Source organism: Magnolia sinica, chromosome 13 (genome assembly GCF_029962835.1).
Source record: "Magnolia sinica isolate HGM2019 chromosome 13, MsV1, whole genome shotgun sequence".
NCBI lineage: Eukaryota > Viridiplantae > Streptophyta > Magnoliopsida > Magnoliales > Magnoliaceae > Magnolia > Magnolia sinica.
In genome coordinates this window covers 13,767,049-13,839,137 of record NC_080585.1, presented here as the reverse complement: position 1 = coordinate 13,839,137, position 72,089 = coordinate 13,767,049, and the positions used below count along the sequence as shown (strand labels likewise).

At 39.2% G+C, this 72,089-nt stretch overlaps 2 protein-coding genes across 5 annotated transcripts; both read right to left on the bottom strand.

The window, feature by feature from the left end:
- Positions 1-23,943: 23,943 nt before the first annotated feature.
- LOC131222899 (acid phosphatase 1-like) lies at positions 23,944-40,062 on the bottom strand. 3 transcript variants are annotated; one of them, XM_058218140.1, is made up of 4 exons: positions 39,519-40,057; positions 32,661-32,870; positions 27,103-27,298; positions 23,944-24,395 (listed from the first exon to the last, which is right to left on the bottom strand). In XM_058218140.1, the coding sequence occupies exons 1-3, from the start codon at positions 39,923-39,925 to the stop codon at positions 27,121-27,123; spliced, it is 795 nt and encodes a 264-aa protein (XP_058074123.1). In that variant the 5' UTR covers positions 39,926-40,057; the 3' UTR covers positions 23,944-24,395; positions 27,103-27,120. The 3 variants fall into 3 exon arrangements, with proteins under 3 accessions (XP_058074123.1, XP_058074125.1, XP_058074124.1); XM_058218141.1 differs by lacking the exon at positions 23,944-24,395 and adding an exon at positions 25,258-25,875 and having other exon boundaries at positions 39,519-40,059; XM_058218142.1 differs by lacking the exon at positions 27,103-27,298 and having other exon boundaries at positions 39,519-40,062.
- A 3,480-nt stretch (positions 40,063-43,542) lies between these two features.
- On the bottom strand, positions 43,543-71,480 carry LOC131222898 (bifunctional protein FolD 4, chloroplastic-like). 2 transcript variants are annotated; one of them, XM_058218139.1, is made up of 6 exons: positions 71,123-71,480; positions 52,105-52,430; positions 51,125-51,361; positions 50,815-50,982; positions 47,336-47,562; positions 43,543-43,987 (listed from the first exon to the last, which is right to left on the bottom strand). In XM_058218139.1, exons 1-5 carry the CDS (start codon positions 71,283-71,285, stop codon positions 47,392-47,394), a joined length of 1,065 nt encoding a protein of 354 aa, XP_058074122.1. In that variant the 5' UTR covers positions 71,286-71,480; the 3' UTR covers positions 43,543-43,987; positions 47,336-47,391. The 2 variants fall into 2 exon arrangements, with proteins under 2 accessions (XP_058074122.1, XP_058074121.1); XM_058218138.1 differs by lacking the exon at positions 43,543-43,987 and adding an exon at positions 44,019-44,173.
- Positions 71,481-72,089: the final 609 nt, after the last annotated feature.

Sequence of the window (72,089 nt, the reverse complement as noted above, 5' to 3'; positions counted from 1 at the left end):
GATGTTACGTAACCACGTTCTTTGGGCCCCATCATGATGCATGTGTTATATCCACACCATCCATCCATTCGGAGGGATCATTTTAGGGAGTGACAAAAATAATTAGGGAGATCCAAAGTTCAAGTGGACCCCACCACCGAAAACAGTGGGAGGTGACGGCCACCGTTGCAACCTTCATGGGGCCGACCATGATATTTATTTGAGATCCAACCTTTTTATAAGTTAAAAAAGACATGAAATAAGGTAAAGTATAAATATTAGCTTGATTGAAAGCTTATGTGGCCCAAAGAGGTTTAATGGTAAGTGCTCAATCCCTGTTGTTTTCTGCGGTGGGGTGCACTTGAAATTTAGATCTTTCTCACTCTTTGGATTAGGGCCTAAGATGATATCATGGAATGAATGGACGGTGTGGATACAATACATACATAACGGTGTGGATACAATACAATACATACGGAAAGTAGTGAGTCACTTTGGTAGGGCGAGTAAAGGAAAGAAATGATTTTAAAATGACGTGAGCTCGAGTGCTGCACGGTCAAACGGAGAGAGACGTCTAAGGAGCTTAACGGAAAGAACATTAACGTCAAGAGAGCAGACTGTTGGAATTCAACTAATTATATTTCACCACGTCACTTCAGTAGCCAAGAACACAAATAATACAAAAGTATGTTACTGGATGATGTTTAACATCCTCTAAGGGCCCGTTTGGCCGGTCGGATTGGAAGGGACTGGATGGCATTGGAAGGGATTGGAAGTTAAATCCCAGGATTGGCCGGGCGTGCCAAACAGGGCCGGTGATCTGAGCCCAATCCCATGGATCTCAAGACAATTCACTGACAACACCATCATTACCTTTAAATCCCATCCAATCCACCCTAATCCGTTCAAATGTGCCTGGGACGTGTTTGGTTTGAGGGATTGGAAGGGATGAGAAGGTTTAATCCCGGGATTGGCCGGGCGTGCCAAACAGACTGGATATAGAAATCCAGGGATATAGCAATCCCATGGATCTCAAGACAATCCACCGACAACACCATTATTACCTAGAAATCCATGCCATCCACCCTAACACCATTCAATCCCTTCCAATCCATCCGGCCAAACGGGCCCTAAGGGATGAGTGCCGAAGAAGAGAAATCGGATTGCGTACTGAGTTACTCAGTACGCTTTTATTGTACTGAGAAAACTTAGTTGGGCCCACTGTGAATGTATGTAGTTTATCCACACCGTCCATCTATTTTTGCTGCTAATTTTAAGGGTTGATCCCAAAATTTAAGTAAATCCAAAGCTCAAGTGGACCATGCCACAGGAAACAGTGTGGAATAATGATTTCGACTGTTGAAACCTTCTTAAGGTCCACAGTAATGTTTATTTGTCATCCAACCTGTTCATAAGATCACAAAGACATGGATGAAGAGAAACCACAAACATCAACTTGATCCAAAACTTCTGTGGCCTCCAAGAATTTTTCAATGGTAGAGGTTCAATCACACTGTTTCCTATGGTGTGATCCACTTGCGATTTTTACATAATTGAGTTTTGGTTTCAAAGCCTAAAATTATCTGTTAATATGGATGAATGGAGTGGATAAAATAAATAAATAACGGTGGATTCCACAGAATTTACTTGGTACAGTAAGGGTACTGACTTACTCGGTACGCAGTCCGCTTCCTAAAAAATGGGTAGATCCAACGCTAAAATGGACGATTCTTGCATTTGAAATCGGATTGCGTACTGAGCTACTCAGTAGGCTTTTATTGTACTGAGTAAACTGAGTTGGGTCCAGTGTGAATGTTTATGGCTTATCCACACCGTCTATCCATTTTTTCTGCTCATTTTAGAGGCTGATACCAAAATTGAAATAAATACAAACCTCAAGTGGACCATGCCACGGGAAACAATATGAAATAATGATTTCTACCGTTGAAACCTTTCTATGGCCCACAGAAATGTTTATTTGTCATCCAACCTGTTCATAAGATAAAAAAGACATGGATGAATAGAAAACACAAACATCAGCTTGATCTAAAACTTCCGTAGCCTCCAAGAATTTTCAATGGTATAGGTTCAATCACACTGTTTCCTGTCGTGTGGTCCACTTAACCTTTGTATATGCTTCTATTTTGGAATCAACCACTAAAATTATCTGTTAACATGGATGAACGGAGTTGATAAAATAAATAAATAACAGTGGACCCCACAAAGTTTACTCGGTACGCTAAGGTTACTGACTTACTCAGTAAGCAATCCGGTTCCCTTCCATTTAATGCAGCTGGCGCATTTAATACAACCGAGCTTATTATCTGGTGCGGTCCACTTCAGCGTTCCATTTGCTTCTTTTTTTTATTTTTAGTTTTTTCGGGCGTTAAAATGGCACGAGAAAAGGGATGGACGTCATGATAAACAGATATACTAAGTGGGCCCACCCCACCCCACCCCACCCCACAGAACTGCTTGTTCAGAGCCAGAGACTAAGGTGGTGGTAGGATGCAATCCGCCTCCATTTTAGCGTTGAATCTACCTTCGTTTTTATGTTCACGCTTTAAAGGAGGTGTTAGGCGCATGGTATTGGGAAGGATTAGGTGGGATGGTATAGACAACATGAATACACAGATACATCAAGGTGGGCCCACTCACAAAAACTGCCCCTTCGGAGCTAGAAGGGGGGGTTAGGACGCAATCCGCGTCCTTAATTATCTCAGCCACAAACCCGTCGGTGGTGAGCCAAGCGGCTTGGCTGGTGTACCGACCTCACTGGTTTATTGACGTCACCGAGTTATGTGGGTCCCATCATAAGGTATGAGTTATATCCAAACCGTCCTTCCACTTGGTGAGCTTGTCGTAAGGCTTGAGATGAAAAATAAGACAGATTCAAATATGAAGTAGACCACACTGTAAAAAGCAGTAGGGTATTGAACGTCTAGCATCGAAACCATTTTGGGGTCACAGAAATTTTGGATCAACATGATATTTGTTTTTCCTCTTCATCCATGTTTTTGTGACCTTATGAACAGATTGGATGAAAACCAAATGTTATGGTAGGCCCTGAGAATGTTTTAATGGTGAGAATCATTGTCCCGTTGCTATTTGTGGTGTGGTCCACGTGAATTTTGGATATGACTCATTTTTTAGATCAAGATCTAAAATGATCTTTACAAATGGATTAACAGCGTGGATATAATAATTCATTATTGCGGGTCATGTAACTTTGATTTCCTAATCCGCTTCGGGTGGTGAGGGCCTGATCGTGGGGCTCACCTTGATGTATGTGTTATATATCAACGCCATAGCCTACCTTGATGTATGTGTTTCATGTCATGCCATGAATCTGTTTTGCCAGCTCATTTTGGATTATGGTTCAAAAATGAGGTAGACCCAAATCTTAGGTGGACCGCACTGTGGTATTCAACGTCCGCCATTAAGAGCTTATCTGTTATTTCTGTCAACAGGCCGAGCCTGGGGTAGCTATTGACCCGGATTTTGAACTGTTTCGGGCCGGGAGGGCCCTATTCAAAAGTCTTATTTTTAGGCCCGAGCCCGGCCGTTTTACACCCCGTTTTGCCAGCCAACTTGTTGATAATGTCTCTGAGACCTGCATGACGGAAAAACACATGTCGCGCCGAAAGAAGATTTTAATAGTGGGAACTCAATCCTTACTATGTGGTCCACCTGAGTCTTCAAACTGCCTCATTTTTGAAACCATGTGCTTAAATGATATGGAAAAACGGATGGACAGCATGGATATAAATACATCGGGATGGACCCCACGGTCAGCGCCTCACCCACTTAGCCGTTACCCCTGGAAGCGGATTGGCTGGTGTACCACACATCAGCTATATAGCTGCTGTAGGTACGTGTCGTGCGAAGACGAGCACTGACGCTCCTCCAGATCCGAGTTGTACGAACGGTTCAAAGGAGATCAAAGTTTATATGGGCCCAACAGTGATGTATTTATTATACCTACACCGTTCACCTATTATTATAGATCATTTCATCTGGACAACACTACGGACAACACTACAAATAGCAGGGGAGATAATGATTTTCACCATTAAATAATTCGTAGGGCCCACCATAATGTTTATTTTCCATCCAATCTGTTCATAAGGCTAAAAAGACATAAATGAAGAGGAATAACAAATTTCATATTGACCTAAAACTTCTGATACCCCAAAAAGGTTTCAATGGTAGACGTTCAATCCCCCACTGCTTTTTTCAGTGTTGTCCATTGATGGTTAGATATGTCTTATTTTCCGTCTCAAGCCTTAAGACTAGCTCGCAAAATGTATGGTCGGTTTGGATATAACACGTAGCTCATGGTTAGACCCACATAAATTGCTGACGTCATCAGCCAATCTGCTTCCGTCACCCCTGCCTCACCCAATCCGCGCCCCGAAAGGGTTCGGTTGCTGGAATACATTCTGACCTGTCGTAATAGTATATCTTGGGGACCATTGTTGTGTGATCCAAACCGTTTAAAAGATGTGCGGTATTGTTGATGGGGAATACATAATAATGAAAATTTCATAATGAAATACTTTAGCCCTTAAATTATTTAACTTTCCTCAGTTGAACATGGATTGTCTCCTTAACCACTGGATTGTGGGCCATTGATTCTAAATTTTAGGATTTTTCAGTCATGAAGATATTTTAAGAATCCACCTTCATCGTTGTGTTTGATTAGATCAACGGTTCGGATCACTGACTCTGACCCCAGATCCGATGGCTATAATCACAACTTATTATAGAACAATACATGTGGCTGTATTCTGACAGCTCTCCTTCTGTAAACAACCCACCAAAGCGTGTTAAATGCTGCCATGTATATCTTGCATTCTTTCCATGTAATCTCTACTTGATGTGGACGTATCTTCTCTCTCTTATTAATAGCTTTTACAGATTACAGGTCTGCTAGATGAACACGTGTGGAGCCCTCCCATGCAACCACATGTGCCAACACGGCACACATCCATGATCCAAGCTTCGGGCGCGGATTAGATACTGACACGGTCAGTAGACATATTGCTACTGAAGTGACGTCACCAAGCTCTGTAGACCCACCGTGATGCATGTGTTGTATCCATACCGTCCAACTATTTGTAGAGATCGTTTTACGGCATGAGAAAAAAAAATGAGATAGATCTAAAATTCAAGTGGACCCACTACAGAAAACCGTGGGATCAGTCACACCCGCCGTTGAAACATTTATAGGGCCTATCATGATGTATTTTTTAGATCCAACCTATTCATAAGTTAACATAGAGATGGATGAAGTGAAAACAAAAATATAAGCTTTATCGGAAACTTCCATGGCCCCCTAAGAAGTTTTGAACGGTGGATGTCACTGTCCCCACTGTTTTTTATGATGGGGTCCACCTGAACCTTAGATCTATCTTATTATTTTTCTCATGCCATAAAACGATCTCTCCAAATGGATGGACGGTATGGATACAACACATGCATCATGGTAGGGTCCACAGAGCTTGGTGACGTCACTTCAGTAGCTATTTGGCTACTGACCTTGTCAGTATCTAATCCACGCCCCCAAGCTTCCATCTAGTGGGCCACACTCATGATTAGATCTTCTGTCATGAAAGGTCAGGCCATTTCACTCCTCAAGTGGGCCATTGTGTAAAAGGCACCCATCATCATCACCGTCTTCATCCTCTCAACCATTTCCCAATTAATTGGGTCAGTTACATAGATATTATTCCGCCGTTACACTACGGATAAGTTGCATTATTTTCCTTCAAGCTCAATTCAATGCAGAGATAAAAGCATCTTTTATCTCTTATTAATTGCTTTTACAGATTACAGGTTTACTAAATCAACACGTCTGAAGCTCTCCCCATGCAACTGCATGTGCCAACACGGCACACGTGCATGATCCAAGCTGCCGTCTAGTGGGCCACAATGATTAGATCTTCTGTCTTGAAAGGTCAGGACATTTCACTTCTCAAGTGGGACACAATGTAAGATGGACCCATCATCATCGTCATCGTCCTCTAAGCTTTGTCCTAATTAATTGGAGTATGATATATAGATCTTGTCCGGCCATCACAATATGGAGGGCTAGATCTTCAAAGCCTTAGCATGAGTCTAAAGTTTCACATTATTCGGATTTATGATGGAAGTAATAGCGTAGGTTTGATGTCCACTGCTAATTCATTGCAACCTCGCTCCATAAAACCAACAATAAGAGCACAAAACTCTCATAAGCATAATGTATAATAGACTACAATATGAGATGATTATAATCAAGTGATATCTCTGATAGCTCAGTACATATGTCAACCACAATAAGAAGCAATCAATTATTTATTATTTATTATTATTATTATTTTTGTTTTCATCACATCCACCTTAGAGATGTAACTGTGGATGCAGGATATTCGAGGAGGAATATTTGCACTGATGCAAATGCTATCTGGTAGTTGTGAGAAAAGAGGAGTACATGTGATTGTTATATTAGACTGGAGTTGCCACTAGCTACTTATTTCAATTCTAGAGTCTACTAGATATTATAGAAATATTTAGGAGGGAGATCCAAAGGCTCTCAATCTTAAAATGATTCTTTGAACTACGATTAAAAATTTCAGATAAAGGACCATGGTTACAAAGGAGGGTGTTAGGCATCCACTCATCTCGTACAAAAGTGCAGTCTCTTATTCATAGGATCAATCAAATTGTTGAAGATTAGTCCATGTGCACTATGTATGCAGCGTGTGTAGAATGTCATGTTTAATACACCATCGCTTCCAAGCAGTATCTCGGGGTAAATAAATATGTATTGACTCACTTGTCAAGTGAGACAATTAGTCAACTCAATTTTTTCATGGGCGGAATTCAAGGAACTCGGCTAGTCCCAGAGCATACACTCAAGTTATCCAGGTGGAAAATGTAATGTGTGAGATGTTATGCTAATAGATATGCCAAGTAAGGGGGTTGGGAGGAGGATGGATCGATGTTGCATGATGTCTTACGAATGATTAGATGAAGTTGATCTTGAATCGTATGGTAGGGTGGATGGTTTTGTTGCAAGGGTTGGATTGAGTGGCTTTGATTGAAGTTTTAATTACTCAGGTGGCTAAGATTTTGGTTTGGATTGGGTTGACATAGTCTGAACGCTCTCCAGCTACTTTTTCCTCTCTTTGGTGGAGGGATGGAATGGCTTGGAATTTCCTTTGATGGATGAGCTTCTTGGGTAGTGAGGGATGATTCAAATGAGAAGAGGAAGGGGGCTATTTATAGCCCCCAAGCCTAGCTTTCTAGTAATTCCTAATAAGTCTAAGGTTAGAAAAGGTTTGAATATTCTAGATTTGAGATTGCCACGTTGCTAGATTTCAATGGTTGATTTGGTTGTCATAAATTGTAGTTTTTCTTAAGGGGGAGGGGCACTGAATTTGTTTCATATTGACACAAGGTCGAAGGTTACATAGGAAGACAAAGCACATGTATCACACCCTGTCGTGCCACCCAAGCCACAGAAGCTCTCCTGTTTTGGCAGGGGAGTCTCCCCAAGTGTGTGGAGCTTCCACCTTTGTTGGTGCCTATTTTCTTGTGCTCTAGATTTTGAATGGGATTTGGTTGTATGGGCTTGGTTTTCGAGTAGTTTTGGCCTTGATTTTGACTGGATGAATTGATTGACAGGAAATGCTAGCTAGGTGGGTTGACTTGGTGAGTCACTTTTGCCAGTTGACCAAGTTTTAAGGTTCTAAGGTTAGGTTTAGGATTTCAAACTACGCTTAGTGTTTAGGTTTAAGGTTAGGTTTAAAGTTAGGGTTTAGATCGGGTGATTTGACTAGGTTGAGCTGATGGGATTGACTTAATGGGTTTGATTCTATCCGATCAACTTGTTGGCCTAAGTTGAGGTCTCCACAGAAACTCTCTAATCTTACTACTGGAAGAGCAAAATAATGTGAACCACCGTAATGAAATGCTTGGATCTTGCATGCTTGTGCAATGATTCAAGCAGACAACACATGTCAAAGATCCAAGCCATTCATCAAGTAGGGTACACTTTGAACATGAAGATAATGATGGTCCAATGATTAGGTAAGTTAAATTTGTATTAGAAAATTGAGTTGATAGAAATGACTAGAGACGGAAATTGAGTTGAACCGAGTCGAGCTTGGCATAACTCATCTCGGTTCAGCCAACAGCTTACCCTAGCTCAAGTTCAGCTCAACTCAAATTCTCAAGCCTAATTGGCCAGCTCGGCTTGGTTCGATCAACAACTCAGGCTAGCTTGATCAGCTGAGTGCAAGTCAGGTTTGAGTTAGTGCTTTCCAGCTGAGTTCAAGTTTGAACTTTCAAATCAAGCTTCTTTTTTTTTTTTAGTTGTTATACAAGTTAGTGTGTGTGTGTGTATAAAAAACTTGAGATGAGACAAGCCAAGCCAAGCCTAAGTGAGTTGAGTTCAGGCTGAGCTTTGAGCGGAGTCATGTCAAGCTTAGGCCAACTCGAGCCGGGCAACATTCTTCTGGGCTAAAAAATCGACTCGGCTTGGCCTGAGCCCAACTTCCAAGTCAAGCCAAAACGAGCTTATCCGAGACGAGTAACTTATCTGTGCTAGCTCAGTTCGTGTCTAGCTCTTAGAAAAGACCTACAATAGTCTAATATTAATGCGCACGTATCATGAACTTGCTCACTTTTCTGCCCTGATTATTTACAAATGTTCACAGCCACCCTGCCTGATGAGTGGCCCGCGTCTATGACGTGTGCCATCCTCCCCCATCTCTAACATGTGTTCTGCTCCACGGACAAGGGCAAGGCTGCAACTTGAGTTCCGTTAAACCCGAACCCGATTGATCCAGCTCGGGTTTGGGTTGGAAAATGTCAACCTGATTTTGAGTTTATGTTAGGTTTGGATTAAACAAATTCAGGTCAAGTTAAATCAGGTTTGAAATAATCAAAATGCATTTGAGTTGGGTCGAGTCCGGCCAGGTCAGGTATAGAAAGACTTTGGGTTCGGTTGGAATTTGGACCGGGTTTGGCCGGGTTGGGTCCTCTTGAGGTTGGATTGGACTAGGTTTGACTTAGCCCAACCAAACCAGCCCGAATTGCAACCGTGCATGAGCTGTCTCCCATTGAATAACGGCCCTTAATTTTTAAGCAATCTTTGAAGATGTAATGAGCTTTGCTAAACTCACACGCGTGTACATGGCAACTTATGTACACGCAGAACATATGCTCCCATGGCACAGAGGTGTGAGATCCAGTCCATCCATCAGAAGGGAACCAGTAGGTAGATACATATATAGTTCAAGAATCAAGTCAGTCCACCTGCCCCGTGGGCAAAATTTTAAGAAATAAATGTACAGCCACAAAAACTCAGCCAAAGTTTTCTAACGTGTCCACCTTTTTTTAATATTGTGGCCCACGTAATGAGTGGACCATCTTTATTTGACATGGTGAGACCCACCTGAGAAATGGATTCACATTGCACTGCTTTGCAACCCAGGCATGTGTGATGGTGTGGACATTTAGCTACAATGTACATGACACGTGGCCTTCACAAAGCTCTGATTTAGTTTCCTTTAAATGTGGGCGTGTGAACAAATTAGCACTTGAAAGTTCCAAACATGAAAAACGGCTACAAGTACTGGGAAGTGATGGAAGGGAGACGGAGAATACAACTGTCCAGCATCCATGAAAAAGCATACTTATGTTGACGTGAAATCACAGTCAGGAAAAAGCACACACCATAGAAACACACAGGCATGAGACTCACAAAAATGTGTAAAATCATCATTTCTTGCACGGAATTAGTCATGGCCACCTTTATGCACGTGTCTTATATCCATACAGTCCATCTGTTTTGAAAACTTATTTTATATCATCATTCCAAAAATGAAGCATAGATCTAAATCCAAAGTGGACCATAAACTATTAGAAACTTATAATGAACCACAAAAATTTTGGATCAATATGATGTTTATGTAGTCTCTTCATTCATATCTTTGTGACCTTATTAATAGGTTGAATGGCAAATTAGCATCCCAGATGCCCCTATGAAGTTTTTAACAGTGGGGATTCAATCACAACTGTTTCTTGTGGTACGGTCCACCTAAGATTTAGATCAACATCATTTTTAAGATAATGCCCTGAAATTAGTTTTCAAATATATGGACAGGGTCAATGTAAGGCACACATACATGCATTATAGTAGGCCCCATAGTTAGGGATCCACTCAAACCGTGCCCTACAGCTTTTTAATTTTTTTTCCTGTGGGTCCCACTCCTGTACGTGCGCACTCTACCTGATCCAGCGCACCGTAGAGGTAATCTGCGTTCAGGTAGAGAAGCTTAAAGAAGAGCGTTATACCTACTGTGACTGTTACTGTTAAAGCCGTAGCCGAACCACATGGCATTAGTCCTTAGCCAAGGAGCAGCTATGCCAGGATCTCAAGGATATTGTATACTCCAGTTTTCAGTTCTTAGTCTGTACAGGGGTGGGCCATGGTTCAGTGGTCCATACTACTAGCTTGTTAGGCTCATAGTGGATGGGTCTTGTCTCCAAAAAGTTTATGGTGGGACAATCCTAGCCATCCCATTCACATCAATTGATTGTCAGTAAAAAAAAATTATAGTGATGGTCCATGTTTGACTAGACAGGGCCTAGATATAGCGAGTGGGATCACTCAGTCCGGGAGCCTTTTTGAATATGGTCAATTCTATTGAAGTGGTGCTTACATGTGGGGGCACTTTCCTAACTAAAAGGCGCGCATGATCTAATTGAAACTCTACTCTCTCTTTCAAGAGAAGCCTAGTTTTAGTTGGTTAGGAACAAGTTGTCTCTTTGGAGGGACCCCCATTTTTCGCGCTGAATGTGGCACCGAAAGGTATTTTGACTATATGCGCTTTCGTGTATTAGTAACTGTTTTAAGAATGTAAGAATGTCTATAAATACAAGCTCTTCTTAAGTAATGATGTTACTTAGTAAATTAGAGATTCTGAGTTTGATCCCAGTAGAGTTTTCTTTTTGTCACCAAATGTGACACTAAAAGGTCTTTCAACTATGTGGCTTTGGTATATTGACAATTATTTGAGAATGTGAGAAAGTGAGAATGTTTGTGAAAGCAGGCTCTTCCAAAGTTAGTGTTTCTTAGAGTAAGCTAAAAAAATTTGAGTTGGATCCAAAGTATATAGGTGTGATCTAAGATCATAACAACTAATGCTTACAAGTTGCTGCAGGAATTAGAAGCCATTTAGAGTTCACTGTGATGGTCGTGAGAAGTCTACCTCGTCTATCCATTATGCCAACTCATTTTATGATATGAGACAAAAAATGAGAGGATCCAAAGCTCGAGTGGGCAACATAAGATGAAACAGTGAGGATTGAATGACCACTGTTAAAACATTCACAGGGCTATAGGAGTTTTGTATCAGGCTAAGTGTTTTGCCTTTTCAGTTCATCTTAGTGGGAATGACACCATGAATGATTTGGATGGTATATAAACATCAAGGTAGACCCTAGAAAGATTCCAATGGTAGACATTTCTTTTGTCACTTTTTCCTCGTGTGGTCTTGTAACGCCCTGGAAATTGGGGGTCGTACATACGCTCGACTCCCGAGTTTCCGAGGTCACTTATAATCGGTTTTCATTAATATGCATTTAATTGGGTTTAAATGCGCAGCCTGGAGTTCCTGGAACATGAAGCACAAATGCACCTGCCGATTGAAATGAAAGAGAACTAGCATACATATATATATACACACATATATACATGACCAAGAAAAATATAAAGGGTCACACATGGTGTCACCCAACAAAATCACAAAAGAATAATATGTTAAAAAGGAATAAAGCTGAGCCCTTTACGCAGCGATCCAACGACCCATCTACTAATCCAATGGGGGTCCGTTCATCCGCTGGAACTAAGAGAACTTGTCCTCCTCCTCGAGGCTCGCATCGCCAGGCTCCACGAAGTCTGTATCACCTGCATCTATGAACGGGTCTGGTTGGTGTTTTAAAATACCGTCCCATAGTGGGAGTGAGTGATCAACTCAGTGGGTGCTATTAGCCTTAAGTCGCAACAGACATCAATTATAATAAGAATTTAATGAAAAGCAATCAATCATAAACATCTATCTAGTCTTGTTAATGTGCATGCATGCAGGATGATATGATGTATGCCCTCACCACAACGCTCCCTCGTGCGACAACATCTAACGATCGCCAATGTGAACACTCCCTCAGTGCGACCTCGACTGCCGAGTCGCCAACCTAACTAATGCCATACAATGATGATGTTAACCGGGTTCTTAGTTAAGTCCATTCATCCAGCACATTTGAGAATCTGATACACCCCACGTATCAAATGTCCTGAACTAGTTGCGAGGCCAAGACCCCCCAATGTGTGAGGCCGAGACCCCGCGATCCTTGACCCCGTCGGGTTTTTTTCATTCCCGACTTCAAGCACGTGGGGGGTGTTGAATGTGGGGTCGCTCGCGGTCACTACGGGGAGGCGCGTCACCCCAGCGTAGGCCGACAGCTCGGACATAATGTCCCATTCTACCATGCCCGGCTCACGAGACTGTGGATCAATATTTCATCTGGTATCGATGGGCTACAACGGTGGTGGGCTGTTCCAGTTTCCATACATATGTGAGCAAACAAGGTTAACAAACTAGGTGGGTCATCCAGTGGACTAAACCGCACGAGCCCAGGCAAGTATGTGGGGGAACGACATCGGGTACAAGCGACCCATGTAGCCTGACTACTGCCACCCACACATACTCGTCTAAACCCATGGGTTTAGCCTTCAAGGTGATCCTACCAATGGAACCACCTTCGCTCTCCTCATGTTCCTGACTAACCCAAGGGTAGGAATAGTGACTCATAGCATGCCAACTATCAATGTAACATCAAACATATTCAACACCATGCTCTCATGTTGTTCAACATACAACTCAAATTTCTCTAGCAAGCAAACTATTAATATCATGAATAAGGTGTATGTGTGTGGTGTGGGTTGGTGAGGAAGTTAAGTACTTCTAACACCTCAAGGAATCAAATACATAAGAGCAAATGATTCATACACAATATCAAGCAACACATATGAGAAAAGAAATCAACCAAATATGAGCATGTAATCATTCATACACTAGATCATGAGAGAGGCAAGATTAACATCAAAGAGAAATAAACATGCAAATCATACAATTTCAACAACATGTCATTCCTAGATTCCTCTAGATTCTTCCATACAACATATCAAGCAAACAAAATCATTAAACTTCAACTATAATTGGTGCTAGGCCACCTAAGGATAATAGTCCGCACCTATGGATCGTTGAGATCTTGGAAAACGACCTAGAAGCGCCAAACTCGATGTTGATCGGCCGGAATCCTAAGACAATACACTTGCATGTTAGGATTTCATACAAATCCTAGCTCAACACAAAGGATTACAAAAAGGATGGGTGCTTACCTCCCTAATCGGATGGAAATTGCTTGCATTTGTGGATGTGGGGTTTCTTGAGGAAAGGGAAGAGGGGTTTCTATATCTCACCTCCCTTTGGCCCCACCTTTCTCTCCCTTCTTCCTTCTCTCCTTCTCTCTTTCTCCTCTTTTCTCTTCTTCCTCTCTTCCTTCTCCTTTTTCTCTCCTCTCTCCCTTTGTTCCCTAGGGCAAATTCGTATGAGAGAGGGGTGCCCAAAATGAGGCCCTTTTATAATGCCAGATTTGGTGACAATGGCCCCAAGTGTTGGGTTTTTACTATACTAGACCTATGAGAGGGTCTTTCTAAGCTCTAGGGCCCACTATGGGGTGTACAAGTCAATATACACCGTATGATAGTTAGCCCTAATGATGATCTACGTATGGATATGATCGGCCCGCTATTTGGATGCGCCGATCGACAGATATGATGAGAAGTCTGTTCAACGGTCGCCAATGGTCGATCGGGGCCACGACTATATGGATATGAGCAGGAAAATATCCTCACTCTATGTGTAAAGTTTGGTCGCAAACCGACGGTCCGAAATCCTCAAGTTTGCATAAGAGTGGACGACTCAATTCACTTAAGTTCCAACTCCTTCCTTTAGGGTATTTGCACTTCTCATGCACTCGTCCTTCGGCTCAAGTTAACCGGTTTTGGGCAGTACCCAGGTCTGACTCTCACGATGGACGTCAAGCCCAGTGAGACGGACATTATTCTATAGTTTTGGAACTAGTGACCCACCAACGAGCGGTGTAGAGCTTGTTTAGAGAATTAGGAAAATTCTGGTTGCCCTCTGGCCATGAAACTAATAGGATAGGTGCTCCATGGCCCGATGAAGGGCCATGCAAAATTTGGGGGCAAACGGATGCGGGGTTTTACCGCAACGGTTTGATTTGCGATCAATGGTCACCGTTTCACGATCAGGTCCCAGATTTTGTGGGCGGGTGTGGAAAAATACATTAGACCCTCATTGTAAATTATGAAGAAATCTGACGGTTGAAATGTCTCACATTTCAGTTTTATTTACACGTGCCAGATTCTAAATTTGGCATCGGTGAGGCGCATCTGGCAAGTGTTAGATTCCACTTCTGGGTGTCCACTGGGTCCGTGGTCCGCGATGGTCCCCAAGCCCAGTGAGATCTATGCTCTCTTAAATTTTTATAATTTTCTGACCTTCCCGTGTCACGGTATAGCCCGCACGGGCTGTCGCTAGGTGTTAACGGCCATATGGCTTGGAGGCCCGCATCAGGATCTATCAGGACCCGTCTGAGCTATTCAATTGGGCTAATCTTGGTATAATTTATTTGTGATACCTTACTACGAGTGGCTTAAACGAACGGTCCTATGACAAATCCTACGTGGATGTCCCAGGACACTGTTATGGTTGGGTGGGACGTTACACTACACCTGATGTTCAAGTGATCGGGCGGATTCTTTGGCTTCCTACAGCTGATTAATTGGACTGGTGCGACTCTTTACTGGTACCACCCCTGTATACACTGACATTGAGTGTTAATAGTTATTAAGTAATATTTAGGTTAATTAAATAAAATTAAAAAATAAAAATTGATGGATTTTTGGAAATCCAAAACAGTGAAAATTCAGGATGTTACAGGTCTACCTGAGTTTAGATCCGCCTCACATATTTCTTGTCTTAAAATGAGTTTGGCCAAATGGATAGATAAGGTGGATTTCTTACAAACATCATGGTGGGCCCCACTTAGCTTCTAAGCATAGGAACCTCCTAACACGACAGCCTATAGTAGGCAATCTATGTCCTGTTCTATGAAAGGAGATGGTATACATTGAGAGAGTAATTCCAATATGAGATACTTTGTATGTGGGTAGAGTGGGAGAGAGTCAAGACTTAGTCTTTGATTTCTTGTTTTAACAAATAGAGAGCCTTTACATTGCTGCCTTGTAGAAGTAGACAAATTATCAAATCATATAAATTTCTAGACCTATTATCTATTATTATTTTTTCTCTTTTATTTGTTTTGTCATTTCAAATTTCTTGCATTGATTGTATGTGAGTATTATCTACAATAAATTCAATGTGATGACCAACATATTTAAGGTCTAAATCATGCTTCCCACCCACTTCTATCAAAATTGAAAGTATCAACTGAAAGTAGCACCCAACACACCATAATAACTTAATGTAATATGAATAGTTTTATATTGCAGAATTTATGGATAGTACATGCAGCAATAATGAAGATTCAATGCTTTAATCTTAAAAGCGTACCTAATTGGAAAGATATTTCTAATGCCACGTTATCGTTTTAATAACCATTTATAATGACTACAGTTCAAGTATCCAGCCCCAAACCTATTTGCAATAATTGCAATTATAATAGGGCTCACTAAATCACCCGACTTAAATAATCAAACAGTCAAATCTAAACAGATGATCATGTGTGGCCCACCTATTAAAAGTCTTATATCTAATACACCTTACTCATACACACTTTCGGAGATGGAGACTCGTCTACATCACCTGTCTCTCATCAATAATCAATGGATGAGGAAAAGGTGCGGTTGACACTCACGGAAGCCATTGAATGATAATTCATGTCACTTGTTTGAAGCCCACCTCTACTTATATCTGAAATCGGCATCACCCACAATGTGGGCCTCCAAATATTGAAGCCGAGCACAAAAATCAGGACAACCTAGAACTCATGTGAGTAAAATTGAAGGCGGCCAACGGAGAGGACCCCACCATAGAAAAAATAAACATATTCTATGTGGACCCCACTGCATTGTGCATGTGCCATCTAACCCGTTCATAATGTGTGCCCAACCTGGATGAAGGAATATCCCAAACATCAAGCCGACCAAAGGAAGATGGGCTGTGTCAGCTTCTATATATCGGTTTCTGTTAGCCAACAAGATACACTGAAACCTATTCTTTTAAACCTTTGATATCTATAAAAACTAAAACCCAAGTAAACCATGTATTATCCTCAGGTGGAGAATTGTACGGTCCTAATTGACTAACATCAGCATTTTGGTTGCTCGTGGGTGGGTCCCAGATGTGGGCCGATCCAAACAGCGCGTGCAACAGTCCCTTTTAATTGGCCAGCTTGTTGAATCTGCTTTGTTTCTCTTAGAGCTAGACAGCTGGGAATTTCCAACCACCGTTGCTCGCGAACAGCTGTACAAAGTGCGATTTATGATGCATTTGGATTGCATGAAGAATGGATATTTTCATACAACTTATGACTTGTGTTTCAGACTCAAGCAGTTAAGAGTCTCTTTCTTCTTCCTTTTCTTTTCTTTTTTCTACTTTTACTGCTCCGAATGAATTTCTGAAACATTCGGTAGGGTAGTTAGCTATTACTCCGGTGGGGCAGCTTATGGCGCGAATCTCAAGGAAGCGATTTTTATGAAAGGACACCCTGTTTTGGTGTAGAAGGATAGAACCACCGAAAATAATTATTTAGATGTTGAATTTAGAGGTGTACACGAGTCGAGCCGAGCTGAGCTTTGTCCAGCTCGTGCTCGGCTCGGCCTTCGCGCTCGGAACAACAGCCCATGCTCGGCTCGGTCGAGTTCGAGCCCAGATCTGGGGCTTATCTTTCTGGAGGAAATCAAACAGATCCAGGCCATGCTCGGAGCTGGAATTCACATTGGATCCGTAGAGATAATGGAGGGCGTCAAGGCCAGCATAGTAAGGGAGGTAGATGGCGTTGGCCTTTATAGGGTCCGGTGTTAGGCAGCGATATTCGAGGATCCGATGGTGGAAAATGAGCTCGAGCATGTCAGGGTCAGTTCGGTACCAACTGTGGGAGCGGTTGTAGGTCTTTTGACCAAAGCCGTGGTTGGTGATGTACGGACAGAAGTCATCATAGACTGGGTAGTGAGAGCAATTGGTCAGGAGGTCGAGATTGAAGCGGGAGGGGAGATTTCGGATGTGGATCCAATGGCTGCGGTAGTCTGAGTTTGGAGAGATGGACGGATCTGATTGGGTTAGGCGGGAAGTGGAGAGAGAGAAGGAGATGAGGAGAGAGAAGAGAAAAGAAGGGGAGAATGGAAGAGGGCATGGTGATGACTTGGGGGTTGTTTTTTTTTTTTTTTGAAGGATATATGTACCGAGTCGAGCCAAGTCGAATTGAGTGGAGCCGAGTTTGAGCAGTATTTGCGTCGAGCCGAGTCGAGCAGGGGCAAACTCGAGCTCGGCTCGAATTCATTTCGAGCACCAAAAAATAATTTGACTCGATTCGAACTCAGCTTTGTTCCAAGTTGAGTCGAGCTTTCTCAAGTCAAGTCGAGCGAATTATCGAGTTTTCGCTACTCGTGTATAACTCTAATGTTGACACCTACATATTTAAGGATAAATATTTTCAGGATAAATCACCTCCCGTATGCAAATATCAATTCGGCTAGCTTTCTTCTCTGGTAAAATCTTTTCAACCTTGCTCTTTCTTAACCCTTCTTATCATATTCTTTTCTAGTTTTACACTTTACTCCTTCGAAGTGGTCAAGTACTGTACCTGACAATTGCGAGACTCCATACTGAAGTGATGTCACCACGTTCTTTGTGCCCACCATGAAAGATCATTTTACGGTATGAAACAGAGAACAAGGCATATCCAAAGTTCAAGTGGACCTCATCATAGAAAACAGTTGGACATTGACGCCCAATGTTAAAACCTTCCTAGGGTCAACCACGATGTTTATTTGAGATCCAACCTGTTTATAAGATTAAAAAATAAAAAGAAAATAACAATAATAATAATTGATTGAAAGCTTATGTAGACTAAAGAAGTTTTTAAGTTTTTAATGGTAGGCATTCATTCTCCACTGTTTTCTAAAGTGGAGTCCACTTGAGCTTTGGATACGACTTATCCTTTATCCCATGCGAAAAATGATATCTCAAAATGGATGGCAGGTGTGGATACAACACATACATCATGGTGGAGCCTAGTAAACATGGTGACGTCACTTATGCGGAGTTCAGTAGCTAATCCGCTTACTACTTCTAAGTTCTAGCTTTGTTTGATTGCAATTAATTGCATGTAGTGAATGATAAATAAGTAATAATTGTTTATCTTTATATATCCTTGAAAATACAAGCCTCCGGAAAAAGTCTCACATTGATGTGGGATTTGACGAAATCTTATGGGCCTTAGCATGATGTATGTGTTATATCCACACCATCCATTCATTTTTTCAAATCATTTTAGGGCATGAGTCAAAAAGATATGGCACTTATAAAGCCCAAATGGCCCACAATAAGAATAATTATGTCTACCATCGAACCTACTGTATTATGTGGTGTGGTCTACTTAATCTTTGAAAAGATAAATGAACGGTGTGTATATAACTCATAAATTATGGTGGGGCCCACCAAGTTTTGCTGTAAAAAGACGTCGTTTTCAAGGTGGAATTTCATGTCTTTTGTGATAGCATCATTGTGTTTTTACTACTATTTACCACCATTCAGAGCCATCTCTTTTTGGGATTCGCGGTGTATTGATGGGATCCGCCGTGATAACTATGTTAGATGCATTTCATCTATCAGTTAGGTCTTGTGTTATCAAATGATCTCAAAAAATCAGTTTGTTGGACCCACCGTAAGAAATAGTGGAGATGGAACACCCACAAATTATTTTTTTTTGGGCTCACAAAAGTTTTGGATCAAGGTGAGTTTTCCCTTCATCATGATGGTAATCACCTTATGAACTGGTTGGATGGTATATAAACATCACGGTGGGCCCAATATTTATGGTGGGAATTTCCATCCTAGGGTTTCTTGAGGTGTGGCCCACTTAAGTTTTGATTTGCCTAGTTTTTGGCTCATGGACTAACACAAGCTAGCGAAGTTGATGGATGGATTGGATGTCACATATAAATTATAGTGGAAACAAACAGCCCTTTTAGTTACATAGGCTCTCTGGTAAGAAATTTGTATCTATACTAGCTATCATATTTTGGTTGGGTTTCGTTAAGGTGTTGGACAAAAAGTATTTGTACAAAGTGGGTTTTCATTCAAATTGCATCTTAGATTGTGATCTCAACCGTTAATTTTCTAACTATTGCCTTGTATAGAAGTTATGACCTTATAATCATATTTTACTAGTGAACCTAATGTTTGACTCTTGAATTTAAATATGATTCTTTCAAACTTTACTTTTCATTCTTACAAAATTCATCTTCTTATGCAATCATCTGTCTAACGAGGACTCAAACCCAGAAAGACGAGGATTTTTCTTACTGCTTTATCATAACAGGTAAAGGTATTTCCGTTAAAAAACTAACTTATGCCTAGAAATCATGTTTGGTGAGATAAATTTTCGGGTGGGAAAAAAAAGCCATTGTACGGACAAGTCTGCAATGCTAATTTTTTCCAGTTCATCCTAACCTACTTTATCCTCGGCTGGTGCAAAGAGGACCTGAATATCCTGCAACACTTGTCATACAAAGGCACGTAAAACACTCAAGCTTGTGGGGTCTACTATTTTCTATATGTAAAATCCACTCAGTCCGTCCAGTTCCATCCTTGATTCTAGAATCTAAGGCAAAAAAATCAGTGAATCTATAACTCAGGTGGGCCACAACACATGGAACAATGCCAACCATAGGTTTGTGTTTGGGGCCATCGCCGGGTATATTTTTCAGGAAGATATTTTGTATGTACGGTGAAAATAATGGTTCTTAATTAAAGGATATAGTATGTTTACATATAAAGCATGGTGGGCGTATAGAGCTTGGGCATGCATTGTAGTGGTTCAGTCAATCCTCTACAAGCAGGCAAACCAAAATCCTCTTAACAGCTGTTTTACACATCACCTAAAATATCCCAGCCTATGGGGACCCACCTTCTTGTAAATATAAACTCTAATTAGTCCATCAGGTTCTATCCTTGATGTTAGGCCTAAAGGATAAAATCAACTTGATCTACTACTCAAATGACCACATGAACAATGGGGATGAGATGCTGACCATAGGTTTGTTTGTATGGTCACCATGGTATGTATCTTTTATTGTATTTGGTTTGGTATAACTCACTAAGATGAAGGGAATAAACATAAAATAGGTTGATTAAAACCCATATGGGCCACACTGATGCAAGGATGAATGTGATGAGGTTCATCATTGTCTTCCTCAAGGATAATTACTCCGAATCCACGAGCTTTTTTGGACTCCTCGTTGAGAGGGAAAAAGAAGTAAAATAGAAATAAATTCTATAAAATTCATAATTTAGTTAATGAGTGAAATAAACAAGTTCACAACCTTTTAAATAAGAATACCAAGCAATGAGAGAAATTTCAGAATCATATTACAACTAAAACTCCTATAATTCGCAACTTACAATTTATAGATAGTCATAATGTCTACCAGTGCGCAAGGATTTTGGCCAAAAATAGTAAGTGTCCTATTTAGCTTCACCAAACTATTTCCTGATTATTATAAGCACTTTTCACGTTGCGAGTAACTCCTAAAGCTAGCCAAATCGATAATTATAATCAAACTAAAACTTACTATTTATAATAAAAATAGAATTAAAAAAGTGAAATGACCATCGGTCTAATGGTATCTTGCAAGTCTAATGGCATCTTGCAAATCCGGCTTGCGCAACCGGCCGTAGCAGGGTGGGTGGCTAAAGTAGCTCGTTCTATCTCAAAATCATATATTTTATGTTCGATAACACATTCCGGATTGCGAGATACACCTGATTTAAAGTCTGACCATCTAGATCACTTTTATCGTAGACCGGGCCTTTTCTGATCCATCTTAGCCATGAATCTATCCACAACCCCCACTACATAACACACTATGTGAATTGGATGGTTTTGATAACAATTTTACATTGTTTCCATTGTTGTAGCCCATATTAATTTTTAATTAGGCTTATCTTTTGTACATACAGTTAAAATATTAGTTTTTACCTGATCAAAGTTTGCTGCCCATAGGCTGACAAGTGTATTTATGGAATTCAACACGTCCAAAAAAGTTCCCCACCATGAAAGTTAGACCTCCAAAAATCATGCTAATCCAACCATCATATGAGCTATGCGGAAATTTAGATTTTTTTATTTTTTAATGGTTGTCCACTGCTTTATATGGTGTGACTCACCTAATGATTGTATTGGTACAATCTTTAAATCATCCCATGATCATGGGGGGTCTTATATCATGCACAGGTTGGATGACATAAGCGCACACGCATACACACAATAGGACCACCAAAAGAAAGAATGGACAACCATCCAAAAACTTGCAAATTCACCGGATCTCATATAATGGTTGGATCAACTTAATTGGTGCATGACGGCTAGTAGAAGATCCAAATTTGTAATAGAGCATAACATGTAAAAGGGTACAATAAGAATAAATAAAATAAAAATATTAACATCCTTTCACAAGCCAAGGGGGTATATATGATTAATTAGCCAAATTGGGGGTAAAGCTGAAATAAAAAAAATAAGAGGTGAGAAATTAGGGAAACAAAACTGAGGGGGTGTTTGGCCTGTATCCATTCTTTTCTAGGATTTCGCTGTAAATCCAAGCAGGGGCTTTTTAAATTTGAGGGATCTCTTTTACTATTTTCTGTTAAATTCTGGTAAACCAACTTGGAAACGGTGAAAAGACCCCTCAGCAGTGATCATCGTGGACAAAGATTTGAACCGTTCAAAAATACACTAGCAATGATCTAGACCATTCTAAGATGGTGGATATCAATCTAGACCATTAAAAAAATAGTTGGTCAGTGACTGACCCATTCGAAAGTAAGTGGACAATTCCAAAATATGTGGATAGTGATCTGTAACGTTCGAAGATGGTAGACCCGTTCAAGAGTAGGTGGACGATCAAGATCGTGGATAGCCATCTAGATAATCTTTTCACTAATAGATGAAAAGATGCGGCTATTCTTAGGAATATTTTGTCATTTTCAAAAACAGGCCCTCTTAGAAATTGTACACGTGGCATTCATTAATTCAAATTGACCGGTTAAGTTGTAGATCTGACGGTTAGATAATAATCAAATAATTATAACTTTCTCTTCATGATACATCTAAGCTAGGACCATAGTTTGTGTAATTTGAAATGCTCGTATCCCACAGATGCAATTTTTAGCCAACTTGTAGGTGCTTGTGTATCATCCATCGTTAGTTACACTACCAAAAACTATGGAAGCTTTTCTCATCTAGGTACGTTTTGTCAACGGGTCGGAACCTAGAGTACCTATAACAGGCTGATTACATTCGGGTCTTACTGGGTCCGGGTATGGTTTCTGAGGACTCGGATCTGGATTCCGGATCCGATTAGGTCCTGTATGGTATCCATTGGGTACCAACGAGTCTTTGGGCCTTGGTTTTGCGTTGGGTTTGGGTTGGATCCCAACCAGATCCAAGTCAAATAAGGGTATTTACATGGTCCGGACCACCTGATGGATTAGATTACACATGATTGCCCCTTAGACACAAGCCAATGTCGGGTTCAAACCGACCAACCCGACATTGGCTTGGGCTCGGGCAGAATGTATCGGGTTCGGTCTCAGGCTTGGGCTATACAAACACCAACCCGATAAAACTTGGGTCAGGATCGGGTTGAGGTCTCAGGTTGCCCGACCCAACCCGATCGATATATAAGTTACTTATTTAATAGATAAAACATTACTAATAAAAGTATATGGACCTGGCTTGGACTCTGTGATTTAAACAGGGTCCAAGATGGAGGAAACATGGTCATACTAGTTATACACACACACTAATTCTAATTGATAAATATTTTATATATCTGTCCTTATTTATATCATCACGACTGTTTATTCAACAAATTACGAGTTGATTTCGACCCAGACATTTTCGGTTGGACCCAAACCTGATCCAGTTCCTAAACAGGCCCAAAAATTGGGTCTGGACCGTGAAAATTGGTTCAGGTAAATCAGGTACCCTCCGGTCTGGTACCCATCAACAGCCCTATCTTGGTTGTGTGATTTCTAAGAGTGGTGTGCTGCATTTGATCCCTTGATTTGGTGGAATGTAAGCATTGGGCCACAACACTTCAGAAACTACACGCCCCAGTAATTCGAACACAAGGGTTGTACCATGGAGGCTAGATGTTGGTTTCCAATTCATCCTAGCAATGTAAGATATCTTAATTTCTAGTGCCTTTCTGTAAGAATAAACTTGAGTAGTTTACATGATATCAGAGTTCAGGGCTGAGGACTTTAGAGTAAGTAGTCCATGCCTTACTTTGCCCAGTTATTAGATTTCATGGTACCTAATTATAGAAAAGAAAAAAGAAAAAGGAATAGAAAATTTAGAAGGGTGAGAAGGTACTTATCTTCTTCCTTTAAGATAGACCTTCGATCTACAAGGAAGAAACCTCTTGAACTAGAATAAAAATTGGTAACTATAAATTACACTCTACAACACAATTGATATGACCTATATAAGCCTTAAGAGTCATAATTTTACTCTACTTGAAATAATAGAATTATATGAAGTAGAAAATTTACCAAAAATAGCAAAGACATCAAATTGACCAAACTCATTAATTATAAGAACAATCAAATGCTTCAGAAAGTAGTGTTAGTTATGAATAATCATCAATAAGCCAAGTTGGGGTTTCTGCTTCCTCAAAGAAATCTTGAAAATAAGGACTTTACGTTAGATATGGACTCTTCAAACCCAAAAATGCCGGAAAACTAGCAAATTCTAAAGTTTCTAAAAATAGTGAAGTTTGAATTCGAACACAAAAATGTAAGCCTCATCATTAGCTTTCCAGCAATATCTTACACAGGCAATTCTAATAAGTGGTAACAAAATTCTGCCTATTTGAAGCTATTGCATGTTATACAGTTTTTGCCCAAGCTCAAGACTCTTTAGCCTGACTCCTTTTGGTCCTGGTGCTCTGTAAAGTCATCCCCTGTTCAACATCACTTATCGAAGAAGGCTTCATTTTTGTTAGAAGGGATTCCCCTCGAGCGCATCTGGTTTTTCATATTATGTTGTTGTCGTCAATGGTCACTCACCAATAATCAGTTAGATCAAGAAAATGTTGGAAAAAAATAACAAACTAGAATACAAAGAGGATAGGGGAAAAATATAATGAGACAACTAGATCTATCGGGTTCACAGCTCGACTTGAATAGTCAATTTCTCAGGATAGATTTGCTGTCCTTTTTCTGGTAGTTCTAGTAAATGCAAACGAAGGAAATCTACAAATTATCTTCAGGATACAATGAACTCTCAATCCGAATTTTAACACGAAAATTTGCACATTTAAGTGTTGAACAGATCTCTAGTTTTGACACCGATGTGCCTTTTTAATATATTGAAAAAACACAGTAAGAGGTCAGATTCGAGAGTACTACACAATATAGTGAGAGAAGAATATTTTTTTAGATTATAATATTCAGGATTTATAGCAATTGAATGGTCATGGAGTTATTCCTGTAGAGATACCAGAGTGCCTCTTCAAGACATCCACACCCATTCATGGCAAACAACATACTTTCATGAAAGGGTCATTATTTATGTACCGTTTTAGATAGAAAAAGGTCATCCAACAGTTTAATAATACTTCAGGGTAGTCAAGTTGCACCATGGCCTCTCAATCAACACTAAGGTTAATAATACTTCAGGGTAGTCAAGTTGTACCATGGCCAATTTTTTTTTTGAACCACGTGCCAAAAAGACTAAGGCACGCGTGCGAGGACGGTACTTCGCACCGTACTTGAAGAGATTTGAACCCTGGTTGCAAAAGCAGAAAACTCATTCTCTTACCGACTAGCTATACATGCTATTTATGAAAAGTTTAAATAATTAATATATTTATTTACTTTCTAAAAATAACATTTATTTTTATTACAAAAACACAACAGAAAACAGGCCCCATGCCATGGAATGTGGATAACTTGAGTACATGTGTGTTTCCTAAATGCTAAAATCTTCCAAATGCACATCCATGTTGTCTTGGAGGAAAAAACTTGTGGGCCTGTATCGATGGATCCTAATTACAGTTCAAAACTAACTTTCAGTCTGACATGAATCAATTGACTAATGTCTTGGCTTACCAATGTGGTTGGATCTACTGATAAAGGTTTTAAGTATTTTGATTCAGCAAGAGCCATAATGAAAATCAATTTCAAATTTAAGTATTTGCGATGGATGGTTAGAGTTATTCAAATTTTCGAGTATTTAATCAAGTTTGTCTGTGCTGCTCAAAAAATCTAGAGCTACCCCTATATCTTAAACTGATTCTTGGCTGAGTAGAGTCAGCTCACGTGTACTTGAACACCCATCTACTTAAAATACCATACAACTTTTCTCACTTTTACATGTGGTCTCAAACACTATAAGTGACTTCTTTCACATGTGGGGTCCCCAAAATGCTTAATGGACATGAAAAAAGAGAGGAAAGAATCAAAGCAGCTGCACGTCTTGAAATCAGCTACAAAGTGAACCGAACTGCAAACATTCATAAATAAAGAGGAAATGAGAACATGAATGCTACTTCCTAGAATCCATAATGCAGAAGAAGCCCTTGAATTGTCGTTTCATTTCTTTCGAACTCCAACTTGAAAGTAACAGCATTGTGATTCGGAGCCCAGGCCCTCAATGCCTTGTGCTATGGTTTTCTCCACCTTATTAGACTGACAATTGCATTTCAATCTGATAGTGCATCTGATTGCATTTCTCTAACTTGCATTTAGTACAACTGTCAACAACAATTATGTATCTTTTATGCAAAATCATTTAGGGTTCAACCTGGCTAGAATCTTGTTGAGATTAGGGTTGCAGCTTGGCTGGGCTGACCATGGCTAGGACTGATTGGGTTGGGACTCAAGACCCATGAGTTAGAACTTGGTCAAAGGTTTAGACCTATAACTAGTTGGGCTGGACCTGGTTTGCATCTTCTTAAAGCCTGACAAATAGGCCCCACCCTACCAACCTATAGCAGGTGGGTCCAGCCCAAATCCAATTCTTAAAATTGCAGGATGGGCTGAATCTGGACATCTTTGGTCCAACCAGGTTGCACTCCATCCAAGAAGGAACCACATCCTACATTGAAAGGAATTCTCCAGATGGGTTGGTTGTAGCTTCAAGTATGAGCATACCTAGCATGGCTTTAAGACTCGGATGACTCCTGTGCGACTTGTCCAAGTGGACTCAGACTCAGTCTGACTTGAGCCGGTGCAACACCATTAGTCACCCCCGATTTGAGTGAGTCACGACTCGACTTGAGACTGGATGAACTGGTCCAAGTTGCCAACTCTTTTAACCATGACATGAAGCAGTATTAGATAATATATTAAATGGGAACGGGAACCATATAGTTGGTTATGCATGTGTATATTGGGAAGAACCATCAAGGATATGTATTTACCCATTGCCAAAAAATTCATGTTGGTCAGAGAAACAAAAAGGACATGAATATACATTGATTACCATCAGAAGATGATTCCTACAAATTGTCAAGATCGAGATTGTATCTATTATATTCCAAAATGAATGGGAAGAATTGTTACATTTCAATAATCAAAATGCAACCTAAATGATATGGTTTCCAAAAATTGGGACCTTAGTCCAATGAGAAGAATCATACATCTATAAATATCAGGCAGCTATGCATACAGGAAAATCAAGGGTTGCAATGACGATGGTGACAATGAATGACATGGCACATCACTTTACCTGTTTAAATAAAACATATCACTCAATGTAATACATGGGATTTGGGAGTTTGAAGGATCGAGCTGCCATTGGAGTACCCAACAAATCACTCCATTGATCTCCAGAGCTCCCATGGATCCTGTACCCTTCTGCTTCCAACTCCATTCTCTTCTCTGATTTATAAACCAAGGCAGTTTTGCCCACATCAATCGACCCTCTGTTTCACCAAATATCACCACCATTTAGAAAATATAATCCAGATTTAGATTTCTGTTATAGAAATATTTAAGGTATATATTACTTGAGAGATTGCATCAATGCGATGTCCATTGCCTTCGACGCAAGTTTAAATTCCTTCAACCGCCAGCCAGTTGGTTAGAGTGTGAATCATACTAATAAGGAAAACCTAACAAACTATAACCACATTGGTCACAGTTTTTGCTAAAATATGGTTAGCACCATATAATGGTGCTATGGTAATTGATTAAACTTCCCATTTAAGATTAGACAGGTATGCCGTTTATGCAAGGTGGGGTCTGTCGACTCCGTGCCAGATCCTTGTCAAAGCAAGAAATGGTGACAGTTGTGAAAATGTCATGCGTCTTAATTGATTGTTATTTTTTCATGTTTTCATACAAAATCATTTCTCATGTTTTCATTCAACATCTTAAATTAACAAAACTTAACCTGCCCATATGGGAAACTCAAAATTGAGTTGATGAATGTAACAAGGGCTGCAGAGTGCAGATGGGTGGACCCAGGGGTGGGTTCCACTGAGTCTAAAGTCCAGTGGGCCAAGCTACACCATCATCAAATGATGAAAACTTATAATTAGGGCTGTGGTTGGGGATCAGGACCATTGATTAGATGAACCCATAACAAACTCACAAAGCCCCAAAATCTCCTCGATGGAACAAATTAACCCTTTTTTGGTTGGGTACGATTCAGAAAAGAATACAACAACGGTCTACGCTAAAGAAAGGCCAATTATGGAATGGCTATGATCTTCATCTTTCAAGCTGAGAGAATTTTGAGCATGGTTAATCCAGATAAGATCAGTGGTCACTAAACCAGGAGCCCCACTTTTAAAACCTGAAAACACAAAGAAATCATGCATGTTGTAGGATCAAGGATCATACTTCAACTTAAATTATTTTTCTCTTCAGAGGATCACATTACTCTTAACTAAATGGCCTCTATCATTTTCACTAGTGACAAGTGCCTAAAGGAATGCCAAACCTCTCTTAGATGTTTACTTTTTATGGAATTGAATCAACAGTCATGAGTCCATAAGTAGAATCATGAAACACATACATACGCGAAGATGTCAACTAGAAAACCATGAACATGAAAAGAGATTGGTCACATATATTAAGCCATGCCGAACTGATGTGCCCAACATTCATTTAGGCGGTCAGACTTGACGTTAAATGGCTCTATGTAGATTTTCCTATCTTGCACATGTTAATATGAAGTTTTCTTTTATGATTGGGCTTTGAAACTCCCAGGTTTTTCATAAACCTAAGGCCAAATTGGCCGTATGCACATGCATGCGCATGTGTGTCTACATGTGGGCCACTGTACAGAGGACACACTAACATTTTCTCACTTGGTCCACATGTTAAGCACTTTTTAAGAAAAAACTTATTTTAATTAAACAAATTTTAATTTTGAGATAGACTCTCATGGGCTCTATACTTAAAGAAACCTTTATATGTACATGACATATAAAGGTTTGAATCATTCAATATTTCCCTTTGAATCGCATTGGTCTTGTTGACCCATTTACAACTAACAAACTTGTGATCCTTGGGCAAGTCAATTAGGCCGTAGACTCTATTATGGTCCATGGACTCCAACTTATCTTTCAAGGCATCAATCCACTTAGAAGAATCCTGATACTCCATAGGTTGTGAAAACGTGATCGGATGATTATCATTAATGCCAATGCCATGTTCATATACATATACCACATAATTATCTGAAATAGTTGGTCTCCTCATTCTTTGAGATCTTCTGAGAATTTTCTACAGTGATTCTCCTCATTGGGCACATCAATACAATTTGGGTGTGTAGGGCCAATTCTTAATGTTCCACTTGGTCGTTGTGATCAATGAGTTGTGGAACAACTTGATTATCCAGATTTGTGAGTACCATTACTTGCATTTCCTCAAGCACAGGAATCTAGCATTACCGGTCTCCATGATTCTTATACTATGGTTAGGCAGTAAAACCTATATCCTTTGGATTTTTGTGGATACCCAATAAATTATCCATTTACAGTTATGGAATTCAATTTCTTTTCATATGGGTTGTAAGCTCTTACTTCGGTTGGACATCCACAAATATGTAGATGTGCTAGTACGGCTATTAATGGGCCGGGCTTGGGCTAGGCAAAGTCGAAAATTTGAATAGGCCCAGCACAAACAGTTCAAAATCCGAGCTAAAGCCAACCCCAGGCCCCGCCGGTTGACAACCTTATGTGCTAGGCTAGGTTTTCTATCTGTCCACAACTTAAGAAGACTTAGGAACAACTTTACTGGGATCACAATTTAGGATATACATAATCGTCGAGAGCACTTCACTTCACATCGATTCGAGTAAGGCGGAATTACTAATCGCACTCCTAACTATATCCATTAATGTACGATTACGCCTTTTTGCGACACCGTTTTACCATGGTGTTCCAAACATCATATATTGAGTAACAATTCCATGTTCTTCTAGAAATATAGCGAATGGCTCTAGATGATAGTCAATCACATGATATCTACCATAGATCTCCTCACCTTTATCTGATCTCACAACATTCATTTTTCGAACGAGTTGATTTTCAATTTCAACCTTGTACATTCTAAAGGTTTCAAGAGCATTGAATTTTTAATGCAATAAGTAAACGTACCCATATCTAGAATGATTGTCTATGAAAGTTATAAAACAGTAGTCTTCATGTCCAGCATAACATAAGGTAGAAAAAATACCACATATTTGTTTGTATTATTTCGAGTAGTCTAGAACTCCTTATGACATCTTTCCTTGTGTATTTGGTTTATTTTAATGCAACACACACACACACACACACACACACACACACACAAACACACGCTAAAGATAGTGAAGCCCAGGGATTCAAGGATTTCCAGTTAAGTAAAGAGTTTATTTTTTCTGTTTCTCTTTCTTTTCAAGCTGAGTTCAAACCCAAGGGTGTAGGTTGCTTACGATTGACCTACAGGCTGAAGGCTGGGGGCTGTTATATAACATAAGAGCATTACATTATGTTACATAACACCTTTTTTGACATTCGCTTTTTTATGCATTTCATAACATCTATTACTATTACATAGAGGTAACACAAATAAATTTTTGAGTACTTGCCTATTGAAGAGTGAGACGAAAACTAGTAGGTTGTAGCTAGTTAAGGAAACCAACCAGTAATGGAGCAAAAGCGAGTCTTCACAGGGCAGTTGTCACTACCTATGGACCTGGACTGAAGTGATTCATCCATGACTGAGATGAGGGTTGGGTGAAACTAAGATGTTGAAAAAATCACCAATTGAGTTATGGTTAGGGTGGAGTGCCACTTGAGCCCAAAGCTAAGCTGCCTTGGTTGTAGTTGCCAAACACCTAAGGGTAAAGCACTGTTTCATGGTAGTACGAGTTGGCCATCCTAATGTCAAAGAAAGAAAAATGAAGTACTTTTTTCATGATAGTACATTTCATTATTTTGATTAGCAAAGAAAATAATAGATTCCATGTAGTAATCATTATCTTTTTCTATAATTATGCACAAAATATAAGGTCACCATTGTCTTACAAATATAAGGTTCCGACTAGCTATTTGAACAAAACCCTTAAAAATGAAATCTACGTTTCGATAGGCCTTGTGGAAATCATCATTGGATAATTATTACATTTTTTTATTTCTTTTTTACTAATTAAGTTTGAATTGGTGGAATCGAAAGAGTAACCATGGAAAAGAATTGACCTTGCCGCCAATTGCAATAACAAAGTAACACATGAAAACTATTTTCATTTCCACTTCTTTTACCATTTTGAAATTTACTAATCCTCATTTCCAAAGTTTTTGAGATATGGATTTCACTTTTTAATAATTAGACCATTATATATATATATATATATATATATATAGAGAGAGAGAGAGAGAGAGAGAGAGAGAGAGAGAGAGAGAGAGTAGTGGTCTCCTGCGAACCATCCCGCAGGCTACTTGGTGCAGTCTAATTCCCAACGCAAAGAGGAAATTGGATTGCGTTATGAGTAAACACCGTTGGGCCCCGTGTGAATGGATGTGGTCTATCCACGCTGTCCATCCATTTTTTCAAGTGCATTTTAATGGTTGAGACAAAAATTGAATCATTTCCAATGTTCAAGCGGACCATAGAATAGGAAACATTAGGAATAATAATTTCCACCTTTGAAACCTTTTTAGGGTCTATAGTGATGTTTATTTATCATCCGGCCTGTTCATGAGATCACATAGATATGGATGAAAGGAAAACACAAATATCAGATTGATCCAAAACTTGTGGACCCCAAGAAAATTTTCAACGGTTGACATTCAATTCACACTGTTTCCTGTGGTGTGGCCCACTCGAGCTTTGGATATACTTCATTTTTGGGCTTAAGCTTTAAAATTATTTGTTAAAATGGATGCAAGGAGTGGATGGAATATATAAATCATGGAGGGCCCCACAGAGTTTACTCAGCACGCAGTCCGCTTCCCCGCGAGAGACCTGGGCGCAGATTGACTATTGAAGGGGTGAGAAGTGGCGTCACCAAATTTTGTGGCCCCACCATGATATATGTTTTGTATCCACACCGTCCATCCATCTAGAGAGATCATTTTAGGGTAATATCCAAAGAATGAGTCACATCCAAAGCTCTAGTGGACCCCACCACAGAAAACAGTGGCGAGAGTGACGCCACCGTTAAAAAATTCTAAAGGCCACAAAAGTTTTCGATCAAGCTTATATTTGTATTTTCCCTTCTTTAATGTCTTTCTTAACTTTTGAACAGGTTGGATTTCGAAAAAACATCATGGTGGGCCTTAGAAAGGTTTCAACGGTAGGCATCAATCTTCCCGCTGTTTTCTATGGTGGGGTCCACTAAAGCTTTGGATCTGCCTCATTCTCTGGCTCATGGCTTAAAATAATATCTCCAAATAGAGGGACGTTGTAGATACAACACATACATCATAATGGGGTCCACAGAACTTGGTAGCCTGTAGTGGGAATTGGACCGCACCAAGGTAGCCTGCAGGATGGCTCACAGGAGACCATTACTCTCTCTCTCTCTCTCTCTCTCTCTCTCTCTCTCTCTCTCTCTCTCTCTCTCTCTATATATATATATATATATATATATATATATATATCATCAAAACTCAACCCTTTTTTAGGATTTTCCCACTGATGACAATATGACATTATCCATGGTTTTCTTTAAACATGATGTTTTCTTTTCCAAACTAAATGGTAGTGTTTTCTTTCTTGGGTGTAGACCCTAGTAGACAAGGGTAGTAGGACCAACAAATGCAAGAACAAAATCCATATGCATACTCATACCTTAAGATGAGCCTGTCCCAAGAGCTGTATCCTGCAAATAAGAGATTTTCATCCGTAACGTTTCGCTGATCTTCTGTCCGTCCTGTCAAGAGTATCAATTGAAAACCAAGCCTTTGGAGTTCCTTGTAGAGCCTCAGGCTCGCTGGCAAAGGTGGGGCAGCCGCTAATGTCACCCATTCATTCCAAGCCGTTTCGTTGAAAGCCTCTGATCTGCCACACCACAAGAAAGAAGTGGCATATCTAAGATCAAATGCACATTTCCAGCAAAATTCAGGCCACACGAAGCACATTGGGCCCAAAGGAAGGCGAGACCCATACTTCCGTGATCTAGAATGTGGACCCCATGGCCCCATCCATGGTTGGTCATCCAATCAACGGTTTGCAATGATTCAGGGCCATCTCTTATTAGAATTATTGTCATCCGATCAGGGTGGGGACCAGGAACGGTTGAAAATAATAGCGATAAACGTGCGCCACGTGTGCGGGAGATTTCAGTAGGGATGGAAATGGGTCGGTCTTGTCCATTGGGTTTGACCCGAGAAGATCATGGACGAACTAGGCTTGAGCTGACTCTGAGCCGGGTCAGGACCATTCTGCAGGCCAGCACTCTGTAACGAGTCTTTAACCAATCTAATCATCAGGTGAGCACGTGCACATACTAATGGAAGGACGAAGGATGGCGATCCAATTTTGGGAGTGGGCGTCCCACCTTATCAATGGTACAAATCTCTGAGAAATGTGCCATGGCATGTTGGGCGCTTTTGTTTGGATTGGGAATCGGTAGTGACCCCTCAATTACCGAGGTTGGTGCTGGTTGGTACTCTTGGGCCTCACCACGTTTCACGTTTCCGACGTGGTTTGGCTATGACGCTGCCACCAGCCAGGTCGCTATGGTGGGTGCTATGTGGACCCCACCATGATGTATTTGTTTTATTCACGCCGTCCATCCATTTTGAAAGATAATTTTAGGCTTGATCCCAAAAATGAGGTAGATTTAAATCTCAGGTGGACCACACTATGAGAAAACAGTAGTGATTGAATTTCCACCGTTAAAAAATATATATTAGCTTGATCCAAAACTTTGGTGGTCTCCGGAAGTTTTTAAAATCCATAAAATGATTTGATTTGGAAGAATGGGTGGGCGGCATGGATGAAACACATACATCATGATGGGCCCACATAACACTGACCGCTAATGGCAGGGTGGGTAGCCATCCGTTTCCGTTTCTTGTGTTTTATCCGGATGGACGCGGATTTCCTGCTGAAGGCTTTCGCATGAAGTTCCTGCCCGGGGATGATAGGTGGGGTCCATTGCGATGTTTCTGAAAAATGAAAAATCCACTCCGCCCGTCCATTTTTTCGGATCATTTTAGTACATGAGACTAAATCAGGTGGATCCAAAATTCAAAATGACCTTACAAAGGAAAACTGGAGAAAAAGTTGTCAACCGTTTATAAGGTCATTCCCACTGGGATGAACCGAAAACACAAAATCTAGCCCGAAACCAAACTTTTGACGAATGCTTTAACCGTTTGTCACCAAATCTCCACTGTTTCCTCTCGTGCGGCCCACTTGAATTTTGGATTCACCTGATTTTTAGTCTATTCTCCTAAAATGGTCTGAAAAAACAGAGGGACGGACTGGATTTTTCATAAACATCACGGTGGCCCCACCTACCATCCCAGCGAAGGAACTTCCCCAGAGCCCTTTAGCAGGAAATCCGTCACCAGTTGGCTAGTGGTCGGTGCTATGTGGCCTACCATAATGTATATGTTTTATCTACGCCGTCTATCCATTTCTCCTGATCATTTTAGAGATTGATCCCAAAACATAAGGCAGGTATAAATCTGAGGTGGACCACACCACAGGAAAAAAGTAGTGATTGAATATCCACCATTAAAAACCTCCTAAGCCCACTGTAATGTTTATTTGACATCCAGACTGTTGATTACGGCAGACCCGGATGAAAGACAAAAAAATATATATATACGGCCTTTGATCCAAAACTTTTGTGCCCCGAGAAGTTTTTAACCGGCATTTAATCAACACTATTCTTGTGATGCAGCCTACTTAAGATTTGGATCTACCTCATTTTTTTGTTCATAAGTTTTTAACGGGGCATTTAATCAACACTACCTATTTTTTTGGATTCATATTATAAAATGGATGGACAGCGTGTAGATAAAACACGCACATCATGGTGAGGCTCACAGACCACCAACTATTAGCCATTGGCTAGTGGCAGGGTCACCAACCAATCTGAGCCTGTTGTATCCATGCCGATCCATCCATTCTGACAGACCATGGGACCAAAACTAAAGCAGATCCAAATCTCAGGTGGACCACACCACAGGAAATAGGGGTGATTAAATCACCCTCCATTAAAAACCTTGGTGGTCACAAAAGTTTGGTATGAAGCTGATATTTGTGTTTTCACTTTATCCATCAACATGTAATAAACATTACAGTGGCCCAGTGAAGTTTTCAATGTGGGCGTTCAATTATTATTTCTTGTGGTGTGGTCCACATGAGATTTGTATCTACCTCGATTTCGGACTCATGCCGTAAAATATCTCAAAAAAATGAATGACCAGCATGGATAAAACACATGCACAGTGGTAGGGCCACAGCACCGACCAATACCAACTTCGACAGTGGAGGGGTCACTATAGAATCCGAATCCCTTTTGTTTGGCGTTTTTAGATTCGCATCTCGCATTCCTGGATTGAAGTGCACCAACTCAAGACGTGTGCCATGTGACAGGTGGGGTCCATGTGAACACATCCTGCCCACGTAATCCAAGCTGATCCACTCATCAAATGGGCCGCATGTGGATGATAAATAGAGATACTTGGTTATTTTCTTTCTCATCGTCCATTTTACTCAAACGAGTTTGGCCCACCTGATGATTTGATAGGCCTGATTTATGGACCAGAGTATTTTCACAGTCGGACCACATGGATGCGGATAGCATGCTACACTGCCAGTAGCCGATGCAGAATCCATACTTCACTGCCAGTAGCCGACAGTGCTATGTGGGCCCTGCCATGATGTATGTATGTGCTTTATCCACACCGTCCATTCATTTTGCCCCATCTTTTTGGGGCGTCACTCAAAAAATGAGGCAGATCCAAATTGCGGACCAGACCACAATAAAATAATGGTGATTGAACACTTCTTAGAGTATAGTGTAATATTTTTTTTGCTGAAGGGAAAACACAAATACCAGCTTAATCCAAAACTTTTGTGGTCCTTGAAATTTTTTTAACGGTGGACATTTAATCACCACTATTTCTTGTGGTGTGGTTCACCTGAGATCTGGATCTGATTCATTGTTATACTCATGCCCTAAAATAAGGATGAACCGGGTGGATAAAACATACACATAGGTGTCGGGATCACATGGTGACCTTAGCTGATTCATTTTGCCGTTTTGCAAATGGTACTACTGTTATCTTCAAACTTCACCTAAAATTCCTTTGTTGCACTTGCTGCCAAACCAAGACCGGCCCAACTACCAAAAAAGAGATCATTTTGCATCGGTCGTGACTCAATAACCAGCATGTGTTGCTGCTTACTGGGAACCATCATGCTGAGTAATCGAAACCGTCCATGATTTTGACTCTATATTCTATGGGCCAACATAAAAAGCTCACACAAAATGGACGATAGGGACGATGAAGAACAAGATGTCATGCACATCTAAAATCAAAGGTTAGGTTGGTTAAAATCATCACACCATTGTTGCAGGTAGAAGATAGATAGTTAAAATCATCGTTGGGCATAGTTACGGTATAATAGCTTTTCCCATTGTTGTAGCCTTTATTTGAAATATTGGTATATGGCATTACGTATCCTAAGAATATATGGATATGTATAAGTTATCGCATGGGATATATCGATTGTATCACGTAAGTATTGTTGTGGAAAACATTGAGAAATTGGTCAATTTTTTTTAATAAAACCTCAATTATTATTAAAAAAGATATCAACATATATTTGTAAATCAAAACATTACAATAAACAAGAGCACATAATAAGTTTTGTTTGTATGGGGTGCTAATTTATGCGTCGTCTAACTAAATTAATACAAGCATATTCAAAGTCTATTCATATAATTTATAAGTATAAAAAGATGTGTACAAACACAAGCAATATAATCAAAAGTAAAAGAAAAATCACTAGATCAGGTTACAGAAATATTTGATTTTATGTCTGTACATATATTGCAACCGATTTGCGAGAGATTGAAATTTTTTTATTTTTTATTTTCAATTTTCCGCAACTTGGCCCATCTCCTCTAAATCTCAAAATCGAATATCACAATTCATTTTTTCCATACAAAACATGAAAAATCATGAATTTGTAAATATTTGATACTAATTTAATATGATTTACAAAAAAAAAAAAGAAAAAAAAAAGAAGAGAAAATCACAATCCATTTTTTTCATACAAAACATGAAAAATCATGAATTTGTAAATATTTAATACTAATTTAATATGATTTACAAAAATAAAAAAAGAAGATAAAAAGATTAAAAAATGCTCACTAAATCAAATATATGAGATGTATTCCACTAGTCGTGCATATCATATCGCACAAGTGGAATATAAGATATATCGGCCAATGTCATCGATACTTAAAACACTAATAGTAAGTAGAAAACAGTTAAAATCATCACGCCATCTTGTCAAGAGAGCCTTGTCAAAGGGTAGAGGTGAATTCCAAGTCATTATAGAACAAAAAAGAACTCTTTAAAGAGGATGGTGACGGGCGTGGATCGGATACTATCCCCACCAGGACCTAACCAGAGACGGAGAATCCTATAAGGGCTATATGGAGCCCATTGTAATGTATATGTTTTATCTACACCATCCATCCATTTTGAAAGATCATTTTATGCCATGAGTCTAAAAAGAATGCAGATTGATGGCTCAAGTGGGTCACACGGTGAGTAAGGATTGAAAGCTTATCGTTGAAAACTTCTTGGTGGGTGCAGAAGCTTTGGATCAAGCTGATATTTATGCTCCCCTTTCACACATGTCCATGTGATCTTATGAACTGGTTGGATAACAAATAAATATCATAGTGGGCCTCAGTGAGTTTTCAACTGTAGGAATTCAATTCCCATTGCTTCTGTGGTGTGATCCACTTGAACCTTCCATTTGCCTCCTTTTTGGGTTCGTGACCTAAATGATATGTCAAAGTGGTGGATAAAACATATACATTGTGATGGTCCCTACATATCCCCTCACAAAACCGTCCCCCTCTAGCTAGGTATCGGTGGGGTAGTACTCAATCCGCGCTCGGTGGCGACTCACATTCTCATGTCGATGAGCATGGCCAGCCCAGAAATCACGTGTTTGAACGATCCTAACCATTGGGATATCAAATGGATGGTTGAGAAAAAAATCAAATGATTGTTGTAAATTTAACTGCATAATCAGGTGGTTAAGATCAGTTTCCACGCCATGGATTGGACAGTTGAGATCATCCAATTGAAATTATCCTCAGGCATGGCACACCATTTTATCAGTTCATTTTAGTACATGGTTCCAAAAAAAAAAAAGGTAGATCTAAATCTTAGGTGGACCACACCACAGGAAACAGTGGTGATTGAACGCCCACCAATAAAAACTTCTTAAGGCCTGCTGTAATATTTATTTGTTTGCCTTCCTATCTCTTTGTAAGTTGACACAACCTCGACATAGGGAAATCACAAATATCAGCTTAATCCAAAGCTTTTGTGGCCCTAAGAAGTTTCTAATGGTGGCTATTCAATGACTGTTGTTTCTTTCTGCGGTGTGTGGTCCACTTGAGAAACTCATGCCCTAAAATGAATAAGAAAATCGATGTACGATATGTATAAAACACATACGTTACTGTGGTTGCTTTTTCAGCACGGACAAGGGGTCGCAACCGAATCCGCCTTATCCGGCTAAGCGGAACCACGTTCGAATAAAGGGGAATGAAGGAGATGTGGATTGCGTGGTGGGACATACACCACCGAACTGAGTGATGTGTTGATGTAATCAAGTTATGTGGCCCACCACGATGCATGCGCATTATATCCATCCTGTCCATCCATTTTGTGAGATCATATTACAGGCATGGGTTAAAAAATGAAGCAGATCCGAACCTCAAGTGGATCTGTTACGCCTTCTCATGTCCCAACACAGCTGCAACCTATTGGAATTCCCGTAGGTTCGGATGCATAGGATCATTCCGTAAAGGGCAAAGAGGACATGAGGCTCTACGGGCGCGGATTGCCTCCGAAAGGGGAAGTTCCTGCCCTCAGGAGCTAAGTGGGCCCTCCGTGATCTTTGTGAGCAATCCACCCCGTTCATCCGTTTTGCCACCTCATGATAGGAGGTGAGCCCAAAAATGAGGCAGATACAAAACTCGTATGGACCGTTCCGCATGAAAAAAGTGAGCAACGAAATGCCTTCCGTTGAAACCTCCCTGGGTCCACCCTGATGTTTACATGACATCTAAACCGTTCATAAGGTCACTCCTACTGTGATGAATTGAGAACATGAAACTATTAGCTTGATAGAAAACTTCTGTGGCGCCACGAGTGTTTCAACGGTGAAACTTCAATCCTCACCTTTTCCTATCGTGTGGCCACTTAAGTTTTGGATCTTTCTCGTTTTGGGGCTCATGCGCTAAAATGATCTGAAAAACCGGATGGACGGAGTGGATTCCTCACAAACATCACGGTGGATCCAACCTATTTTCTTAGCGCACGAACTTCCCGCTTCCCCCATTGGTTAAAATTTGGAAAGGATGGGCCCACAGCATCCCTGCGAGAACACCTCATTCGGTACTCCAGCTGACTAACATACCGGCATACGTACCCGTATCCATGAGCGGCGTAGTACGGTAGGTTCGACAGCAGCGTTTCGTCGATGTCGAAAATCCACACGTCCTTCCCATCGCTGGCGATCTCGACGCCCTGCGCGCGCTGGAGCGAGTATCCGGCGACCGCGTCGGAATCTGACGCGTACCTGCTCCCGTTCATGTACTCATCGACGAATCTGACGCACCTCCTCGGGATCTCCTCCCAGACGCCGGCGTCATTAGTCTCGACGGCGTACCGCCAGCTCTCGCAGAAAAGTTCGTCGTCCTTGCGAATATTACCGTCGCTGGTGAGCAGGAGATGGCCGGATCTCTGTTTTTCCGGCAGAATCTTGAGGACGGACTCGGAAACGGCGACGGCGAAGAGGAGAGAGAAGAACAGGAGAAGAGATCGGAAGGAATCCATTCCGGGAAAAGCTACGATCGGGGAAAGTAGCTTTTCCGGTATTCTCACCTTCCTTCCTTTCTCTTCGTTTTTTTTTTAATTTTCCCTCTCTTCTCTCTCACTTTGTCTGTTCTGCAATCATGAGAATGGAATGCGGACTAAAAAACAAAGGGAAATTTCCCCAACAGAAGGGCAGGTAGATTTTTTTGAGTGGCTGAGAAAATTCAATGATTTATGCGATTTTTAAGCGGTTCATTGTTAGGGGAGTTATTTGATACTCTGGAGCGTAGGATGCTTAATACGCAGGCACTCAAAAATTGTATAGGTGACGTACACTAACTTATACTAAACTCATAGACCCAAAAACAGATCTCTCGTTGACGTCTTACCCTCTGATTCGACGACATTTTTTCGTAGAAATAGGGCCATCTGGTGCTTTTCACTTTCAACCGGACCAATCACTGTCCACCAATGCCATAGGTAGAGGATCAAGCGATATTTATTTATGTTCCTGATACATCTAGATTAGAACCATAATTTGGAGAGTTTAATTTGTATTGTATGAATGACAACGGTTGAAAATTTTATTTTCCTTTTTATAAATTCATTTAGAGAGAGTGATGGTCCAAATCAACCATTCAGCCTAATTTTGTGGCGGTGTTTTGAATAGAATAGATTACACAACAGGGATGATTTCAATTATTGGACCACACTTCATGTGAGCCTCAATGGACGGCCAAAAACGCTGGATCAATTCGGATCGGGCAGCATGGGTCGTCTTATTTTGGGCCAGATGTTGAGATGTTCTGATCTTCTAAATCATCTACGTTCTGGATTGCTTGTTAGATTGTATGGTGTGTGCCAGTGTAATAAGCTTAAGTTGGAAGTCCGGGCATTACCAAGTGTACATGGATGTAGTGGATGAGAATCAATTAAAAAAATTCAAAGGTTAGGATTCTTACGGAAGCATGGTTATTGGGCCATTGCTCATTATGGTAGCACAAACAAGAATGACAGTTCCATACATCGGACGCGGATCAGCTGCAACCTCAGATCCAACCTGGTGGGCCCACCTCGATATATGTGTTGCATATCTACTTGTTTATCTGTTTCGCCGGCTGATTTTAGGGCAGGGTCCCAAGAATTAAACAAATACAAATTTTAGGAGAACGACTCCGTAGGGATTGAATTTTCATCCGTGGACTCCATAAAGATGTGTTTTATCCACGTGTCCATCCATTTTCGATATTATTCCAGAGCATGAGCCTAAAAATGAAGCAGATCCAATTCTAAGGTAGACCACACGGTGATTGAACACCCACCATTAAAAACTTCTTAAGGCTGCAAAGCTTTGGATCAAGATGATATTTATGTTTTCCATTCATCCAAGTCCGCATGACCTAACCAACAAGTTGGGTGGCAAACAAAAATTACAGTGGCCTCAATAAGGTTTTAATGGTGGACGTTTAATCACAACTATTTTCCTGTGGTGTATTCCACCTGAGATTTGGATTGGCTCATTTTTGGGCTCAGGCCCTAAATAATGGTCCAAAAAGAAAAGAATGGATAGGGCAGATAAAAACACATACATCACTCATGGTGGGGCCTACAGAACACGTCTAGTAGTCAGTATGCATTCTACATCCATACGTGCGTGACATGCACTCCTCATATATATATATATATATATATATATATATATATATATATATATATATATATATATATATATATATATATATATATATATAAGGTACTATGCGCTCAACCTCACAAGACCGTCCCATGAGGTCAAGTTGTGTGGGCCCCACCGTAATGCGTTTCAAACATCTACCCCATCAGTCAGATGCACTATTCCATCATGGGCCTAGGTCTCAAAAATCAAGTCAATCTGTGACTTTTGTGGGCCACACCACATACAGAAGTGGGGAGGGGCTGTGCACCATTAAAACATTCATAATCATTCTTTGGGCCCACCGAGATGTGGTTTGTAAATCAAGCCCATCCATTATGTGTGTCCCACTTGGATGAGGGTTCAGACCAAGTTTCAACAGCATTCAAAACTCAGGTGGGCCCCACCAAGTGCTTTGATATGTTTTTGGCATGTCTTCACATGATTTTAGATGGTATGGCCCACCTGAGTTCCGTATATGGCTGATTTTTGGGATATCCCATAATTTAGAGGGGACCCATTAAATGCACAGTGTTAATGGTCGACACGCATCACGGTGGGGCCCACACAGCTCGACCTCGCGGGAGCTTATAGTGAGGTCCAGCGCATAGTACCTTTTCCCATATATATATATATATATATATATATATATATATATATATATATATATATATATATATATATATAGGCCTAAACAAAGGTATCAGTGTGAACAGGAAACGCACTACTGAAAACTTCCTGGAGCTACGTAGTTTCGGATCATGCACATACTTAGTTTTATCCTTTCTTCCTGGCCGTGTTGGATGTCATATAAACATCACAATGACACCCAGGAAGATCCAATGGTGGGGCTACTTGAGTTTTGTATCAGCATGCATTTCAGGCTGTTGCAAGTGATAGACGATTTGGATGTCACAGATACATCATGGTGGGTCCCATAGAGATTTATGTTTGCATGAGCCAAGGGAAGGTGAGTGTTGGAATAAGACCCGGTCAAGGGTTCGAGTATCCATAGGTGGTTAAATTCCACGACAGCGTGAGTGTGTTTAAAATTTATTTTTATTAAAAAAAAAAAAAAAAAAAAGTGTTGGAATAAGACAGCAGATGGCACGCATAAATTGCCTCGTACCAAATCGCCATTGCATTACTACACATTGCACTTTACAGGCACAAAATATCTGATAGCATCATTACAGCAGCTTTGCTAAGCTCGGCCATATGAGGGCGGATTAGGTGAGACCCGGGCTTCATCCAAGACGGTGCGGTCCTTACGGTGGTGCCCACCTTGATGTATATGTATTATGATTCATGAAACCACGCCGTTCCATAAGAAACAGTGATGTTTGACCATCCTACCATTAAAAAGTTCTTAAGGCACACCTTAATGTTTCCGTAGTGTTTATTTACCATCCAATCTGTTGATAAGGTCACATAAGCGTTGATGAAGGTAAAAACCAAACATCAGCTTGATCCAAAACTTGTATGGCACATTATTGGTCAATCACCACTGTTTCTTATGGCATGGTCCACCTGATAATTGGATCTACTTCATTTTTGGCATAATGCCCTAAAATGATCTGGAAAAACATATTGACGGCTTCGACACATGATACATACATCAAGGTAGGCCCCACAGTAAGGCCCGCACCGACTTGAGTGAAGCCGGGGTCTCACCTAATCCGCTCTCCGGCCACATGTATTTCCCACTCGTCTACATTCAGCACATATTGAAACATGGAGCGTGTAGAGAGCTTCCCCATGTGATGGACAATTTTTTTTTGGATCACCTGGCCTATATATCAGGCCAGCTCACTCTCCAGGTGGGCCCGTGGGTAAAAACAAGTTTGACTGTCTAAATAAAAATTTTCCTAGATACCCATTTTTCTGAACGATGATCTGAAAAATAGGGCCAGTCAGGAAAGGCTCTAATCTCACACGCATCATATACAAACGTTGAAGCACTCAATTTCAGTTTCAATACCCAGAAAATGAACTTTGTAACTTAAAAATGCTGTAGCCACTGTCCATACAGACATGATCACCTCACAAGAGCTTGCACGGCGTCTTCAGCCACGTCTCAAAAAATGCTCTTTTCAATCTCCACTTTGAGACTTGAGGCTGAAAATGCCCTGTACTGCTAACAGTGGTAGAAGCAACTGTAAGTGATCAACTCTCTTTTCGTTTCATAAAAATGAAAACGTATGATACTTTGGAAGATTGTGATTGGTGATACGCAAGCACTAATTGAAATTTCCAAGGAATTGATTGGTGGTGATACGCAGGCATTTTCTTTGGTACTCCCTTCTCGCAAGTCGCACATGTGAGAGAAATCGAACCTGCTGATGGAGTGGGTCCCGGTTTGTAACTTATGTCACCCATAAATTGGGCCGTCTCATCACTGCAGGCCATAGCTGTACGAAGGAAACGGGTGGTTAAAAGAAATTATCAGCACAAATTCAACACATAAATGTTTATTAGTGGTTCATTTGATAAGTGGGCTATCTGATTTTTTGTTAAATAACATGTTCCTAGGGAGCCCTAACTAGAATGGCCCAGGTCTCTTACATATGTGCCGTACACCCAAATCTCTTTTGTGCCTGCAAATGAAATGTGTCACATGCACCTGTTAGATGTGAGACCCACAACGAATAGACATCAAAGTAAAAATGTGGTCGCATAAAATACTGAATTTGCTTTCTACTATTGGGACCACCACATGTGGCAAATGCACCTAACACTTTTACCATTGGCATGTCATCGCTGGACGAGTGTTGGTTTCGACCTTACAATAAGGGGCCTTCCAGTGTTGGCCTGGACCAAGGCCACCCAAATGCAGAGATTTGCCTTGCTTAATAACCACACTTGAGCACTTGGTCAGTCCAATCGAATGACCCAGATTGGTCATTTAAGTACTACGCGCATTTAATGGCTACAATGCAAACATCATACGGATCAGATGATCTGTCCATTTGTTAAATGGCATATTATTTTTTTATAGCCATATGTTCTAAGGCATGGATGGAATAATTAGAATTGCTTGACAAGTGATTCTACAAAAAAATATGAGATATCCATGATGGCCCCTACAAAGAAATGACTCAAATTATTCATTGGACCTCTTTTTATATAAATAATCTTGACCATTAAAATGCACGCTAGACCTATGATAGTCCAGATCGATCGACCAAATTATGGTATGTTTGGGAGTTTGAGGTTGGAATGCATTAGAATCCAAATCACAATTACACTAGCATAAAAGTGACTCCGAAACCACACTTGTGTTTGGCAGGAGTGCATTGGAATCCATACCATTTGTTTGGGAGCTGATATTTGGAATGCAATGGAATTCTTTAATGCATTCACAAGACTTGAATTAGATTAACTAAATCAGCTTTAATATCCCAAATTGGCGTGTGATATTTGATGGAATGATTATAATAATCCCATTGAAATATATACTTCTCCTAAAATGAGGAAATTTCGAGCCTAGGATGGGCCGCAAATGTAAGGATCACAAAAGAGTGACTCGTCAACATTTTAAACTGTCCATTTCGATGGCTAACGTTTGGACAATTGGTATCTTTATTGCAGCATATTACAACGTATTAATAGCCTAGCAATACCTTTGTTACAGTTGCAACTTCCCCACATTTGAAAGGGGAGCCAAAAAAGGCATCTTATTGAGTGTGTCCAAATCACAACAAAATTGTGAGATTTCAGAACGCACTAAAATTGTGCATTTCAAATACCTATGATTCCATTTACCTCCAAATACTTGGCTGCCAAACGCAAAAAGAAGACTGTTGGATTTTAAATACACCAAGCTACCAAAGGGCCCCTTCGATGTAGCACCTAGGACCACAAGTGCTTTGATAGTTCAGACAAGTTTAGTTTTGAATTGCTTGAATGGACTTTGCTTTAATGGCTCGACAAAGCAAAACATCATATCCATTGGATGAACCTAATCGTCCTTTCCATAGCCTGTGGAATAAACAATTGAGTTCACCTATAATAAAAAGGCTCATCAATCTGGATTGTCCATTTTATGGGCTGCAACTTAGAAATCCCCAAGTCTCCCAAGACCAATTGGGATGTGACTGAACCTAACAATCAAATTGTGCTTAGAGAACACTGTTGCACAAACACAATGATCAACAATAACAATAACAACAAAGAAACAAAGAGGGGAAAAAATAACAATGAGTTGGTGGGAATTTGAAACAAAAGGACAGTCCAGATTGCTGATTGGATGGTCCACATCGAAATACAAAACTATAAAACTAGTTAAACCAAGTCATTTCACATTTCAAAATTCACAAATAAGACTCAGTTGTTCTGAGGCCACTGACCTTGCCATTCGTGAGGGCAAGGTTTTGGTTGTAATTCACCTTTTGGTGTTTTTCAATAATAAATGATTCTTAACCTTTTCAAAAAAAAAAAAAAAGACCGAGAAACCAAATGGTGATTTTCAGCAGCACCTTTGAAATTGTAACACAAAAAAACAAATTTACATTTTTTTTAGTCCAAATTCAAATCAATTGCAATTTTTGGCACCATTGCCCATCCTCAACACTCATGGCACCCTGGTCCAATGGTACAAGCCATCTGTACCACGGTCCCACTGTGGTGGTCCATGGTCCAAAAGTTCATTCCAACTAGATCATATTGTCCAGTCATTGAACCAAGTTCATTCCAACTAGATCATATTGTCCATTCATTGAACTTTTGCTCGTTAAATGCAGACCATTGGTGACTCAGTTTTTAACCAGACTGTTTGCATGCCAACAGTTGAACAGTAAAGATCGGCCAGTTGGCCTGGCTTTCGACCATTGCCTATCCAGGGTGCCTAATGAAAGGACAGTCAAAGCAAGCCCAAGAGCCCATGATTTCATATGAATAAGAAGGAAGGTTTGGTTTGCATAAAATAAATCCCTTGATGGCAGCAAGGATGTGAAAGATGGTGAGGGCTGTCAAACATCCGGATTGTTCAGTTTAAGATAAATCCTTGAAAGGATGCGTATCCAACAATGGAATCCTTTGACAACATAACAAAATGGGATCAGATTAAGGTGAAACTGTGAGAAAGCTTGGTGGTCACCTACCCTATATGCAGCAACTAGGAAAAATCAATCTCTACAATTCTTCCTTGTGGATCCATCGAAGGTTCTAAATCTAAGTGGAATGGAGAAAAACAGCACAATACAGGATGTTCCTGGAAGACAACAAGTTCAGGGTGTCCTCGAAAGTGACCTCAATTTGACATTTGGTTGAATGTTGGTGGTGTGAATATACTCTGAACTCACCAAGTCTTTCAAACAGCATGGGAAAGAAAACCTGAGTAGGTGGGCTATCAATTCTCTTCTTTTACACCCCAAATAACAATTTCGTTCATTTCAGATAAATTAACAGAAAATTAACTTGCAGTATACCATTATGTCCTCCTTGGTGATGGTGCTCCTAATTTCTTTAGGTTCAAGGAGGTTGATATGTTCTGTTATTGGTTCTTCCAGGTAAGGTAACAAGATTTTGCAGTGAAGCACATAAGATCCTTGTTCTAAGGTAGACTATATATTTATGGTCAACCAAAGGGAAAAAGAAATTTCCAAGTTGAGCGAACAATAGCAGATGAATTGTTAAACTCATGTTAAGTCCTTTATTCGCTTTATTTTCATGTGTAGATGTTATCAGGAAAGGTAGATTGTGCCCTAAGACCCAAAAACACAATCAAACCATAGAATACAACAACCAGAAACCCTCACCTGGATATGTAGAGCTCGCCTTTGCCCCCTCCATCTAAGCGGTATAACTCAAGAATTCACTTGAAGTTGTGTAGTGTCTTTGCAGAGTGGAGAGTATTTGATAGAAGCATGGCTATGGTCATTGGGCCAACTCCTCCAGGAACTGGAGTAATAGCCGAAGCCACCTTACAGGCCTCTTCATAACAGACATCGCCGACCAACCGGTAACCTCGTGGACTTTCCGAATCCTGTCACACAAAAATATAATTACTTCTCAGTAACATGGCCTCCTATGGTTTTTCTGACTGTCATTCTATTTCTAAATGGTCCGCTCTTCTTTTTATGTTTTTATGCTATGCTTGGGTTGACAGAAATAAACTATTCCGATTCACATATTTCACCATAGCATAATCATGTTGAAGTGATTGAGTGGTTGAATTTAGAAGGTAAGAAGCATTCATAATTGTTTCAATACTGATTCTGAAAATGACAAATTAGAAGATTGCCAAGTGCTAAGACTATGAAGAAGATTAGGAATTCAAAGACTACTCTCCTATGTGATGCATTGGCAAATGGACACCAGATCATCATGTGGCCCAACATATCACAGTTGTGGCTGGAATGTAACAGGGTCCAGTAAAAAAATGGACCACATGTCTGTCTGATGAAGACCAACAGTGGATCTATTTTAACTGTTATCTTTTCGTACAGGTGTGGCCCGCCGATGACCAGATGGTCGAGATTGGCCAAATTTGGGCCAGGCACATATCCGGTAAGGCCTGCCTCATGAATGGCTAGGATGCCATGTGTGGAGAGAGCAGTGTTTTAAATAGCGAATAGCGTGTAGCACAGCATTCACCCCTCTGAAGTGTGAGGCATAAATTACATGGCATGTAGTGTAAGGTACACACTACTTATATATTTTTAATGAAGGTTACGCTTGGTTGTAGCAAATATCATTAAATTTCATGATATCTTGCACCAAACTAGACTGATTAATTATGATATTTGGTGCAACCAAACACAACCTTAGATAAGAGGAAAAAGAGGGCAAAGATTAATTTTAAAGATAAAGAAATAGCAATGGAACCGAGCTAATACTATTATTTATATTATTTTACTAAAATCATTTAAAAGATAAACTAAATTTTATTGAAAATAGAAAAATATAACATATCATTGAAAATATTAATTAATTTTAATGTTTTGGTGAACAACAACTTAATGTAAGTTATGTATGTATAGCATAGGCTACGTAGCATATAGTATATGACAATTAACATGTAGTGTGGGCTACATGTGACTTAAGCTATTTTCATGAGCTACATAGGGTAAGCTATTTAGAATACTAGAGGAGAGTAGGGCTCAAATTCCTTCTCATACAATTAGCCGTCACCAATGTCATCTATATTTGTATTGACCACAACATTCCATAACGGTGTAACGGTAATGGTGACTGTAATGGCCATCACCCCTACCATTATGATATGAAAACACAAGCAATTTCTCCCATTTTCCCCAAATCCCCAAATTGGAGGTTGAAATCCATCATTTTTTTTATTTGTTTTTTTGAAATTCATCATTGAGCATGCATAATCATGGATTTCCACCATATCTATACTAATTCTAAGCGACTTACATAAAAAAAATGAATCAAAATATTTATAATAATTATTGAAAAAAAAAAAAACTCATCGTTTCAAAAGCAGGCCCCACCCACTGTCCGATCTTGATTTCCGCCAAAAAAAAAAAAAAAAAAGAAGGAAGAAAGAAAGAAAGAAAGCAAGAAGAAGAAGAAGAAGAAGGAAAAAAAAAAAAAAAATCCAGTTTCCTCCAAGTAATCGAAGGGACTTGGTCGGATTCACCTAAAGGGATTAGAAGTAGAAGAATTAAGACAAAAGGTGAATTTATAGTTTGTTTTTTAAAGAAAAATGGGAAGAATGGTCGATATCGGTATCGATAATATCGACGATACATTTGAATGTATTGTTGATGCAACCTTATATATGTGGACAATACGTTGATATTGGTATCGATAATATCGATGATACATTTGAATGTATCGTCGATGCAACATTATGTGTCAACAATACATTAAAAATATCACATTGTATCAGCAGTATCATTGATACAATGCGATATATCGCGATACAATCATCGATATGCTGAAATGGACATATTTTAGTGGTGTTTCATATCGCTGTGGTGCGATACCAATAATATTGGCCAATATTATCAACACCGCAAACACTGATCATCACGTCTCAACAAAAACATTTTAACCATTTAGCTTAAAAACTAGAAGAATTGCCCCAACTTGAAATTATGTTGAGTTGCATCAAGTTTTTTCAAACAATGGACACCAAGACTCGTTAACATTTATTTAAAATCCATTTAGTCTAGGCTATTTGAGCAAAGTTTTGTCAGGTTTTATCAAGCATTTCAAAGTTTTGTCAAGTTAATTCCAGTGGAATTTAGTTGACAGGGTTCTGAACAAATTGTGTTTTATTTCTTTGAGATCTTGATGATATCTAATAGATTCTAGTTGAGTTCTTTCGTGTTTCCAAACATAGTTTCATCCTTTAAAAAAATCAAAGACCCAAGAGCCACTTGTATTGAAAACTCTTGAGCACTCTTTCGGATAGCTTGCAGGAAGAGGAAGAATCCTCACCATCAACAATCTCCAAAAGAGATCAATAATCCTGCCCAATGTATGCGTACTATGGAGGACACCGAAACAGTTGATCATCTTTTCATTCACCGCGAGATTGCTAGGATGATGTGGATTTGCTATTTTTGACTTTTCGAGTTGTCTTGGGTGATGACAAACTCAATTGGGGATCTATTCTTGTTACGGCATGGAGTGGGGTTAGAGAAGAAATTAATCGCTATATGGAGATTGGTCTTGCTAGCTATGTTGTGGGTAGTTTTGGGGGAAAAGGAATGGAAGGCACTTCTATAACAAGTCATCCACGGCGGAGGAGATTCTATCAAAGGCCACATTCCTTGTCCCCTAGAAGATTGTAATTTTTCAATTTTGCTTCAGTTGTAATTTCTTGTGCCATCCCAGCACTTTTTCAATACAATCATTGTTACTCTTCAGAAAAAAAAAATATATATATATAATAATAATAAATGAACATTTCACCTCGTATTTTTGGGACACATCTTTCATTGTAACACAGCAATCAACCAGAAGCATTTTCCTCAACTGTTCGGAGTAGCCGAGGGGAAAAAGAATTTTTTTTTTTTTTTTAAAAAAAATTTCTTTCCCCTTACTTTTTGGCCCCAGACAAGTCACACTCCAAGTCCAAAGCTATGTTTTAAACCTTGCTCAGGACATGCATGAGCATAAGCACATGTTATGTTTAACATGATGCACATTAAGCAATAGTGATTTGGCAAAGAAAACACCATGATGCAGGAAACCGCAGGGTTCTGTACTGCTGAACAACCATCCACACAAGATGCCACAGAAGGTGAGAGGACAGTCTACTTACATCAACTGGGTTAATTCCAACATCGATCACAACAGCACCAGGCTTTATCCAGTCACCCCTCACCATGTTTGCAACTCCTGCAGCAGAGATGACGATATCTGCTTGTCTTGTGATTTCCTCAGGGTTATTTGTGTAAGAGTGTACAATAGTAACAGTGGCATTTTGCCTCTGCCAACAACAATAATTCCAGAAATTAAAACTTGAACAGAGATGGAAAAGCAGATGGAGCATGTCCAAGGATGGATTTTGAGAAAATAAAACAATAATCAATCAATGTTTTGAAATGAATGAAACAAACAACTAATTTTACCTGCAACAACAGCGCAGCAGGCATTCCAACAATATTGCTGCGACCAATTACAACTGCTCTCTTTCCCTTGATATCAACACCACATCGGTGCAATAACTCTATGCATCCTTTGGGGGTGCATGGAACAAATAAGGGCTCCCGACCTCGCATGGCGAGACGACCAACGTTCAGTGGATGGAAACCGTCAACGTCTTTCTCAATGCAGACAGCATTCAAAATGTTCTCCTCGTTCATATGCTGATAGATATGGAGAGAAGGCTATTAGAATGTGAAGTGGCAAAGGCCAACTGCATACATATTACCCAGTTCAAGAGTAACATATAATTTGTTGGCTAGATTGCACTGATTATCACTTTGTTGTGGTCAACTTATCAATGACTCACTTTTCGCACATGTCACAGATATGGGGGATTTTTGGGTGAAAATGGATGTTTCTAGAATAAGCCAACTTAAGCTTCATTTTTTCTTTAAAATGTATCCTCAATTGGAGTGAATTTTTGGGATACCCCTTCCAAGGTAGGGCCTGTCCAATAACTTGTTCGGATCTTGTACAAAGTTTCCATGCGGACAAAACTCATAGAGTTGCCCTGCCTATCTGGCATAGACTATCTGCTACTAATTCAAAGCAGTATAATATTACCATATCATCAACGAAATATATCTAGAGGTTAAATGATATTTGTTTTTTGATGAATCTAGAGTTTAAACATTTTGAGCTGCAAATGCTATGCCAATACTCTCTGAGAATACTAAATGTTTTAGATACATGCACCATGCCACCCAAGATTAGTTGGATTTCTTATTATCTCTAATCAACCTGAGATGTAACCTTTCTTTTTTTGACTAAGTAACATCAACACTTCAAATGAATCATAACAGGTCAACTACCTTGTAACTATATACAATACTAACATGTTATTATTTTGTTCAAACCTTTAGAATAACATAATTTGGCATTCTTGCTAGATACAGAAGCATACCCTGGGTAGAGGCAGCTGGACAAGGATCCCATGAACTGAAGGATCCTTGTTGAAGCCTAAAATAGACTTGAGCACTTCTTCTTCGGTGCAGTCCTCAGGCAAATGAACTTCATAAGATGTGATCCCAACGGCCTCACAGGCCTTTTTCTTGTTGCGGACATAAGTCTGGGAATCCTTCCTTGCACCAACTAGAATAACTGCCAACCCCGGAACTACACCAATTGCATCTTTCATCCGGGATATTTCACTAGTGATTTCATCTCTAATCTGCTTAGAGACCAACTTTCCATCAATCACCTTTGCAGAAGTTTCGGTAGTCATCGCCACTGTACAACCAAATATATATTGGACGATTAAGTGCAAGGAATCGTAAAGCAATACTATCTATCATAGTAATATCCAGAGCATAAAAATATAACAGGTGGGCAGATCGTGGAAATACCACTAATGTTACCAACCCAAACTGATTATGTGTGAAAATTAAAACCTTGAACTGTAACCTACTATAGTGAGAAAATAATGTTTTGAGGGTTTGTTTGGTAGTAGGGCACAAAATATATTGTGGTAGGAACATTTGCTGCAAGATGTGATGATTACAACAGTTCACTTTTATTTGTCTTTTATGGCATGTTTGTTTACCGTGGAACATGTTTACAGGAACATGATGTCATGGTCCATAGCTTGGTCACATAGTTTTTCCAAAAGAGCATATTCCCCAGCTCCTTCCTTTCCCTGCAAAACCCTTTTACCTGGGAAATGGCTTTCTGGGAAATGCTGGGAAAGGGGATCAATCTTGACCCAAATCCCACCATCTCCTTCTTCCTCTCTCCCATTTGGCACCAGAGCGCTCCATCTCCATCTCTCATCCATTTCTCACCTCTTTCACTCTCTAATCCATCTCTCCCACCTTCTCCTTCTTCGTTTCTCCCATCTTCAGCGAATCGAACCCATCTCCTTCTTCCTCCCTTTCACTACTCCACACCAGCTAGACAACAACTCCCAAGATTTCAAGGCTACTCAACATCAACTCCATAAGTACTCCACAAATTCCTCTCCTCCCATTTTTTTAATTTATTTGTTGTCAAGTAATGAAAATATACTTTGTATTGTGCAAGTCATTTTTCTGTAATATTTCTTCCCCGAATCTATTGTTATTGCTTTGGGTTGTACTTGCCCAAATTGTGGATTGAGTTGTAGATGGGCATAGCTCTAAAATCAAATTCATTGGACGATTCTAATATGTGATTGATGGACAATTGATGGACATTTGTTTGTCAAATCCAGACCATTGGCAACTTCCATTTTAACCGTCAATTAAGCGTCTACCATCAGCTAGTTGAATCATCTATTTGAACTGATTTTTGTAATAAAGTTCCATCTACAATGTGACTCGTGATTTGCACAATTTTGATTGTATGTTGTTGTAACTATCGGTCTTATTCTCGGTTATGCCCTATCACATGGGTCCCATGTTGGACAATAGGATTGAGGAACTTGCAAGTGACATGTACAATGTCCGCGTGCATCATTGTGGTCATGGTATTAACTTTCTCAAATCTACCAATTTTTCCTCTAAAATTGTTTGTTACATTCATAGGGGAATTTTATACCATTTTTTTCCTCTTAACAATTCTTTCCTTATAGTTTCTAATATCTTAGATTAGTTTTTTTTTTTTTTTTTAAATTAAAAAAATTAAAAAAACATGGAACTGTAACGTAAAACTAATAGAGCATTGACAGTGTTATACTCTGACGGAAATTTTGACAATGGCCCTGCAATTTCATCTAAAGACTTTGTTAACTAAATTCCCATCATTTCATTTTTTTTTAAAGAAAATTCCCATCATTTCACCAATGATGGTTCCAGTTGGATGGCCCGATTACTAAGGGTGTTTTTGAATGCACAATCAAAATGGATTATAATTATTAGTGTAATGTGCTGGAAATGACAAAACTGTGGTTCTCTTAGCACTCATATCATGCGATTGGGCTTCGAGCTGCAATCCTATTAACTGAATTTTGACAACTACTACCCTGCAATTTCATCTAATGCCTTTTTTAGCTGAATTCTCATCATTTCACCTTTTTATTTTCTTTTGAAAGCAGAACTCCCATCATTTCATGAACAAAGGTTCCTATTAGATAGTGAAATTACTAAGGGTTTGTTTGGATGCAGAATCGAAATGAATTGTTATCATTAATATAATGTGGTGGAAATAACCAACCTGTTGTTCTCTAAGGTATATTTGAGTGATTGGGCTCCACACCGCAATCATGTTAACTGAATTTTGACTACTACTCCATCATTTCACCTTTCCGTTTTCTTTGAAAGCAGAACTCCCATCATTTCATGATAACAGTTCTGGGTAGAAATGAGATTGAATTTCCCCGTCTTCAATCTCATTTCTGGAGACGATTGAATTTCCCTGTCTTTTGTTCTTCTCTCAAGTCCCTGAATTTATGAAGTCTCGTTTCTGTAGTGGACCAATTCGTTTTCCTTTTGCATCTTTAAGTTTTCTATTGAAATTCCAGAATTTCTGCAGCACAAGGATATCGATGAGGAATTCCTACAAATGGTTATGCAGAATACCAGTCGATATGTGGGTATTTTCTTTCTACATGCAGTTCTTGTGAATTTTGGTTTCAGAAGTAAGCAAGTGAGTTTCGCAATTTACAGCCTTCCTGACATGACTATGAAAGAAAGATAACGAAAAGGTCTACACCCTTCAAAACATAACAGACTAAAATGTTCATGATAGACTCGGAAATGCAGGCATCATCAACTGGAAGGTCAAGAATCAAGAGACTATCTTTATATAATCTTCGGACATGAAGTATAGGATAGACCATCATACTCATCATCAACTGGAGCTCAATCAGCTGTTTCCATGCACCAAAATTTGTTTTTTCATGTGAATTGCTTTGGGTTGGGAAAGAAAACCAGAAACACAAGGGGTTACAGATATAAATTTCTATCATTTCTACCTCCCTTGATCCTGCAAAGAAAGCCATTTGAAGATGCAATTGAGCAACAAGCCATTAGTGCATGAGAATCCACTGCAATGGGTTTGAATGAATTCAATATACTTCATTGGGATGAGGAATGACAGAATCAGTTCTGATTGTGAAGGCCCCAAAATCAATCTGAGATGCATGATGAAGGGGATGAGAGTGATATAGTAGGGAACATTCGGTAAAATGAGAACATCCATACACTACTACACATGGTAAACCAAAGTGGAAACAATTTTATTTATAATCCGAGATTGTACATTGTTCCCATACATACCTAACTAGGTGGAAAACATAAAAAACTCAACTACTAACTATTAAACTTCTAGGTGGAAATGATCCACTTCCTTCAACATGGTAAACAGAAAGCACATAAACACAAACATGGCTTAACCCGAGACCTAATGGTCCTGTGAATCAGTCAGATGCGGTGCTGCTCCATCCTTTTGAACACAGCATAACACTTCCTTAAGGGTACGGAAGATCTTCTGGTTCCATTTCTCCTGTTCAGCCATTCGAGTCCTCATTTCAGCCCTCGTATCAGTTAATTCAGACTGAACCGAGGCCAGCTCCTCTTCCACCCGACTAAAGCACTCATGTATAAGTGGGAGGGCTACAAAATCTTCATCGATGTCTTCGTCATTATCTTCCTCCTCCTCCTCCTCCTCTTCTTCCTCCTCATCCTCTTCTTCTTCCTCCGCGGTTTTTTTTCCTCTTTCAACCTCTTCTTCCTCATTCAATTTCATCCTTTTCATAGTATTGGCATCAACGAAACTTTGCGGCTCAAGCCTCGCATTGGGGATGAAACTAAACCCACAGTCTTTGGCCATTTTATAGACCAACCGTCTGAATGGTAAGGACAGATTGGTTTTGGTGGTGGCGGCATTCAAGATATGGCGGATTACAATAGATGGGTAGCAAACCTTCTTGTCCGTGCCCAGTAAATACAGAACCTCCAACATATATTATGTTAGTTGTGTATGATTTCTCTTTCTAGGGTACACATTGTACGTGAATACAAGGTGGAGGAACCTGTAAACTGGAAGCATCCTAGTCACCAATTATCATCCTATATCCAAGACGTACGTTCGCCACAAATTTGAACAGTCCTCTCGTCCCTGTACTTGGATCACTTCGCATCCCTATGTCAAATAATCACTGTCCCACGTGGCACCCCAGAAATCCTCTCAATTTCAGTCACATTAAATGGTATTAGGGACTTTTCGATTGTTAAGTCGAAGGTATATGACTTTAGACAAGGATTTCGAATTGAAGTGTAGAAATGTCAAACAGTCTCGGCGTCGGCATTGTTGTCGGGTGTGAAGATGGGATTCAAGCCAATAGTGGTAAGCCACTTGAGCTCTTCGGTATCGACGAACAAGTCCTTGTTCACGTACCGCTCAAAACATACCTTGCGTTTGGCGAATCTTCCCAAATCCACGGCTTCTTCCACCTCGACTAACCGGCCGCGACTCGTTGACGGTCCCGCCCGAGACGTGGATCGACCCGTGCTCCATCCCGAGACCACTCTCTTAGCCCGGGTAGTTACAACCGTTGAGGTTAATGCTCCAATGTCCTCCCTTCGCTTGGAGCGACGATTATATTATTGTCCATCCGTTTCCTGTGCGTCACACTTCTTCGCCATAAGCCTCACCATTAATGGGAGCAATAGCCAAGAAGAAACAAGAATAAGGAAAGCCCCCATTGGAAAGAAAAATGTGTTTTGTTTTCGTTTTTGTCGATTTGGGTGGAATAAGAAAGAAAAATAAGGAAATTGAAGCAAATGGAAGCAAATGGAGTTGGGTTTTGGGAAAACTAGTGGAAGTAGAGAAGGATTTTAAAAAATGGAAGGAAATAGGGATAGGTTTTTGGATTTGGGTGGAAGTAGAGAAGGATTTGAGAAGAAATAAAATAGGGATAGGTTTTTGGATTTGTAGAGAAATATTTGAGAAAATAGAATAAAGTAGGGATGAGTTTTGAGAGTTGTGTGGAAGTAGAGTAAGATTTGAGAAAATGGAAGCAAATAAGGATGGGTTTTTAGGTGTGGGTGGAGGTAGTGAGAGATTTGTGAAAATAGACAGAAATGAAGATGAGTTTTTGGATTTCAATGTGTATAGAGAAAGATTTGAAGAAAATGAAAATGGGTTTTAGGATTGTGAAAGAAGAGATGAATTTGGGTCTTGATAAAAGTAATGGGAGATGAACAAATAGAATGATATAGGGTTGGGGTTAACCGGACGTGTGCTTGGTGGGAAAGCGAGTCAGGGTCGACCGGGTCAGTATCCAGCATTCCGGGGTCGATCGGGTCAGTGTCCGGAGTCTCGAGGTCGACCGGGTCAGTCCTGATGATCGGACTACGGGCTTGGCTTGAATTTCATTCCACGTCTCTGAACATTCTATTAGTAGTACCTCCAGTGCAGCTTTGGAGGGGTTAAAATCCTGGACTGTATTCATCTGAACAAATGGGAGCATCTTATATGCCAGGCTGATGAAAGTTGTTGCCAAATCAAACTAGTTTACTAGACAAGCAGCGCTATGAAGACAATGGATGGTTTAAAAATACTTGCCAACGCTCCATAGACTAATGTACATCTGTCTCAGCAGTTACACCATGTGGCATATTGTCCTATACTTGGCTTTTTCGTATGGTCAATACATATAGAGAAATGGTCCTCAATTTTGTTTATGGATTGAATGTTGAAACCCATTTGCTGCATTTTATGAGAAATGGACCATCCATAAGTGGGCTATGAATTGGTCAGTCCTACAGTCCATTTGCCATGCCATGAGAATTTAGTGGTTTCTGACGTTCTGTATACTTTTAAACAAGGCGATTGTTGAATTAATTGATTTTTGGATCAAGGCCAAACAAGGAATGGTCTACCTGAGTGATGGGATGGATTTTATGCATGTTAAATCATTTAACCATGTTAGAGAAAGTTACCCACATTAGGTATCTATGTGAGTTAGGCAAGAGTTTTCTGGTTTGATCCTAGAAGTTTCACATGGTGTCATGAAATGGTAATACAGTTTATGATGTTCTTAACAGTCCCAAACCTTTTATTTTCCAAAAATTCGTAAGCATTAGGAGATGAGAGAAACTGAAAATTTAGAATGAAGGTTCATGCCAATTGTTGAGGGTCAAATATTGCATATCATACCCCAGTTATTGCTTGGATTTATGAACATAATGTTGTTTAACAGCCTGTTGTAGTCGTGTTTATGATGCAAGGTGCAATTACAAGCTTGAACTAGAAAGGATGCTAAAAGCATAGATTTGACGCTCTGGCATCACCAAGGCATTAGACGGGACTCCATGGGACCAAGATCGAGGATTTACACACCAGTGATCAAAGAAATTCCAGCCACTCACTTCAAACAGACCTGAAAAAAGTCTAAAATGCAAGATCACAAGGTTCCCACCATCTGATTGGCTCAAAACTTCATACATAGCCTGGAGACCATAAATTAACCGTACACGTCGAATTTCAACTGTTCAATCTCTGTGGAAGTGACCCAATGGACAGATCAGCCCATAAAACAGCGATTTGGGGCCCACCTGATATCTAGATGCGCTTCAATTTTGGTATCAACAGTTTACATGAGGTAAAAAAGTGGATGGATGGATTGGATTTTGCATATACATCAAGGCGAGACCCACTTTATGAAAGTGGAGTGCATAGAAGTCGTGCACTCGCTGTGCACTGAGTGAACCAAGTCGGTCAGCAGGCGCTGACCCGACTTCTCGTACTAAAACGGAAGTTGCCGTTTTAAGCAGTGTGAAAACCGTAACAGGGAGCTAAGGTCGACATTCGGTGGGCCCCCATCATCACACAAATTTATGATCTGCACTGTCCATTCATTCCAGAAGGTCAAACCGACCGTACAAAAGGATTTTCTCCAAACCCATGCGCGCACACACAGGATGTAATAACCCAAATTTGTGTAGTAATTTACACACGCTTGTACTCACACAAAACTACTATACATGGAATGTAGTAAACATCTAGACACATAGCTGATTATAAAAAGTATCCTTATCAGCCCTTTTGGTGGGTGTGCTTGAATTTCCGGGACGAAATTCTTATAAGGGTTGTAGAATGTAATGACCCAAAATTTTGGTACACGTGCGTACGCATACATGTATGTACAATTGCCTTCATTGGAGTATACACACATAGACCCATGCATACATCCACGCACCCATGCACACATGCATCTATCGACTCATGTAAATTGTGACCGTTGATGTGTGATCGTTTTGCTTAGTGTGAACTATTAATTAATGTCATTAATGATTACATGATTTTGGTAGAATATATATAAGTTTATTTATAATGCACTCTCTCAACTCGTATACTTAAGACCACGTGTTTAATTATTAACTAATATAAATCTAGCCAACATCAACTATTGACTGTGCACTGAGATTAATCTGATCTTAACCACTAAATTGTTGTTAAAAAATAAAATAAAAATCAAGAACAACCCATTTTTTGTGGGAACCAACCCCACCGTCCGCTTGTGTGTGGCTCACCTGAGTTTCTGATCAGCCTCATTTTTTTGCCTTATATCTTCTCTTGGCCAGGCCGAGATGGTGGACGGAGTAGATTTAAATTATTGTTAGTGAGACCCACCATATCTTAAAAAATAAAAATAAAATAAAAAAATAAAAGTTATATCTTCCGCACGACTAAACCACTTTCTCCACTTTCCTTCCTTTTTGTACGGTAATGGCCGTCGAACCTCCCACTAAATGAAACTGTCCCATAATTCTCACTCCTCCATTCCATTATGCATCCATTTATAAAAAAGAAAAAAAAAAGGAGAAAAAATCGAAGGAATCAATCAAAAAAAAATTGAGTGAAGGAGAGAAAGATCTCTGTAAATCAAGAGAGAGAGATTAAAGCGGGGCCTGATCATCAGACTTTAAGGTAGGTGATCTTAACATGAAATTTATCATTTTTAGTTATTATTATATTTAGTTAATCCAAGTTTTCATAGAAATATTAGTGTTAGTTAATTTTTTTTTTTAGGGAATCTACTCATTTAGGAATTTCTATTTTATTCTTTTTATAATATTTAATACTAAAATAATTTATAGATAAATAAAATAAAATAAATTTACAGAATAAAATAAATAGTTTATTTAAGATTAATTTATTAATTCTTAAATATTTTGTTAAGAAAAAAATTAAAATTAAATTTCAAATAAATTATAATATCCTACAATATATTACAGTCCAAATAGAATATATAATTAATTATTTAAAGTATTGATGATTCATTATGTAGAATTGTGAATATAAGTGATGTAAGATTGATAAGTATATATAGTCAAATATGATTATAAAAATAAAATAAAAATATATGATAATAATAACAAATTATAAATTATATAATTGTAATATGTAATCAGTATTAATATGATATATAATAAGATATATAATAAAATAAAATAAAATAAAAATATTTATAAGATCATTAAGGTATAGTAAAATATAAATATTATGTTTCATAATAATATAGTAGTAATACAATATAATTGTAGGTTTAAAAAAAAAATAATGACAAAATATATAACATAATTAAAGTAAACATGTGTAAGATAACATTATATTACATAATTAATATATAAGTATTTAATATTATTTATATGATTATCTTATAAGTAACAAAATAGAAAAGTTTTATTTGATAATATATAAAAGTCGTAATAAATATAATTTATTATTTAAAAAAATAAAAATAAATTTGTGTAAATGATGATATTAACAATTTAACATAAAAGTAATATAATAATTATATTAAATGTATCAAACAAAAGTAAATTTATTAATTTAGATAGTCAATTATAAAACAAGGTTAATCATACTGACATAATGTTGTAACAAATAATTTATATAATAATAATAGTATCTAAAGTTCAAATTAATATCTTCCTTAACCTTATTCAATTTAGATTTAAAAATAAATAATAATAAAATTCTGAATTTAGATTTAAATAGTTAGATAAAAATAATAATAATAATAATAATAAATTTTAAATTATCAATAATAATTTAATTACATTATTAATGTTATATTATATAAATCAGTGTGATAATTTTTGTTCTGTAAAGATTAAAATCCAAATTTTAATTCTAAAATTTGAAGAGTTAATTAAATTAAATTTAAATGAACTTAAGTTTAAGAAAATTTTCAAAATTTTGGAATTGAAACTAAATTGATTAGATTTCTATATTTTGGAATTCTAGTGATTAATGTGTATTTAAAACTTTATTAAATTAAAATTTTAATAAAATATAATATTAGATTTTTTTTAACTTTAAAAAAAAATATTTTCCTTATAGTTCAAAATTTTTGTTTAAATTAAAATTTAAATAATTTATCGATTAAACCTAAATATACATTCTCAATGAATTATCAAAAAGAAATTAAAATTTGTTATAAAATAATCAAGCTATTTCAATATGTGTGTGTGCGTATTTGTTAAGTTAATGTGATAAATAAAATAAAAAAATTTACTTTGAGAATTTAGTGAATAAAAATAATAAATATTTTTTATGCTAATATTTAACATTATTTAAGTGAAAAAAATTAATTTAATTAAAGCTAGAATTTAAATAAAATTTCTTGTACATTATTTCATTGTAATTCCTAAATTAAATAATAGTAAAAATAAGATTTTATTTAAGTATTTGAATTATTAAAGTTTTAACAAAATGATATCTAAAATTATTAATTTGAAATAAAAATTTATATTGTTAATATTTTCGATTGTAAAACAGTGATTCATCTTACATACCATATCAGCCCAACAACACGAACAGTAGAAAACCTTGATTAGAAGCAGCCATGGTTAAATAGACTAACCTGAAATTCAAACCATTCATTAAATAGACCACTTAGGTGTTATTTTCTTTTGGTAGATGGTGTCCTAAAACTCAACTTCTCACGCATCCAGCGAGTGTAGATAGCAAGTTAATGCTATGTGTTGCGTCAGTGGGAGAAACTCGTTAAGAGCGTAAGCGTGGGTCAGGTCTAGCATGCGACGCTAAGTAGGTCGTGGGCGTATGGTTTAGTCCAGAAATCGACGGTCTAAATATCAGGTGGGTGATTCTCCTCCATTTATGAACTTTCTGATTTTATTTATTTTAGAAAATTTATTTATTTGACATAATGACTTCAAATTAATATTGTCAAATTCCTTTATACGTAATATCTACTTTTTTAAATTTTAGCATTTACTGAATCTGATTAACTTGTAGAGTTAGATTTTAATCTAACTTTTATTTCTGAAATTTGGTGTTAAGATTTAGACCTTAAATCTGTGTTAAAGTAATTGATTTAAATTAATTAGTTTAAAATAATATTAATTAATTTGATTCTAAATTTTGATTTTCTTTTTTCTTTAAAAAAAAAAAAGGACAGAAAATAGCTTGATGTTTCAGTAAATTTAAGGAATTGAATTTTTACAGCATCGAATTTCTACACATTTGTATAGAACTTGCATTGTTGTATAGGGATTTAAATAATTAAATTATTTCGCTACTGATTTTGGAATAATTCATGACATGCATTCATCTATACTGATTACGGAATTATGGAAAAAGAAAGAAAATTGAGGAAATGATTGTGGTATTAGCAGGTAGGGCAATCGTGTCCCTTGGGTGAAAGACCCTAAAGCCAGCAAGTAGGGCAATCGTGTCCCTTGGGTGAGAGACCCTAAAGCTAGCAAGTAGGGCAATCGTGTCCCTTGGGTGAAAGACCCTAGAACCCGTTGGATCCTTCGGAGTCTCCTTTGTATACGGCGTATGAGTACAATTGTGTGCGCGGACATACGTCAGAGGTACAACTGGAGCAGTAGTCTGACCAGCTAACATATAAATGGATTCCTCGCCACGAGGTACCAATGCGTGGGCGTTAATGCAACGTAACCATACACCTAAGTACGGTGTTATAAGATGTGATGATTATTTAATTTTATTATTGAATTCATGATAGTGTAGCATTCAGTACGTCTTTATGATTCCAACATCGCATTCATGTCATATTTAATATTCAATATTTTGATTCATGTTTTGAATTTCAAGAAAGTAATTTTATTATTTATTTCTTTAATATAAATCTAGAAATTTCAGATTTGGTTGGATAAGATCCCACGAGCGGTTGTGCTCATACTCAAAATAACAGTGTTTCAGGGCATCAGAGTTTAGTCAAGGGTAAAGTGGAGTGAAGATCCAATCATCAATTTACTTATCTTTTATTTGTACCGATGGAAAAAAAAAAAATGTATAATAAGAATTTAGAAGTGAGTTTAGGCTGTAATAGTTAAAGGTTGTATTTGATGAACGTTGTTATTGTAATGAGATTGATTAAGTGTAGTTGTGAATGTTTAATATTAAATCATGACCTGGGATTCGGACCTGGGTCTGGCCAACTCGGGTACCGAATTTCAGGGCGTGACAATTGAAATAGGGAGGAACTCAAATTCTGCGCCTGCGGTTTTAGTGGATTTCGGAATTCGAAAGGGATGAAACGATTTCAAGCATTTTTCGAGGGCATTTCAATGGACGGTGTGGATTCCCTTCCTGACGTCAATCAGTGGGACACCAGCCATCACAGCGTCGATGTGTGTCAACTCTGTTTCGCAACAGAGGTTGCGTTCCATTCCTGTGGGCCACCATGGTCGATGATTTAGATAATCGGGACCGTCCATCAGGCTTAAAATGGCACTATAAACATGGGCTAGGTGGTGAAATTTCAAGATACACCGGAGATCAGTCTCCATTCGTCCAAACAAAAGACTGACGGTGCAACGGAAAAGGCGGGTGGGACACACCAAATTCGGTCTTAAAATTGTCCAATTTTATTGAATTTTCAAGGGCGATCCAATGAATGGATTGGATTTTTCAGCAATTCCCAATAATGGGCTCCACTTTCAACACAGCGTAAGACCGTACGCAGGGATTGCGTAAAACTTCCGCACCTGATATGCGTAAAGAAAATGCCCGCTGCAAGTTTCCACCGACAGCTCCCATCCACCGACTCTCGGCTGCCTATAAGAAAGAAAGAGAGAGAACGTGAATGGGTATTGAACTTTCCAGGGACCGTCTGCACAAGAGAGAGAGAGGGTGGAGGACGTCTTCACAGTGTTTCTTTTCTTCGTTAATTTTTGTTTTGCTTTTATACTTTCTTTTTCTAAGGGATTTTAGCCTCACCACCACCATATCAGGCTAAACCTCTTAGCTAGGGCTAAGAGGTGAAGCTTGTAGCGTGATGGGAGACTTTTAGCTTATGCCTTTTGTTTATACTGAACTGATGTTGATTTTGGTTTAATTAGGGGAATGTTTTTAGTTTTGAATGGTCTGTTGTGACAAATTATAATGGGTCTGTGATAGCTTTGAGCATGTTCCTTTCCTTTTTATGTTTATAACGTCAGGAAGCCCTGTTGTTCACCATCGTCTCCTGGGCATGGTCGGATGACGATACCCTTCTTAACCTTCATATCGTGTTGATTGGTTGTTAATTAGTTTAATTATGTTGTTTACTTTGTCTCTTGGGCATGGTTTGGTGATGGAATCCATTCTAAATCATATACCTTTCATCTCTTAAAAATTATATCAAAGAAAGTGCAGTTTGATTTTCATGGTTATACTCTTCAACTGGATGAAGATGGACTTTAAGTCTAGTTGAGTCCTTGAAGCAAGCATAAGATATCCCTGATCTCTACAAGTGGATCCTCTGAGTCCCTAGAGTCCTTTCCCTGAATTCTTTAAGTTTTAGATAATTATTTCATCATTATTCCTCAATTTACACTCGATTTAGATTTCATCTCATTCTAGTTCTAGTTCTATTTAGTTTCAGCTTACGTACAGGTTTCAGTCCCTTAGGATTCGACCTCAGTCTCACCGAGTTTATTACTACATCACAACCCTATACTTGGGGAGTGAACACCAATGTAACCTCTAGAATTTATTTTCTTTTGCATTGATATTTGCAATATGCATTTCGACAAATATTGGCATTACTCATCCAAATGACACCTTGTAAGGCCTTTCTCTAGCCATATAGATTTTCTCTTTTCAGCTTTTCCCCTGCCAATTGGTCATTTCTTTTAAGGCATTCCTCCTACTTGGGGAATTAATGATGTAAGTTCACTTGGCCCTACGATATTTTCTTTTCAATTTTATGTATTTATGTATCTCTTTTATTAGAGTTTCATGATGCAAGTTCACTTAAGTCGATGATACAACTTAAGTCGATGATACAGGATTTGAAAACCAATCAACGCAGGAGTTGGAATCCAAAAACAAACCAAAACTTGATTGCATAGGACTCTGGGATGATATATGGGTTCTGTCACAAGTTAGCCAATCACACAATCCTAGAGGAGTCTAAATCCTCTGAAGTTCTTGCCCCTTTTGATCCATCAGTTTGATTCAGCTATCTGAATTTCAGTGGGTCCAATGTTGAGCAGGTTCTAAATTCAGACCAACATGTGTTTACGCCACGTATACAATGGACGAGTAGCTACAACCAGGTGAGTTGTAGCCAATGCACAAGGTACTCTAGCTTGGACTTAATATAGATGGTTGATATAGATGTCCAACCTTGTGCACGCTTTTTTCTGGCTTTCGCATGAAGAAGAAGAAGAAGAAGAAGAAGACCAACATCCATATACAAGAAATTGGATTTACATGTACTGTCTCACCATATGAGACTGTTGGATCTTTTTTCATTTTTTCTCTCTAAGAAATTGATTGCTTCTTGTTCTTTGCCTCCCTAATATATTTCTTTTACAGGAATGATTGCTCAATACGTGTTTAGATTCATAGGTTATTGGGTGAATGATGCATGTGAAATTTGCCCCATTGTATTTGATGCCCAAATGCAAGACGAATGCATCATGATGCATGATTTTGAATGAAAAGATTCGCAAATTCATGTTGTTTTCATCTTGCATTAGAAAAATGCTATTCAAATCGCAAATGCCATTTTTCATATTGCAATAGAAAAATACTACTGGAATCAACTTAATGGTTATAATGTGGGAATTCAAGTTGTTGCAATCCAAACAAATAGCATCAATCCAACTTACTCAAGTACATGTGATTGTACCAACCTGACCAGAATTCCTATTGTGTTGTGATTGTGGAAGTTGCAACTTGCTCATTGTCAAATTGCTCTGGGTATGCTTCTAAATTCAAATCAGCCATTTGAAACCAGGAAGGTACTAACAGCAACTAGGTTATAGTGCTGAGTTGTAGTCAATGAGTAACAGGCAGTGCAGTAATGTGATTGTTCTGGTATGCTTCCTATATCCACCGATTCATCCTTTTGTTTTACTCAGTTTTCTTTTATCTTGCATAGGTGCAGTTTCTACCAAAGAAAGCAGCTGTTGACTCAATCTTAGCCCATTTCTATCTCAAATCATCATGCCTTAATCTTTTGTAACTTTTCCTCAATTCTGTCACATGGTTTATTGGAATGTTCTTTTGCCATTTTTCCACATATGTTGGCTTCACTTAGTTGTCTTTCTTAACCAAATGTACCTTTTCTTTTGTTTTTCTTTTCTTTTATTTTCTTTTTTTGTTTTTTAACATTACTCTTAATTTCCTTTCTTCCATTGTGATCTTTGTATCATCATGTAATTCTCCAATTTGAGTTTTATGCTCAGGTGCTTCTGGCAACTTGGTTTTTCACAGTTGATTTTGAACAGGGCTCCTTATGCTTGTGTCGAAGACTCAAACTATCATATCAGTGCCAATATTGTTGGATGCAGCTCCACATGACATTCTCGAGGAGCATGTAAGAGACATTGATCTGTTACCTCACTAACTTGATGCCACTCAATTCTACGCACAGAGCGAGAGCCAGAAATTATTAGAAAAAAGAAAAGAAAAAGAAGAACCCATCCATGCTTATGTTGAGAATGGCTCTAATCAAACTTCCAAAATGATGGACCCTAGCCAATTTTTCTATTTCCTTACAAAATTACACATCGGTAGCACTTGGTAAATAAAAAAATAAAATAATCAGTAGAATGCATGCCATGTCCACGCTAGAATATCTCAGCGTGCATCCAGGTTGTCAAAAATCCTACGATTTAGGATCAAGTCGATTCTTAAGCAAAACAGTTTGAATCCCACCTTTGAATCCCTTTTTATATTAATCATACGATTTTATAAAAACTAACCCAAAATAAAAAAATAAAAAAAGAAATAAATCTTTCCACACTGACCCAGTCGACCGGGTACCAACCCGGTCGACCCTGACTCGCTTTCCCACCAAGCACACACCCGGTCAGCCCCAACCCTATATCATTCTATTTGTTCATCTTCCATCACTTTTATCAAGACCCAAACCCATCTCTTCTTCCACAATCCTAAAACTCATCTTCATTTTCATCAAATCTTTCTCTACCCACATTGAAATCCAAAAACTCATCTTCATTTCTGTCTATTTTCACAAAACTCTCACTACCTCCACCCACACCTAAAAACTCATCCCTATTTACTTCCATTTTCTCAAATCTTACTCTACTTCCACACAACTCCTAAAACCTATCTCTACTTTAATCTATTTTCTCAAATATTTCTCTACATATCCTCCACAAATCCAAAAACCCATCCCTATTTTATTTCATCTTCTCAAATCCTTCTCTACTTCCACCCAAATCCAAAAACTCATCCCCATTTCCTTCCATTTTCTCAAATCCTTCTCTACTTCCACTAGTTTTCCCAAAACCCAACTCCATTTGCTTCCATTTCCTCATTTTTCTCTCTTATTCCACCCAAATCGACAAAAACGAAAACAAAACCTATCTTCATTTCCAATGGGGGCTTTCCATATTCTTGTTTCTTATTGGCTATTGCTCCCATTAATGGTGAGGCTTATGGTGAAGAAACATGTCGCACAGGAAACGGATGGACAACAATATAATCATCGCTCCAAGCGAAGGGAGGACATTAGAGTGTCAACCTCAACGGTCGTAGCTACCCGGGCTAAGAGAGTGGTCTCGGGACGGAGCACGAGTCGATCCACGTCTCGGGCGGGACCGTCAACGAGTCGCGGCCGGTTAGTCAAGGCGGAAGAAGCCGTGGATTTGGGAAGATTCGCCAAACGCAAGGTATGTTTTGAGCGGTACATGAACAAAGACTTGTTCGTTGATACCAAAAAGCTCAAGTGACTTACCACTATTGGCTGGAATCTCATCTTCACACCCTACAACAATGCCGACGCCGAGACTGTTCGACATTTCTACCCTTCAATTCGAAATCCTTGTCTAAAGTCACTAACCTTCGACTTAGCAATCGGAAATTCCCTGATACCATTTAATGTGACTGACGTTGAGAGGATTTCTGGGGTGTTAAGCGGGACAGTGATTGTTCGATATAGGGATGCGAAGCGGTCCAAGTACAGGGACGAGAGGACTGTTTAAATTTGTGGCGAACGTACGTCTTGGATACAAGATGATAATTGTTTGAAGGTAACCGGGATGTTTCCAGTTTACAGGTTCCTTCACCTTGTATTCACATACAATGTGTACCCTAGAACGGGAAATCATACACAACTAACACAGTATATGTTGGAGGTTCTGTATTTACTAGGCACAGGCAAGAAGGTTTGCTACCCATCTATTGTAATGCATCATATCTTGAATGCCGCCACCACCAAAACCAATTTGTCCTTACCATTCGGACGGTTGATCTGTAAGATGGCCAAAGACTGTGGGTTTAGTTTCATCCCCAATGCGAGGCTTGAGCCGCAAAGTTTCATTGATGCCAATAGTATTAAAAAGATGAAATTGAATGAGGAAGAAGAGGTTGAAAGAGGAGAAAAAACCAAGGAAGAAGAAGAAGAGGATGAGGAGGAAGAAGAGGAGGAAGATAATGACGAAGACATCGATGAAGATTTTGTAACCCCCGCACTTATACATGAGCGCTTCAGTCAGGTAGAAGAGGAGCTGGCCTCGGTTCAGTCTAAATTAATTGATATGAGGGCTGAAATGAGGACTCAAATGGCTGAACAGGAGAAATGGAACCAGAAGATCTTCCATACCCTTACGGAAGTGTTATGCTGTGTTCAAAAGGATGGAGTAGCGCCGCATCCGACTGATTCGCAGGACCATTAGGTCTCGGGTTAAGCCATGTTTGTGTTTATGTGCTTTCTGTTTACCGTGTTGAAAGAAGTGGATCATTTCCACCTAGAAGTTTAATAGTTAGTAGTTGGGTTTTTAATGTTTTTCACTTGGTTAGGTATGTATGGGAACAATGTACAATCTCAGATTAGAAATAAAATTGTTTCCACTTTGGTTTACCATGTGTAGTAGTGTATGGATGTTCTCATTTTACCGGATGTTCCCTACTATATCACTCTCATCCCCTTCATCATGCATCTCAGATTGATTATGGGGCCTTCACAATCAGAACTGATTCTGTCATTCCTCATCCCAATGAAGTATATTGAATTCATTCAAACCCATTGCAGTGGATTCTCATGCACTAATGGCTTGCTGCTCAACTGCATCTTCAAATGGCTTTCTTTGCAGGATCAAGGGAGGTAGAAAGGACAGAAATTCATATCTGTAACCCCTTGTGTTTCTGGTTTCCTTTCCCAACCTAAAGCAATTCACATGAAAAAATAAATTTTGGTGCATGGAAACAGCTGATTGAGCTCCAGTTGATGATGAGTATGATGGTCTATGCTATACTTCATGTCCGAAGATCATATAAAGATTATCTCTTGATTCTTGACCTTCCAGTTGATGATGCCTGCATTTCCAAGTCCATCATGAACATTTTAGTCTGTTATGTTTTGAAGGGTGTCAACCTTTTTGTTGGCTTTCTTTCATAGTCATGTCAGGAAGGCTGTAAATTGCGAAACTCACTTGCTTACTTCTGAAACCAAAATTCACAAGAACTGCATGTAGAAAGAAAATACCCACATATCAACGGGTATTCTGCATAACCGTTTGTAGGAATTCCTCATTGATATCCTTGTACTGCAGAAATTCTGGAATTTCAATAGAAAACTCAAAGATGCAGAAGGAAAACGAATTGGTCCACTACAGAAACGAGACTTCATAAGTTCAGGACTTGAGAGCGGAACAAAAGACGGGGAAATTTAATCATCTCCAGAAATGAGATTGAAGTGAGATTACTAAGGGTGTGTTTGGATGCACAATCGAATTGAATTGTGATTATTAGTATAATGTGGTGGAAATGACCAAACTATGGTTCTCTTAGCACTTGTGTCCAGCAATTGGGCTCCAAACTGCAATCACGTTACTTCTATTTGGAGCTACTGCAATTCAAGGGCTACTCCCTTGCTATGAATACTGGAAAGCATCATTAACTTCCGTCATTTCATCTTGGTGAAATCGAACATTTGCATTTCAATCTAATTGCACATCCAAACACGGCATAAATCAACAAGGAATGCAGTAAGAAAAAATACAAGCGTGAAGGCTACTTGTGGAGTAGGACAAGAATCCTAATAGTGGGCACACGCTCCACACTCTATGCATGCGCGATCCAGAATCCTACTACTCAGGCTGGCTCCTACCATGAATAAGCCCTGCCCCAAAAGTCCGGCGGTCTGCAGATTTCGCAGCTGATAGCTACACTTCTACATTGAATATCAACCGACGGTTGAATTTATTTTCCTCAGCTGTCCATTTTCTCCAAATGCATGATTCGGGCTAGACAGATTTTCTGGGCCAGGGCATGGACACGATGGGCCCTGCTAAGCTCGTAGATAAAATACATGAAACATTTAAAGAGAAAACCGCATACATGATTGTACAGTGTATAAACTATAATAAGCTACCCGTAGCATCTGAAAATCATCGACGAGCAACAGACTATACACCGAATAATCCAATGTGATTTCCAGCAGTAATTTCTAAGTAACAAGAAATCGATTAGAAAATCTGAAATGAGAAGAGAAAAAGGAAAAATCGAAAATAGATGGACGAATTTAGGGTTTCGGGACACACGTGGCACAATCGCAGACGACGATTTTCGATGGCTTGGAGCCGTTGGATGGAGAGAAATGGAGGAGTGGCGAAAGAAAAGGGCACTGCTGCGGATTTTACGGAAGGGGAGAAGACGAGCGGTTGCGGAGGAAGAGCAGTCGGAGAAGATCGTCGATGCAGCCATTGTCGAGAGAGAGAGAGAGAGAGAGATTTTAGGAAAGGGAGAGAGCGCGCGCGGCGCGCCAAACTCAGCTCAGTGCGAGGGGTGATTCGCGAGAGGGATTGAATAGGTGATTCGTAGTGCAATAACTAGGGCCGTTGATATTCGTCCATGGTAGGGACCATTCACTGGAGGGGAGCACTCCTTGCATTCCATGATTTCCATCGACCGAATGTAATGCCTGTCCAATGATCAGGTGGAGCACGCGTATGTAGGAAAAATGGACGGTTATAAAAATATGTCCAACGGGTTAATTCGGTGTAAATGTGCCCGGTAATGATTATTGGACAAGCCTAATTTTCAGGCCACTATATATGGGAGATGATCAACGTAATGAATGGACCGGATTTCACACACACTTTGTAGATTAGCGAGGTTTGGGTACGATAAACGATGCTCCCTCGCTCTCATTCTCATTTTTTCTTGAAACAGGGAAAAATTTATCACTGTAGACACCACCTTTTATCCAGCGGTTTTAATGAAGCAATACAAACTTAAGTTACCAAATTAAACTGGAACGTGCGGACAGTGATTTTGAGGACGAAATTACCCCTCCTTTTAACTGCTATTGCTTTTCCTCTCCCTTTGATGGAAAACCCAGGCGCGGTTTTTCAAAACACATCCCTCCGTTCCATTGCAACGAAAAACTGACGCACGCCGTTTTTCTTATCATTTTCCTTACTAAAATTCGAACTTTATCATCTCCGTATTATCATTCTACATTTGGCATTTTCCATCTTGGTGAGGGTTACATGGAATCCTCCAAAA

Excerpts from the sequence above, each read along its gene's own strand:
- LOC131222899 (XM_058218141.1), bottom strand. The coding sequence starts at position 39,925 with ATGGATTCCTTCCGATCTCTTCTCCTGTTCTTCTCTCTCCTCTTCGCC. Across the intron at positions 32,871-39,518 it reads TACGCCGCTCATGGATACGG|ATCAGAGGCTTTCAACGAAA; the intron begins GTACGTATGCCG and ends GTGGTGTGGCAG. Across the intron at positions 27,299-32,660 it reads TGGGACAGGCTCATCTTAAG|AGGGTCGATTGATGTGGGCA; the intron begins GTATGAGTATGC and ends TTGGTGAAACAG.
- LOC131222898 (XM_058218139.1), bottom strand. The coding sequence starts at position 71,285 with ATGGCTGCATCGACGATCTTCTCCGACTGCTCTTCCTCCGCAACCGCT. Across the intron at positions 51,362-52,104 it reads TCCAGCTGCCTCTACCCAGG|CATATGAACGAGGAGAACAT; the intron begins GTATGCTTCTGT and ends CATATCTATCAG. Across the intron at positions 47,563-50,814 it reads TTGGAATTAACCCAGTTGAT|GATTCGGAAAGTCCACGAGG; the intron begins GTAAGTAGACTG and ends TTTGTGTGACAG.